This window comes from Pyrgilauda ruficollis, unplaced genomic scaffold (assembly GCF_017590135.1).
Source record: "Pyrgilauda ruficollis isolate IOZ18807 unplaced genomic scaffold, ASM1759013v1 scaffold152, whole genome shotgun sequence".
Lineage (NCBI taxonomy): Eukaryota > Metazoa > Chordata > Aves > Passeriformes > Passeridae > Pyrgilauda > Pyrgilauda ruficollis.
In genome coordinates this window covers 43,333-115,421 of record NW_024513877.1, presented here as the reverse complement: position 1 = coordinate 115,421, position 72,089 = coordinate 43,333, and the positions used below count along the sequence as shown (strand labels likewise).

At 38.0% G+C, this 72,089-nt stretch overlaps 1 protein-coding gene across 6 annotated transcripts; it reads left to right on the top strand.

Annotated features, from left to right (window-relative positions):
• Positions 1-20,390: 20,390 nt before the first annotated feature.
• Positions 20,391-63,021, top strand: TMEM161B (transmembrane protein 161B). 6 transcript variants are annotated; one of them, XM_041461700.1, is made up of 12 exons: positions 20,392-21,287; positions 28,775-28,878; positions 33,326-33,406; positions 37,959-38,056; positions 39,744-39,900; positions 45,040-45,191; positions 45,708-45,768; positions 47,251-47,391; positions 50,448-50,561; positions 51,646-51,820; positions 53,849-53,945; positions 54,846-63,021. In XM_041461700.1, the coding sequence occupies exons 1-12, from the start codon at positions 21,285-21,287 to the stop codon at positions 55,121-55,123; spliced, it is 1,461 nt and encodes a 486-aa protein (XP_041317634.1). In that variant the 5' UTR covers positions 20,392-21,284; the 3' UTR covers positions 55,124-63,021. The 6 variants fall into 6 exon arrangements, with proteins under 6 accessions (XP_041317637.1, XP_041317634.1, XP_041317636.1 ...); XM_041461701.1 differs by lacking the exon at positions 20,392-21,287 and adding an exon at positions 27,259-27,315; XM_041461703.1 differs by lacking the exon at positions 47,251-47,391 and having other exon boundaries at positions 20,391-21,287.
• Positions 63,022-72,089: the final 9,068 nt, after the last annotated feature.

The following is a 72,089-nucleotide window of genomic DNA, read 5'->3' as shown; positions in this document are numbered from 1 at the left end:
AATATCCCACTATCATATGTGTCCTGCTGGCCACAGCATTACCATTTTCTTCTTCTATGCATCCCACCTGCAGCTTCTCTGCCCCTCCTTTATGTGTCCCATCAGCCACGGGGCCCCCACTTTCTTCCCCGACGCATCCCACCTTATATGTCTGATCATCCAATATCCTGAAGCTCCAACCAGGATGGGTCCCGTGTACTACTTGCCTGAAGCTGATGTTTGTACACCCAGATTACAGACAATCAATCTGGCCAAAATAATCATGAGGATGGTACTTACCTTCCCACTCTTCTTTTTCATTATTTAGTCTTTTGCTGTCTTTGGGGTGTTAACCTGCTACTTACCCAGTGACCTGAAGAGAAGTTGATCGAGCCACCGAACTTGGCAGAGCACACCTCCCTCTCAAAATCTCCCAGGGTCACAGAGATGAGGTTTTTATCCTGGATGAGCCCTTGTTTGTGAGAAACAATGCTCACTTTTAAAATTTCAAAGGTTTACTAAACCTTAACAAAAATACAACAAAGAACTGAATAAAGAAAAATTACAGTGCTGAGAGTCTCCATGACCAGCAGCCATGTGCTGACCTACAAAATGGATGCTCTGCCTTTTATACCCTTAGCTCCTCCCAAAGTTTTGTCAGTCAGCTCCTTCTCTGCCATCCATTGCTGGAGATTACTTTCTTACATCTTGATTGGAGGTCAGGTGACATTATGCCTTGCCTCCTAGTAATAAGCCAGCCCTCCTCAAACACTCTGACTACCAAGGCTATTACAAGGGGGAGTGAAAAGAGGACTACGGGAGGACATATTCCAATAACATCAGTATACATCTACAAAATTTCTTTTACACATAATATCCATCTCTTAATTGTGAGAGCCAACCATCACATTACTCATCTGTAACAGACACCACTGACTTACTCTGCTGAGAGTTCCATCTACCTCCAGTTCAATTTACACTTTATCAACCAGATTTTACCCAGGTTTCAATAATTTAATCTGGATCTCCAGTGCAAAATACAATCCCAATCTCTCACTGTCTCTGGGTCAGTTAGCAGCTTTTAAAATTACCAGATCTGACACCTGGTAAAGAGTCTAGCAGGAGGTCAGGAGAGACTTGAGTGATGGCCAGAAAGATCTGACCTTTGCAATGCTTATAAATTACATTGAAGTTATTTAATTCCACTTAGTTTGTGTGATCTTTCCCTTGTATTGTGAAAGAGTTACTGTAATCAATCACGGTCATGCATCCAAAGGCTCCTAAGTTTGTTTCCATGTGTTTACAAGTGCATAAGCACTTGACTTCACATCACACTACACCAATGCAGCTGAAAAGTTTTAAATGAACCTTTCCTCCACTTCTTCCAGTTCTTTTTAAGCCAATATATTTTGGTGTATATAGGAAGTCATTGATGTCCTGCAGGTTGCAAGAAACTCAAGATCTGAATTTAGGCATTGACTGAGTTCTCAGTAATCCAGAATGAGTTAGTCAGCTTCTTCAACTCAGCCTTACCAGATATTTGGGTTTCATTGGAAAGGCATGTTTTTTCTGGGTAGTTTTCAATTTCATGGGTTTCAATGCTACCCAGGTCCAGGTATAAATCATATATTCTTGTGAGGATACTAATTGCCAAAGTGATGTTTCATGCTTCATCATTCCCAAACTCACTCTGCAAAATAAAGAAAATTAAAATATCAATTTCATTACAGGGAACACCCCTCTGAGTCCCAAGAAGATGGAGACACTAGCTATGTTGTGCATCTGGCTTTGCTTGCAGGACAAGATTTAGGCAACATCGTGACTCTACTCCAAGAAATGCTTGGACAGCAATGGGCTTGGACCCAGATAAATCTGGTCTCACTACTCTTTGTGCTATGTTTCTTGGAAAATTAAAAAAAAAAAAACCAAAGCAATGCTAAATTACTACGAAATAACAGCACAACAGCCAAGACCACCAGTGTAGTACAGTAAAGTTTTTTGCACAAAAAAATTTCCACCACTTTGTATGCATGTGCATGCAAGCACAAATATAGTACAACATTGCAACATTACTCAACTAGAGTAAGTATGGATATTATTCTAACATCAGTGTCTGTATTTCTGGATGATTTACAAGGCCGTACTAGTAAATACCAAAACTCTCAAGGCTTCTGAGTCTGATTTTGCCTGGTTTGGATGTGTTGTGAACCCAGCAATTCCTATTGGTATCAGTAGGTTTTGCAAGAGTCAATTTTTATAATAAACAGGATAATTAGGAGCAAAACATCTTCTGAAACCCCTAAACAGCTTCATGGGAGATTTATTTTTATTGACCTAAAATTAGGGTCTTCATTTTTTGACACAACCACATACATTCTTCCTTAGGACATTTATGATTTATAGTGGTCGTGTAGTCAAACTAAACTGGCTTCAAGGCTGTGTTGCTCTTCTGGTTCTTCCTATTTTCTTTTCTTTTTGTATTCAATTTTGTCCTGAGAAACCTTTTATTTAAGTGGCTTTTTTCCATTTTGTAGACCTAAATCTTCTACTGATACAATCAGTGAGACCTATGTCACGGGAGGTTGAAGAAGTACAATAAAGCCATATTTCTTGGTTAAAATACATCAAGCAAAGGTTCTTTATGTGATTTTAAAGGGGGGGGTTCATGCAACCTTTTCTTCAACAGATTAACTTACCTCCTTACTTACACAACTCATTACACTTCTCTACTTAAACAAGGAGTAAACATCATAACGTTCATCACAACTTCTTCACATGAGATCATTCATGGATCAAGGAAATGTCCAGCTGTGGCAATACTGCAAAAATAATGTCTGGGCTTTTTGTGAATGCGTGACAGGGAAAAAAAACTCTATCCAGCAGTTAGGGATAATACTTGTAGTCTGACACATTTGAATAAATTATATCCAGAAGTCAAATATTTTTATTCCCTCATCATTTTTTGACCAAAAAAATCTATATCTGGCCTTAAATGTAGTACTAATTATTTTAATTTTGTTTTGTAGCCTGCTAATTGCACCAAATTGTACTCATGCATTGTTGAAGGAAGGTTAATAAACAGCAGGGAAAAAATAGACTTCTGAAACTCAAATTGCAATTAGTCCAGATTTTGTTATGTTTTTTGTATCTGTAATAAATGCATTTTATGTTGTTCAAAACTAGATATTTTAAATACATTATCTGGTCCTTTGATAAATAGAAGCAATTTTAAGACATGAAATATCTGATGGCACAGTTTAATTTTACCTTTCAAAAACACAAAGCCAAACCAAGCAGATTACAAGAGAGGAATTTTGGTAATATTTTTTCCTGCAGATTAAAACCAGAAAAATAAGAAAGAAAATAGGAGGGGAGTGGAAAGAGAGGCAATAGACAAAGAGGGTGGAAGCATCATATTATTCAAAATAATTTTTGCTATAAGTTTTAATCTTGAATGATAATTATTTGATGGGTTTATCCAGTAAATACCAAAATATATAATCAAGACAACAGAATCTTTTTTACTGGGTAATCTGAAAAACAGTACTTGGCTCTTAGCAGTGTAAAGTCAGGTACTGTGCAACTGGCTTGTTTTGTCATAGTAGTGCTAGGAGAGACTGATAAGGAAAAGTAAGAAACCTATCATTGTGTTAATAGCTAAGTTAATGCCAAAATAAAGTAATATTTACCCTATAGGAGTAGCAGCTGTGTTGTAATATTGAATTCAGTGGTCTACAAGGCTCTTAGCAATGAACACAACCAGCTGTGCCTGGCAAGAACAGGTGACTTGCAGCACCTCAATACAGGCTCAAAATTAACTTATTTTTAATGGTTGCATAATTTTCCATTTATAAATGGTTTTCAGTTCTTTTCAGTATTCTTGCAACAGACATCTGTCCTAGCATCTTGAACATTTTGGGGTTGTTTATTGTTGGCTTGTTGCTGATGCTCAGCAGAAGAGAAACTTTCAGGTTCTGTTTGAGGAACCTCAGGGTTCTGTTTCAGGCAGTTCAGCCTAACAGAATTAAGCCTGACATGTTTCAAGTCTAGTACTTTGTAAAATAAACATAAGACAATGGTTTAGATTTCTAATACAACTCCTGAACTGTATGCAACTCAAACTTTCCCAGTTGCTTCACAAATCTATAAAGACCATAAAAGAAGAGTACCACAGGATAAATCAACATGAATTTGAAATCTGCTGCAGCACATTAAACGGCGCGGTCTCACTGAAACAAAAGTTGACCCTGTGGCTTCTTGCAGTTTGAAGCTAATTGTTTTCATAAGGATGGGATCATCTGGATGTCCACTGCAGTGTCCCACCAGTAAGGCTTCAGTAACTGAGCTGGCTTGCAGAGAATGAGCCCATTTTGCAGCAACACAGCAGGCTCAGACACCTTCTATTCTGTTCTCCAAACTGTTATGCATAATAACTTCATCGTGATAAATTGAACTTGAAAGCAACCAAAGGCTATGAGAAGGAGAGGCTATGAGAAAAACGTGCTGTCAGCACTGGCAAAAGCTGATCTGGAAAGTAGGCTCAGAGACAGGAGAATAAAAGACCAGGACCCATGAACATAGCATATTGTTTCATGTTAAAGTATGATTTCCATACCAGCGAAAATAGCAAATGTGATGTAAATTTATTTAAATAGATTCCACAGCTTAAAAGTTTGCCAGCCGCTCTTACCCAACTTTCCCAGCACTCTGATTCGTTACTTAGAGTGGAAATATAATGACATATAGTCATCATTGTAACAGCTTCTTTGCAGACACAATGATAATTAATACCTAGCAGCAAATTTTCACATGGGCTCTGGAGCACTATAGCATTGAGCAGGCAAACGCTCCCAAATCCCCCGTTTCTGTTCCACTGAAAAGTACTCTCCATGTAACTTGCAGATATGAACAAAGCCTATCTTAATTCCAATCAGCTTTTCCTCATCCAAAGAAACTTCCTCTTTTTCATAATTGATTAATGTGCATTTTTCTTTCATCTTTTACTGAGCCTGAGACTCTACTTTTTACTAGGTGGAGACAGGAAATAATTTCAGTAATAACTGATTTCGCTTTGTTTGTCCATCTAAAATATATCTAGAGACTTTTCTCAGTTAGTTGATCTAATGCATATTAAAAAGAACACAAAACTGAAAAGGAAGCCTTAACTTTCTCTTCATTTGAAAGATTATTAAGCACAAGCACTGAGAGATGAGCTCAGAGAAACAGTTCTAGTTGTATAAGTCAAAGACTGGAGAGCAACAACAATAAGCTGCCTCAATTTATTGTATCAATTTCCATTCCCATGAGAAAATTTTAGTTGAAACTGGAATCAATTCACTTTTCCTTGCAGAATTATTCAAAGATAAGACTTTGAATAACACATTTTATCAGATTTATTAGAAATACATTATTTTTATATTAATGTTGTTTTCCCAGATGTGAATTTATAATTTTTCCACAAATGTCCTTGCCATGTTCATGGAGAAAAATTAGGGAAGTTTCAGTGTTCCTTTCAACACTTTTACTGTGGTAAAACTAAACTTGGAGGGAATAACACTTGATTTACATTAGAATAAACATAGGGCAGAGCAGCAGGATACAATTTTATGTTTTTATAAGGGTAAACACCTTTAAAGATAAAGGAAAATTTGCACCTGGTATACATTAAAAAAAAAAAAAAAAAAAACAGCTGAAATTTATGAAGAATGGCCGTTTTGCTGACACTCTGGAAGAACTTACAAATTCCATAACTCCATGTATGTATGACATACACTGTTAGACTTTGCAAAATATTGGTGTTCCACTCATGAACTGATTATTTGATATGTCCCATCCAGGAAAATGTTCTTTTCCCTTTGCATATTAGATATAACATAGATGAAAACTGACTTTGAAAGTAACATAATATCTTGGAATAAATAGTGTTTGCTGAAATTATTTCATCACCATGGAATAATTTCATCACCATTTCATCACCTTGTGAGATGAAGAAGTAAATACATTTGTCACCAATCTTCTTTTACATGCATTTTAAAATAACACTATGGTCAAGTTGTCTGTTAACTTGGTGGGTTTGTTGTCCAGAAAAAGTTAAAATCTTAACTCTTTTCTCACAATAAATTAATTTGAAAGAATGCAAAATATCTGTGAACCATTTCAATTGTTTTTTATTCACATACAATTATTTGGTTTGTTTCAGGGACCAAATTTTCTAGTGAGTTGAATGGCATGGAAGATTTACATCAGAATTTTCTTACAATTACTTGGGAAATAACACTGCATATCAAAATCTCTCATAAGATCAGACTTTTAAGCAATTTCTTTATGTTTCTGCACTTTGTAAGCACATTTGCTCCTTCTGTGTGTTTTAGAGATTTTTTTTTCCCCTGATGTAACTTAGCAGATATATAGATGATTTAATAAACATGACCCAAAACTTGAATCAGACTCATACGATTTTTGTCAAGTATTATTAATGCTCACTGAAGTAAAGGCTGCATTACTGACCCGGGATTCTTCTCCTTTATCAAGTGTGTGACACTCTTTCCTCTTAACTGAAAGATACACTGGTTTAAAGAAAAACTTATGTTGTTTTCCCTAGCAATTCCACTTTTGACTTTTAATTGAAATTACAAGATCTCCTGCCCATTTATTTCACTCAACAATTAATTGAAAGAGTTAAAAGTAATGCAAATTCTAGTAGCTATTATTGACCTCTATTGAATAATACTTGCATTGGTGTTATTTAAGAGGGACTGTCATTGGAAACATTCCCAGAAACTTGGAAATCTAAGCCTGCATATGGATGAGGGAGATCCATTCACTGGTTTATGGATCCCATGTTTCTCAGTTGTCACAAATTGATCCATTGTCCTATTTCATCCACTGTTTTTTATTTGATACTCTAAAATTGGTACAAAAAATGTAAAATCTTGTGTAGTTGGTGAACTCCCCATTGTGCATCTGAGAAGCTTTATGTGTCTTGCATATTCCAGCAAATACATAGAATTCATGCACACTCCTGATGGCTTCTGACAATGGTATGCAAATAACTGGTATGGAGGGCTAAAATCACAGATGTTATACCCTTTCCTGGACGTGTCAGCACAAGCACATTAAACATGTCAACGTGTTCATGTATGCCAATCTGTGTCTTGGAGGACAGCAGAATCCCCCAGCACAACTAGGGTTTCACAGCATTTGTTCTACTGTTTGGTGCTGTGTATGTAGAAGTTCCACAGAGGCAGGCTTTAGGTTAATGCAGGGTTAAATGGGGAAACTCCTTTCTCAAGCAGTCCCTAATCATTTGTGGTTACTCGTTACTTTATTGTTGGGTTTCAGGAGTTGTACTTTTGTTAATTTTTTTCCCTCTTAAGGAATTTTCCCCCATACATGTTGCTAGGAGACAATAACGACTGGACACTTAAGAGAGACAAAAGAAGCTGTCAGAGCTCCGCCCGAGGTCCGGACTGGGAAAATGGGGAGGAGTACAGCCCCTAACTGTCTTGTGCTCTCAGATTTCAGAGGGGAGAAAGGCTGCGGTCAGTCACTGTGGGGAGAATTTGTCACCACTGCAGGGCCCCGTCTCCTGCTGCCTTTCTTCCACCATAAGTGGAGCTCTGCTCATAAGAGCAGCATTTGTACTGGAACCTTATTAACACCCCACCTCACTAAAAGAAGGACTTTTCATCATCTGCTCAGGTGTGTCAAGGGAAAACCCCAGGATCCCGAGCTTGCCTTGTCCTGCCCTACTGGGAGCTGGGTTGCTGCTGGTCCACCCCCGCCGCCTCTTTGCCACTGCTCCAAGCTTTCACTCTACTACAGCCCCGCACGCCCTGCTTGCCAAGACGTCCAGTGGTTCCTGATACAGCTGTGGAGTTTGATATATCTCGTCTACCACCCTCAGGGATTTTTGCTCATTCTTGCCATTCCAGCTTGCTGCTCAAGGGTCCTGCTGCGGCACTGGGATCAACTGCCCCAGGGGGTTTATGAAGCACAAGCTCTCTTCCATCCCTTCCCGTCTGGGCCAAGCCGCCATTGCAGCGTGCTCCCTGAGCTCGCACAGCGCCCCCTGCAGCCCCGGGGGAATCACCGCACCTGCCCTGCCCAGCGGGAGCCGCCAGCGCCCCTGCCGGCTGTGCCCGGAACTGCACCAAGGGGAAAGCGCCACGGCTGAGAAGGGTGGACTGGGTTCTGGTTCTGGTCGTAGTCGCTGCCATTGTTGTTGCTGAAGTTTGCCGTGTAAACTAGTACACACTAGTATACACACTAGTAAATAACTGTTGTTCCTATTCTCATATGTCTGCCTGAAAGCCCCTTAATTTCAAAATTACAGTAATTCAGAGGGAAGGGGTTTATGTTTTCCATTTCAAGGGAGGCTCCTGCCTTCCTTTACAGACAGTGTTTCAAACCGAGACAGTTACCTAGCTTGCCAGAAATATTAGATGGATATTACTCAAGCACACAGTCAAATATTCTTAGACCTTCCAGAAGCCTAGTTTAGAATTTCAGGCTTGTATATCCAGAGTACCTTATGCTTTGTCTTCTGCAACACAGTGAGCTTCTAAAACACAGACTTCAGCTATTGTCCCTCACTGCGAGGATTGTTCATTCCCCTTCTTCCAACAATCCTGAGATATTTTCATATGCACCAAATCTTTCCATGGTTTCACCAGCACAGCCCTATTCATACACCAGTATATATACCTGAATGAGTACAGCAGTTGCAGGATTGCAGGTTAAATCTAGGAAAATACTGCAGTGCAGTCTAATTTTGCCATCTTGACTCACAATGGATGGTAACTTAAGACTTAAATGGAAAACCTGCTGTAAGTTACTAACCATCAGGAACAGGGAGCAGAAACTACTGCTTCCTGTTTGGGGAGGTAAAAAGTGGTCATTTTGCTTCTTTTTCACTCTCGTTTACTCTAAATACATTTCTTTCACATCTCCACCTTCAGTCTTTTTAAAATTTTCTGCTTTGGCAGAATTTTAGTACAGATATGTAATGTAGGTTCATCACAAAGCTGACAGTCCATAAAATAAAGTTCTGTGAATTCTTCTGCCATAGAACCTGTTCTCTCACATAATTCTTCTCTTTTCGCTATGTTTTTTTTTCCTAGAATGTAGAAAAAAATACCCTCATTCTTGTTCTCTGGGCAGTCACCCTGACTGCCTTTTTCTACACTCCTTGAAAACTCTCTTCTGCTGAGCTCCAGGACATTAGAGGTCTGTCTGTAAGTCCCTCTTTGGCTTTGGAGCTGCCTTCCACATCATTGTCTATTTTTTGAGTTTGGTGGCAGCATATGGGCTTACCTACTTTCACAGCAACCTTTAGTCATTTCTTATAAGATCACAGTATTAGACAACAGCATCACTCTGTGGATTGAAGGTCTCTGACCTGGTATGCCTACTAAAGTGGTGTAACTCTCCCCGTAAGACTACACATTTATAAGGGAGAAGAAACTCTATATTGTTCAGTTATTCGTATCTTAAATTACATTGTCTCATTCCAGGTATACATAGTTCTATGTTCCAAGTTAGTCTGTTTTATTATCCAGTTCCAGATCACTTGTTTCCTCTGTAGGTTGACAACCTTGTGTTGATTTAACCTAGATTTCCTATCCATATTAAAATTGTGCCAAATATGGGGAACAAATTCATTCAATTGTCTTGGGAAACAGCCCTGTGAATACACTGAAATTACATTTTGTGCTTAATCACAGCTGCAACAGCCTCTCTTAAACAAAGATACCCAAAAGCTGTAAAAGAAAATCTACTTTCATTCAAAGTCCACTCAAGTACCCAGCTCACAGCTTTTTCCTTCTAAATCTCAGCTCTGAAAATAATGAAAAAAAAAAAAAAAGTCTTACTGAAGATTAACCTAGAATATGCCCCCCTTTTCCATTTTTTTTATTTTTATTTATGCCCTGGTTTCTGCACATTCTTTAGGTCATCAGTAAAAGCAATAGATTATGATTAGTATCATAGACACAAGTGTCCCATGATATCATATTTCTTGAACTATATTTTTGGATCCTTGCTGACAATTTCTCTTAGCTCCTATGAAGGCAGATGGTGCTTTCTACTAGAATTCCAACATTCCTGTTTTCTCTTACTTTCACCTTTAACTTTTTACTTTCTAACTCTCATGGACCACTGACATTTTTATGTTTATCCAATAAAGAACCTTCTCAGAAAGGAATCTTCTCCCAAGTGTAATAGAACTTATTTCTCCAAACTCTTAAAGCAAACAGTTGTCTGCAAAGAAAAGAAGCACTTGGTACCTCTTAGGAAATAAGAAAGCTAACATGCTGTTCATTAGACTCAGCACATGCTGCATCTTAGCTGAACATGCGAAAGAAAGCTGAGTTTTGTTATGATGACATGAGTAAACAGTGAGGGGACCTCAGTGCCAGGAAACCTCGATGTACTGTGCTATCAGAGGAGAAAAGACTCAGAAAGGACATGGAGAAGGTATGGAGTTTCACAGCTGATGGTAAAAATTAAGACAAAGCAGATGGTTACTGGAGATATCAAAAAATTACTAGGATTAGGATACAAAGGCATCAACTAACAGAAGACAATCTGTTCACACTTTCACATTCAAAAGGATTTTTAGAAGTTTTAAGAGGCACTGAAAAATTGGAGCGGATCCAGTTTGGGGGGGAACAAGTTGATCATAGTGCTGGGGAGCCTGGCATGTAGTGAAAGGTTGAAGGAATTTTGTTTGCTCTAGCAGGGGACAATGAGGTTAAGAGGATCAAAGAATCTTGTATCTAAAAGGTATTCATAGAGTAAAAGCTGTTCTTGCTTCACAGTGATGCATGGTGATGGGACAAGAGGGAAAGGGTACAAACTGCTGCCTCGAGACAAGAAAAACATACAAAGACCACTCTAAAATATTGGAATGGTTTTCTCAGGGAAGTGGTAGCGTCTACCTTGTTGAAAATATTCATGTCTTAGTGTTGTATTGTGTTTTGTTATGCTGTATGCCGATTTGGTTTGTTCCTTACACCCCTTTCTGTTGTAATGGTTCTGCCCTGGCTCTCCCTCTCCTTGATCGCTCTGTCTGTCACCTCTCTCCTCCCTGTTACCCCTAGCAACTGATGTATCCATTCCCTCAGTCCCTCCCTGGTTCCCTGTCTGTCACTCGGTGCCCCAACCCTTCTGTCTAGAATCTTCCATCCTGGGCATCGAGTGATTGGATCAGGGGCCGGGACTCCGCCCCTGCTCTACCCTCAGTGGTTTTCCCTATATGTCTGTTATCCTCCCACCACTCCCTCCTTTACTCTGATTTGCTGAAGACCACTTTGCCTCTCTGTATCCGCCCATCCTTAAAAACCCAGGTCGGAGCCCAGTTGAGGGTCTTCAGCTGGTAGCTCCCCTGGACGTTAAACCTGAATTCCACTACCGCTGGAGTCCGTCTCTTCATTTGCCTCCTGTGGGATAGCAGCCCTCTCTCTCTTTTATTGCGGATCCTCATCCCTTAAGGCGAAAGCTGTAGGCGCTCCCCTGACCGAGCCCCAGATCGGGAGAGTGCCCCCGTGCTGCCGGCGGTGCTGGCTGTAGCTAGCCAGGACGTGCATTAAGGTCAGCAGCCGCCGCTGCATCTTAGTTTGACAAGGCACTGGATAACCTAATCTAAAGACTAAGAAGTTGGATCAGATGATTTCTAAAAGTCTCTTCCAACCTAGACTTTTCTATTATTCTGCATCTCATACTAGATCTGATTTTAGCATAGGGTAAACATACTAGAATAAGGATAATTTTAAAGGCTATGTTAAAAATTAGCCTGCATTTAGCATTTCAAAACAAAACATATATTTTTAAATTATCTCCTTTTAACAAGGGTAAACTGTTTGGCAGTTTTTAAAAAACTGAGCGTTCCAGGCCAATGTGCTCAGTTCTTCAGCCAACCATTCACCACCTTCACCTCAAACCTCTCTGCTTTCTAAGTAGCTCTGACAACCTGTCTGTCTTAGATGTCTGCCTGTCAATCAAGAATAAGATGCTGTGATCTTCAGTTAATGTAAAAGAGTGACTTGGATTAAAATGTTTATTGAAGAAGAAATGATAAAAAATAATTTTGTAAAAACTGAATGTTAATTGTTTTGATTGTATTCCACTGTGGCCAGTCTCACTATATATCTTTTATTATAACTCCCCTTTGATTCTAACTGCTCACACCCCCTTTAATTTTGAATCCTCCAACACCTCCTTTGTTAGTTTTATAATCATCAAGTCAGCTAGCACTTCTATTTTGCTGCCTCTTGTTTCCTACTCCTTATATTATCATTTGTCCTAAAATAATTCATTGGTTTTTACATCTTACTCCAGTGATACGCTCTCAACCTCACCTCTTCTTGGAACTTATCATTCTCTGTGATCTTCCACATGAAATCTCTTTTCTCTGTTGATCTCCACTCCTCAGTTGTGCCCCTCCCAAGATCTGCGATTTGACAGTGTATCTCAATTCTGCAGTGCATCTGCTGTTTACTTCTGACAGTGTAAAATTTGGATTATTGTCTACAGTTATAGGGTCTTTTATACTGTAAACTCTTGATCATTTCATCATTAGTTTTTGCCTTCTGTGAGATCAGAAACACTATCTTCTATCTCCAAAGTCTCATGTTATTTTTGCCATGGAATTAAGAAGGTCAAGTAATTTCTCTCTTCTGAATGTTTTTTTCAAATATTATTTTTTTTACATCTGTAGAACAGCTGTGCTTCTGTTCCCTGTTCAAGTGCTGATTTTACAGTCTTTCTACCTTTTCTGCAGCTTCACGTCTTTCTGTTGTTGACTCCATGTGAGGATTGATCAAATTCTTAGAATCATGAAATCATATAATAATTTAAATTTGAAGGTACCTTAAAGAGCATCTAGTTATAACCCCCCTGCCACTGGGGGTTCTCCTTTCCTTTTCCATCATGCCCAGTCATGTTCTTCCTTGTTGCTATGCTCTCATCTTGTTTTCTAAAAGCTTTACCCTACTAAAACCTTTGCTCTTATCCTGTTGCCTTTTTCAGGCCCAGGATATGCTCTCAGTGGAGAAGAGGTTCACAGCAGTCATTGAACAAGATGAATGGAGCTTCTGGAGGACTGTCTCAGCTGCTTATAACATCCTCTTGTGCTGCTCTCCAGGCCAGGACTGTTACAGTGGTACAGTGCACTTCAACATCTAATCACCCCAACTCTCTGGGATTAACTCCTCTGTCTACTCAAGAAAAATTGCAGAGGAAGACATCCAAATGCTAATGGTCTGTCTCTCCCTGTCCTGCAGTAGACTTTAGGTCTCCAATCTTTTTTCCTAATTTATTGAGTAATGCTGTTTTACCGCCTGCACAATGATTCTTTCAGACACACTTTTGAATGGCACTTTCTATTTCAGCTTTTCTTCAAACAAAACAGTTGGATTTTGTTTGAAGAAAAACTGCAGCCATTGCAAATTTAGAATAAAATACAAGGCAGCCTGGCACAGCCTCAGCTACAAACTGTCTAGGGACTGTAAGAGTTTTGGTATGACTTAGATCAGCCTGAAGAGGATCTCAATGACCTCTGTCTGTCCAATGGGAACCCCTGCATCAGGTAAAGATCAAGAAAATACTGAAATATTTTACCTTGCCTTACCTGTCTGGTCATGATTCCTCCCCAACCAACCACTCCTACAATAAGAAATAGCAAATTGCGGTGTAGCACACTGTGTTAGTTTTGCATAGCTTGATTTTTTTTGTAAGGAGGGAAGAAACCAACTATGGAAGTAATTTTCTTCTGTGGGAAGCTGCTGGAAGCTTCCTCCGTGCCTGGCAAAGTCAATCCTGGGATGGCTCTGAAAATAAACATGCTGCTAAGCCAATTAAAGTAGTTTCCTGCAGTTTCTATGCTCATTTTGTGTGCATTTTCTGCTTTGCAAATGAAAAATAAATCTTGAATTCATGCCTAAGCATCTTAGCTTTTTAGCTTGAAAAATTTTGCTCTGATCCAGTGATTTGAGTTGCTTGTATTTAGGAAGCTCCAAGGAAAAAAAATTCTGTGAAATAATGGGAATAATATAAAAATCTAGTATCACTGTCAAACTATCAAAAATAAATCAAACTTTTAATACATAGCTAATAACACTACAGTCTACAAAAGTGCTATAATATATCATGTCCAAGACACACTGCAAACCCAGTATTATTTCTGAACAAAGAATCTTTGAAAAGACAACCTTTCATCAGAAATCCTGGTAAACTCACACCAGTGTCTTGGTTTGGAAGACAGGTGTCTGCTTTGTTTGAAAGACAGGTGTCTGCTATGGAAGGCAGGAGTCTCCCTTGCAATGGAGAATGTAAACCCCCTCCCTCTGAATTATTATAATTTTGAAATTAAGGGGCTCTCAGGCAAAGATACGAGGATAGGGATAACAGTTCTTTACTAGTATGTGTAGCAAGGCAAAAAAACATCAACTACGGCATTCCCCCACACAGTGGTGTACTGCAGATGTTCTGGAGCTTCACCCTTTTCCAATGCAGCCTGGATCAGTCCATGGCACATGGTGGGGCTGTGTTTCCACCCCTGGGGCAGTCAGTTCCAGATGTACTGCATGCACCTCCAGGTGAAAGCAAACTGAGACCTGCATTCTGCTGCCAGAGGAATGGTGAAAAATGCCTTACCAATGTCAATAGTGGTGTACCACTTTGCTGCTTCGACTTCAGCTTGTATTGGAGTTCCAGCATGTCCAGCACAGCAGCGCTCAGCAGTGGAGTCACTTCATTCAAGGCACAATATTCCACAGTCAATCTCCATTCTGTATCAGACTTGTGCACAAGCCAAATGTGACTGTTGAAGGATGAATGGGTTTTCCTGACCACCCCTTGGCTCTCCAGCTCACAGATCATTTTGTGGATGGGGATCACAGCATCTCGATTTGTCCAATACTGCTGGCGGTGCACTGTCAAAGTGGCAATTGGTACTCGTTTCTCTTCCACCTTCAGGAGTCCCACTGAAGATGGGTTTCTGATAGTCCAGGCAAGGTGTTCAACTGCTAAATGTTCTCTGCCTCTACAGCAGCTATGCCAAAAGCCCACCTGAGTCCCTTTGGGTCTTTGTAATACCCATTTCAGAGTAGTCTATGCCCAAAATACATGGGGCCTCTGAGCCAGTCACAATAGAATGTTTCTGCCACTCCTTCCCCATCAGCTTCTAACAGGGTCAATTGCTGTGACCCCCCCTGTAACCCCAGCAATGGAAACAGTTTCTGCCCTGACTTGTCCCAATGGCATTAGGATACACTGTGCACCAATATCAACTAACACTTTGTATTTTTGTGGCTCTGATGTGCCATACCATCGGATCCACACTGTCCAAAAGACCCCGTTTTCCCATGTCTCTTCCTGGCTAGAGGCAAGGCCCCTCTAACCCTGGTTATCATTTTCTTCCTGGGCATTAATTCAAGAAATTACTTCAAGGGGATCCAACAGATCATCCTCCCTTCCGTAATGCCTGGAAGCTCAGTCATGGGAGGTTGAGTCTGCCTTCACTTTAGTGGATCTCTCTTGGTTACTGTTTCCCTCCTTGAGTTAACATACCCATGCAGCCAGGACAGAAGTGAGTTTCCCATCCCACCCTCTCATGTCTTCCCCATGGTCATGCAGAAAGAACCATAAGTCAGCTTGTGGGGTGTACCCTCCCTCTCTAGCTGGGGGACATTGGGTTCTGACTTTGGGGCCTGTAATTTGCACTGGTGCCACACTGATCTCCCTCATCTCCTCCCTCATGTCCCTCATCTCCACTTTGAGGTCCTTTAACCACAGCAGAGACATGAGCCTATATCAGGCCATTGATCATACTCACATAATTTCTGAGTCGCCTGTTGGTGACTTTCTCTCAGTCCCACTGTCTCTCAGTTGTCCTTGGCATTAATTGTTGCAATGAAGTGGTGTATTGGGATGGCCCTAGCTTTGCCAGGTTACACAACATTTGCCCTATGCACCTGACCTTGTCAGGATCGCTATCATGCTGTCCATCCCTCCCAAAGAGGGATATCCTCCAATATTGCCACTTCTCTCTGCTGTTGGATCCCTTCCTCAAGGGTCTTCCAGTGCATTCTATGATGGTGCTACTGCATTCTTTTTCTGTGGATAAACCTCTCTCTTACACCCATTAAAAGCCGCTCCCAGAGGGAAAGGGACTCTGGCTCCCTTACAAAAATCTGATTCATACCTGAGTCCTGGGTCAAGAGTCCCAAATTCCTTACCTCACCACCATTCAGTTGCATGCCTGTACCCATAAGGTCCCAGACCCAAAGTAACCAGGTTGTATAAGCCTCATGTCCCCATCCTACAATGTCTTTTTACATATTACAGAGACTGTTGTACAACAGGGATCCAATGATGATCTCAGCCTCTGGCTCCCCTGTGGGTTGTGACCTCCCTCCTTTCCCATCATTATTAAGTGGGCGCGCTGGTTTGATCTTAGACTTCTGCTTTTCCACAGGGCTGACTGCTGCTGGCTGTGACTGCTCTTGCAGTTCAGCTGGAACCTGGGCAGGTGTAACGTCTGTGGGTTCCACTGCTGCACCATTAGACTCTCCTTCTTCAAGGCAAGGGGAGGGTTTCCCACCCAGCTGCTGAAGTCCCTTCAGCACCAGGCCCATCTTGCGTATCTCCTTCATCAGAACCCGAGCCAATCCAGGTGTGTGGAAGAGGTTTTACAGTGACTTCTGTGAGCCAGAAAGAAGTTTGATAAGAGAATCCATGTTTATCCCTGGAAGAATTTCCTACCAAAGTTGTTGACATAGAAACCAAGAAAGAAGGATAAATAAGAGAAACCTGCAACTGTCTATTCCAATAAGCATTTTGTTTGTCTCTTCTGACCAATGAGTAAAGTGTAAACTTAGGAGTTTTTTAAGAATGTATAAAAAGCATGCATGCTAGAACGAAAACAGGTTTGAAGCCTTCTGAAAATGGAGTGCTACTTTATATTGTCTCCATCTCAACTATGACTGTCTCAACTACAACAAATGGTGACCACTGAGGTGATGGGGGAGCAGCCAAAAAGGGCTGCCAGCAGCTAGGAGAGCTGTGACTGTTGGGTTGTGGGGTAAGGCACAGCCAGAGATGGGGCCCCATTGTAGCTTTTGAGAGCAGCAGGAAGATGCTGCCAGTCTGGACGAGATTGATTTTGACACCTGGAATGCAGGTAAGCTACTGGGAATGATGGGGAGCTCCAGTAAACCATAAAGCAGCATAGGGAGCTGCTGTAGGTCCGGACCAAACTTTGACACCTAAAGGTGAGCCACTGGGGAACATAATGGAAAATCAGTTAATAAGGGAAGAGAAACTGTTTTAAAGTTTTGCTGAAGAAGAAGGATTTTCAAGCTTTTAATCATGTCTTTCGTGGTGTGTTGTTGTGGAAAAATCATAGGACTTTGAAACTGATGCCAGTACTGCCTTTAGGTGTCAGAACATGGAAGCAGAACAAGAAATGTTAGTTAATGGGGAACAGCAGAAAGATAGGATTCAGCTTGAGAATGTGTTTTTCCCTGAGGAGTCTGCTGGAGTTGCTTTTGCAGGGATTTTTCCAGTGTCTGTTATTGTGGGAGACAGGTGGTGTTCCTCCATGTGTCTCTGAAGGACTGTGTTCAGCCTGTGTGACTTTCTTTGGCACAACAATTAATCGAACTGAATGCTAAGTAAAAATGTGTTATTCTTCTGCCAAAATGCATTCACAGAAGAGACAAATTGAAGAACAAGCCGAGTTGTCTGTCCCTCCACTCTCTCCCGAACTGAACAGACGAATGGTTTCATTAACTCTGTAATTTTTCGTCTCCTGAAATGCCGGTGATGAGATCTCCTGCAGGGGCCTCTGCCCTTCCCCCTCCCCAGCCCGAGCCGAGCGGCTGCCAGCAACCAGGACGGGGTGCTGCGGATGTGGGGGAGGGACGCGACTGTTCGGGACACCCCTCGAAAGCCCCGGGACCTCCCTCCACCCTTGCTGCCCTTTCAGAGGCTGTGCAAGGGCGGGAGCTGCACCCAGCCGGAGGGGGCTGTGTCTGCTGCACTTGGAGGAAGCCCGTGGGGCAGGGCTGGAGCCGTCCTGGGCGGATTCTCTCCCCCCTCCTCGGCTGACGGCTGCCCGGACTCTCAAAAGTGTTGGGAGCTGCTCAGAGCTCTGTGTTGTCGCTCCACCTAGAGGAACCTGGACCCCTCCCTCACCCTTGAAAAGTTTAGAAATTTAATAAGAAACAAACTTTAGATTCTAGATAAAAAACAGTAGAAAAAAAAAATCTAAAGGGAACATTACTGAATATTGTAACAATGAAATACTTAGTTGAAAAACCTTTATCATCAGTGTGTGTGATGTATTGTATTCAATATTTGTATATTATTTAAAGTATTAATGTACATTTAGGCAATATTGATTCTGAATATGTGAGACAAATTCATGCCATGGTATCTGTTAGAGAACCCCCTGTTACTATTCAAAAAGGAATTTGTATTGTTCAACTTGTTCTTTTTGTGAGTAATGTTCCAATTGCAGTGAATCGGAGTTGTGGTACAGGAGGTCTTGGATCTACAGGATTACCTCAACTATTTAGGACTCAAAAAGTGACAGATCAATGCCTGGAAAAGAAATACATTATTACAGCCATGGGACATATCCAGAGACCACAATAATAGCATGTTTGATTAACATGGGAGCAGATGTAACTATAACTTCACAACTTTTTTGGCCTCAGTCATAGCCTCTCACTCAAGCAGGTTTTGGAATCATGGGGCTGAGTGGCTCTACTACAGGTGGTCTGTCTGCCATTGTTATTAATGTAAAAAATGCTGATGGCCTACAAGCTAACATCAGGCCTTATGTTGCCAATGCCCCATGTAACTTATTTAGATAAGGGGCTGCAAATGGGAGAAATATAGTCATGACCAGCTACCATCCAAACCAGAGTATGCTAGCCCACATGGTGACACCTAACAAGGTTTCTATATCCAGCACACAACAAATCAGGTTACTCAAGAACTGTTACTCCTTTGTCACCCTTTTTCTCTCAATGCCCTTGCGCCCCATGTTGGGTGCCATCTCTCTTGGTTTGAAAGACAGGTGTCCGCTATGGAAGGCAGGAGCCTTCCTTGCAATGGAGAATGCAAACCCTCTCCCTCTGAATTATTATGATTTTGAATTAAGGAGCCCTCAGGCAAAGATATGAGGATAGGAAAAACAGTTCCTTACTAGTATGTATAACAAGGCAAACAAAACAACAACGACTACGGCATTAACAATAACAGAACCAGAGCCCAGTGACAGGGCCTGTCTCGGCCGTGGCGCTTTCCCCTTGGTGCAGTTCCGGGCACAGCCGGCAGGGGCGCTGGCGGCTCCCGCTGGGCAGGGCAGGTGCGGTGATTCCCCCGGGGCTGCAGGGGGCGCTGTGCGAGCTCAGGGAGCACGCTGCAATGGCGGCTTGGCCCAGACGGGAAGGGATGGAAGAGAGGCTGTGCTTCACAAAACACGTTTGTGTTAAGAATTAGCTACAATACACTACTGTTAAGTAACCAGATGCTTAACTAAAATATTTGATACTCTGTGTTAGAGTGAAAAGCTCTTTTTTTAATCACAGATAAAGCAAAGCCAAAGGAAAGGCATGCTTTCGAATTATGACACGGTGCATGTTTTTGAGATATCTAACTACCCCCAGAGGAATTATGCTAACACTGCAGCTAGTTTCAGGTTCAGTATCTTTCACTGGAAGTTGGACCTTCTGAAATCCATTGTAAGGTAGAACTCACAAATGGGGATTTTCTTTTTTTTGTTTTTGAGAGTGTAATTGTCTTGATGTGGTAGGCTGACCCTAGTTTTGTGTCCATCTCTGGGGTCCTCAGCACAAGAAAGGTATGGACCCCCTGGAGTGAGTCCAGATGAGATCTGCAAAGGCAATCACAGAACTGGAGCACCTGTGCAAAGGAGACAGGGTGAGAAAGTTTGCAATCCTCAGTCTAGAGAAGAGAAAGCTCCTGGGAGACCTAGAGCCCCTTTACCTAAAGATGGCATTATAAGAGCAAGAATGAATGTTTACACAGGCAGATACTAACAGGACCAGGACAAGCAGTTTTAATGTAAAAGTGGAGAGATTTAGATTAGATGTTAAGGACAGGTTCCTTACTGTGAGGGTGGTGAGGCACTGACACAGGTTGCCCAGGGAAACTGGATGGATGCTCTATCCCTGGAAGGCCAGGTTGGACAGGGCTCTAAGCAACCTGCTGTGATGAAAGGTGTCCCTGACATGGTACAGGCTTGGAGTGAGATTATCCATACAGCTCTTTCCAACTCAAACCATCCTGTGATTCTATAAATTGCCCTCCTGGGATTCTCAGGAGGCAGATAAAGCTCGACAAAATACAAACAGACGTTAACTGTTTTCTACAGAAATACAATTTGTCTATTCAAGCAGAATGCTCCTATTTGTTTCCAGCTCACACATAAGGGACCACAGCGACGCATTTAAAACCGCACAATTTGCGACGAAACTGTTGAGCAACGCGACTATTTCCCAGTGCTCCTTTGGGACAGACTATCCAGCTGTCTCACTTTCGGACAGATCCAGGTTGTGGCTATTCTGCAAGGAGGACAACTGCTTCCCTCGTGCCAAGCGACTCTTCCTCGGAGAGCCGCCCTGGGTACCACTAACCGCGGCCACGACCGAGCAGGCACCCAACCACCCTTCCGCCCTCAGTCCGCACCGCTGCGCATGCGCAGCGTCCGCATGGGAGAGGGCGCTGTGACCTCGGCGCATGCGCACGCTCCGCTTCCTCCCATTCCTCCGCCGGGCTCCGTTCTCGCTGCCGCCGTGTCGGACACCTCCCCGCTTCCCCCGCTTCTCTGCCGGAGGTTCCGGCGGTGCCGTGCCTCACGCGGGGGTCGGGAGCTGGGGAGACTCCGCGCTCGGGGCGACCTCCCTCATCACGTGGTTGGGGTCGCGGCGGAGTCCTGCCCGGGACGGCTGGCCCCGCGACGCCTGACGGGGCTATCGCCAAGGGGCCCGCGGGACGTGCGCCACGGCAGGCGCCTCTACCTTCTTCGCTTGTCGCTAGCCGGCGGGGGTAGAGCGGTGAGGCCGCGGTTGTCCGTCGCGCGCCGTCTCAGCGATCCGGGGCCCCGCCCGCGCAGGCGGCTGGTCGGACAGCCCTGAAGGGCCTTGTTCGCCGCGAGATCCCGGCGTGACCTCGGGGTGCGCTGGTCTGGAGTGGCGAGCGGGCGGATTTATGTGCCGGGAGTGGGGCCGAGCTGGACGGCAGCGGCGGCTGGCGGGGCCGACGCGGGCATCATGGTGAGCGGGGTGGCCGGGTCCGCTCGCCTGCCTTGGATCGGGACTAAGCTGTTGCAGGCCCCGGTTCCTGGCTGTTGGGACAGCTCGGGGGTTTGGGCGCGTCGCGGGGCGGGCGGTAGGGAGGCAGCGGAGTGACACCATCGAGCTCTGTAATTGGCGTTCGTGAGCGGAACACCGCGGTTTCGGCTGCCTTCCGCGATCTAACACCGGCACGGTTCTACTGCCCACTGGTTGTTTCCCTGTCTGCTGCTTTTCCACTGGGAAGTAGAGTGAGCCACTGCACTTAGTGCTCTGTAACGGGGTTAGGATGTCTCTTAATAAATGCACAAGATTCTTCTGCCTCTCTATAACTACCTGACAGTAGGTTGTAGTGGGGTGGGGACTGGTGTCTCTTCTACTGTGCGTGCAGTGAGATGCAGGGAAATGGCCTCAAGCCAAAACATTGGAAATACAAATTAGATATCAGAAAAGAGAAAGTTCACTGTTTGGGTAGTCAGGCATTGACATAAGTTGCCCAGCGAGGTGGTGGAGTCACGATCTCTGGAAGTGTTTTAGAAACGTTTGGACCTGGTGCTTGGTGATGTGTTTTAGAGGTTCAGGGATTACAGTGGCAGTGCTGGGCTGACATTTGGTCTGGATGATCGTAAGTTCTTTTCCAGCATTGATTCTATGAGTATAACTGTCTCGTCGGGTCTCCTTAAATCCTCTGTAAACGGTGCGTGTATGTGATCTTGGATATATCCAGAAAGCTTTGCCAGATGCTTTGTTATTCATTGCCACAAGTTCACTCTTGGTGCTCTGGGTCATGTCGCAGCTGCCACGTGTGCTGTGGCACCATGTGAGTGTTGTAGGATCACAGAACAGTTGGGGCTGGAGAGGATCTCATGAAAAAAGTCCCACCTCAAACTGATTTTCATAGCAAGTATTTCAGCACAACTACAATTTATTAGGCTAAAGGTAGTGCACAGTAAATGACCTTGTAACATGATAGAGCAAAGTTTGGTGTAATTCCTACTAACCATGTAGCCTTGTTGGATATATGTTGCTTCAATAGAGCAGGCTAAGTATTTAATGAATATTAAATTATATAAAGATATATCTCTGTAGATATATGCTGAATTTTATATTTAGGTCTTAGCATTTAAAACACTGGAATTTATTTGATTAGCTGTGAGTGTACTTATATTTGAGATACAAGGAACAGGGTCTGCAGGTATAAAAACGTATTTTGTACGCGCCATTAATATATTTCTCTTCCATATGACTATATGAATGTGTCAATAATGTCATTATAGCTATGGCACCATTGTTTGTTCATTGATCTAAGTCTTAAGAAATGCACTTTACAAGTATATTTTTGATAAAATATACCTGTTAACTGTTCTCATACTTAGAAGTTTAGTCATGTTGTTCCACTAAAGTAGTTTTTATAGTGTAAATTCTTGCATATTAAAGGAATTGTATTTTTTTCTCATTAAGTCTTTTCCTTTTTTCTTCTTTTTTTTTTTTTTTTTTTTTTTCTTTCTTTCTGTAGGGGTTAGAATGCTTATTCAAAAGGCCTTGAGATACTCCTCTCATTTGTAGGAGTCCGTGGGAGCTGTGGTCTGGTATGGGAAGCTACATTTGGAAAATTGCAAACCAAAAAGTTGTTCCTTTCAGTGTAGATCCTTATTTAAACTAATTGAGTGCTTGCTTGTGTTGCCTAATTGAAAGATCAGGTCCAGTTTTTTTACTGTGTGCTGGCAGCATGGGCAAATAAACTTCGTGTGTGATTCCATGACATAAGCAAAGGCAAAAGATGGTAGTCTACTTCTACACTGTTTGGAAGCTGTATTTTCCAGTTCCAGAGCAACAGGAGACTGAAACATTGATCAGTTTCTTTTGCACCAAGAGGCTTAGAAATCAGGTTATAAACGTCAACACCTGCCAGGCTGGGACTGTCAGAACTCTTGTGTGCAGTTGCAATGCCAGTTATGCCATGACTTTAAGCTCTGCACAAGTGTCTCAATACTTTGTAAGACCATGGTGTTTTAGACTGTTCAGTAGAGGTACTAAAGTCTTCTCACTTTTTGTACTTGAAATGATTCCTATAATGGCAGAACTTGTTCTTTAAAAAGCAAATCTTGCAGAGAGTGGGAACTTCTGTAGTTCCTACGTGTCTTATTTGTGGAAATACTGGGCAAACTAAATTTTGAAAATCTTGGAAAAGTAATAATGGAGTATTAACCTTCTTTTTCCTGTGTAATATATAAGTTATCTGAACTAGTTTTATTTATAATTTAATAATATATTATATATATATTGGTGTTCACTGCAAGAGGTAGTCTGTATTGCCTCTTCAGTAATAATGAGAAATTTGCATTTTTATAAATGCCCTTGTTCCATCCATGTTCTGTAGCAATAACATGATTTGCCTAATGACCACTAGTTCTGTAATCTTTGTACTTAGAGAGCCTTAATGGTAAATGAAGCAAGACTGTCAGGTAAAATGCTGTTCACTGACTAAAGTTGTTTGGTTTCAAGCAAATCACCTTGTTTCAAAGGGAGTCCACATCTGAGTCCTTCCACACAGCAGTCTATGGCTCTTCTTTGACTCTGTGGAAAGACGCTGGTCAAGAGAGAAGTAACCTTTGGGTATGAAAGACTCTGTGAGGGTGAGCAGTTAGGTGATATTATTGAAACACCTTGTATATTCTTCATGCCACTTTAAGCATCCTTTTTATAAACAATGTAGGTATGTGAAAATTCTAATTCAGGGAATCCTTGATCGTGAGAATAGAAAAATAAAAATCTGATTTTTAAAAAGAGTCCTCTTGGTGTAGATTTCCAAAATTAGCTGTATGAATATCAGTTGTCTACAAACCATAGAATTTGAACTGCCTGAGATTGACGATTATCATAATGACTATAGGTATTCTGTGAAAGTAGTCTTTTTCACAGGAAGCATTCACTTTAAGATGTTGCACAGCAAGCTCACTTTTCTTTGGCCATCTTATGTAATATTTTCTACTGTTTAGGAAACAGTTGTGAATTGCCTTTATGTTTCAGGACAACACTATTTTGCTTTTGCAAGCTGGAGCTTTAGCATGGACATAAACATAAGGAGAAAAATTTGCATATGAAGAAAAATTTATATCAGGAGAAGTCTGATCTACAGCAAAAGCAATAATGTGTCAGCTATTAAATGGTATTTCAAAGTGGATTTATCTTCCAGACTTCACAAATACCATTGCACTTTTAAAATTGCCAAAGATAGGAGTATTTTTTATTCTCTTAAAAATCTTGGTGACCACTACTGTTACAATACCTTTTCAGTTTCTTACTTGAAAAATCAACAGCCATGTTAGTGTGTTTGTGTGCTATCACTGAAAGATATTGTTATGCACTGTATTAACACCTGTAGGATACTCAAGTACAGTTGTGTTAAAATCTTGTTTTTACAAGACTTTCCACTTCAGAAAGTAAGCAGTGGGCATTAAATTTCTGAAGGTGAAGTTTTGAATGGGATTTTACTAACTTGTTTTTCAGTTGTGCAGTTGTATCCCTACTGCAGTCATGCTGCATACAGCAGTTGGCTTCAGCTCAAGGCTCTCATCTTGTAATGGAGGAGATGGTTACTGTATGAGAACAAATAGTTTCAAATTCCTGTGTAAAGCTGGGTATTTGAATTATTTGTAATAGGTAGATAGGTGGTAAAGGGAAGAAAAAACGGAAACCTGTACCCTTTTACTACAGGTAAGGAGGAATAACCTTGGGCAAGGTCAAAATAAGGAGACTGGAGTGGTGTCTTTGCATAATACAATCAACCTTATCTATCTTTGTACTTCATGTTCTATAAATAATTAATGATGAAAAGAAAAATATTCTTTAGGTAGAAGTACTTTTAAAAATTTGTTGGTTTTTTTTTTGTTACTGTGAGATAGCTGTTGGTGTTTTGTAAGTATACTTACTGTGCAGATAAGAGTATTGTAACTTTATCTTAACTGCTTATTCTTAGTTTTTGTCCTTCTATTAATCAGCAACTGTCTCCAGGTATGTACTATAAAAGACAGTGAAAAGCAAAGTCCAGGTTATACTTCAACCTTACACTTTTGCATTTTTGGCCTGCCATTTCTTTCCTACCAATTTGAAGAAATCATCAAGCTTCACTTTAGTGTAACTGCTGAAACTATTCTTGTGGACCACTTAATTTGTTCTCTGCTATGTTTTATTTAAAGCTTTTATGTAAAGTATGTTATGTTACTCAAACAAAGGTAGGAATGCCATGGTTGCTGGAGGATCAGGAAGTGAACACAGTCCTCAAGACTTCTGAGACACCTCTCATCAAAGATCTTCCTCTGCAGCAGAAAGACAGCCAGACTGCAGTTTATTAGACTGTGTTGTTGCTGCATGGCTGTACCATTTCAGTCTTTTTGATCAGGAGGTTGCTTGCCAGTTTGTGTTTTGCAGAAAAACTGACTTACATAGTCAGCTTTGGTCCCCATGCTTCCCAGTATTAGAGAGACTGACCGAAATGTCTTTGATCAGCAGAATACAGACCTTTCTCTCTAGTGTCTTGAACTTGGTTTCAAGTTTCAAGCTGCAAAGCTGAAGCATGATAAGGACATGGATGTATGTGGAATCAGTGTTGAAGGCCTTATGAAATAGTTTCAGTTCCACAGACTGCAGAAACTTTATTTAATCTGTGCAGAAATTCCTCATCTCTTAACAGTGAGTAGTGTTTCTCTTAGTTTTGAGTCAACCCAATCACTGATTGTGTGCTTATTACTCCAATACAGATCGGTGGTAGCTTCCAGGGTTTTTTTACCAGAGGTCCTCAAAACCCCTTGTGGTGTCAGCTTTGCCATGGAGCATCTTCATCAAACACATATCACTCTATTTCTCATACTCTAGATTTTCAAAGTTACAGATTTCTGAGTAAGATCTGAATCCGGTGTCTTCTAATTTAGAGTGTGCAAATAGAGGATGTAAGGTATTGGTGGAAACCAGCAACTAATCTTCATTTATGGTTCTGAAATTAGTTGTTTTGAATTTAAATTGACATGAGTGTAAAGTGAAGAATCAGAAGTGTGGGGGAGACTGGATCTAGACAGATCCTGAATTGAACCCTGTATTTGGGGATGGAGGGAAAATGTGTTCTAGTGGTATAATATGGGGTAGTTTGGGGTGTTGTAGATTTTTCTGGAGTGTGTTAGTAAACCTACAAGTAGAGTGTAAACACATCCAGGCAAAAAGAGTTGTGCACACAGCATGCTATTTTGACTCACTGTGTCATCTAATGTGTTCCTGTGACTAGTGTTCTTGGTAGATTGCAGAAGATTAATGCAGTGAATTTTTAAAAAACTTCTTGTGGCAGCTTTTCTCTATCAGTATATTGCTTGTGATTGATTACTAACCTTCAGGAATCGAGAAAAATGCCCACATATGGCATGTATGTGTATATATCGATGTATATACATTTTTAAATTGCTTAAAGTTTAGAAAAATACCAGAGGGATATTAGGATATTTCCTCCACAAAGTCAAAATTAAATTTAGAGGTGTCATTGTGGGTTCAGGTTGGTTGTTTTTTTTTTTTTTTTTCAGGTGGCTTAAAACTTGCTAGATTATTTTTATTTATACACTGAAAGGTTTGTAGGTACTTCTATTTTTATCAAATACATCAGTAACTTTATTGGAATGAGCATTATAAGTTTCTGCTGAAAGGAGTATATAGGGTGCAGAAAGACATTCAGTGGCGGAGAGAAATTGTTCCTCCTGGGTTCTGTTACAATGTGCAGCCTTTTTTGAGTAAGGAAATTCGTTTCTATTAGTAAACTTTTAAGTAATTGTAAATATTTTAGCTCAAGTAGTGGACCTGCTGCCCTGTATAAAAATAATTGCCTTAATTTGCATCTTTTTCCCTTCTCTTGTCTTAAGGCAATTTCTTTCCCTTACAGATAGGAAGCTCTAGGAGTAAATGAAGAGACATACTGGCATCTGATTAGGCTGTGCTTCTAATAAATACATTATTCTAGAGAAATATTAATGTAAGTTCACCCTGAGAGAGTGAATTCTGAGAATAATGATTTAGTAGAGAGGCTATATGAGGGGACAGTGATTTCTTTCTTACATTGGGTGGAAGTGGTTATAGGGCTTAGTGTGAGATCGTCAGAAGAAACATTTGATTTTAAAATTGTTTATTTTGTACCCAAAGAGTGTATACTTCCTTAGCAATTTAGTAATGTAAGTATAGCATATATATTATGCATTCAGGTGGTAACACTTTTTTGTTAGGAATGCACTTCCCTTACCTAGGGAGCTGGTGGAATTGGTTTGAGTAATCTGTATGCAGAACTATGCATAATCCTTAATAAAGCTTGAGTGTTCAAATACATTCAGCTCCTGATATCAGTGAAATTGAACATAAACAAATGTGAGGTTTTACTTTTTGAGATACCTCAAGGAGCTGATGGCACCAAAATGTAGAAGCAGTAGAAATTCCAAGGAGGAAGAAGGTGAAGAGGCTCTTGAGCACCAAAGAAACTTGATGGTATCTGATGCCCCCTCAAAAGGTGTTACTTCAAAGTATAAAAAGTACTACCTCCTTTTATTTATACATGGCACTTTTTTTATGAGACATGGTAACATATTGAAAGTGTTTATAAATATTTAAAGGATAATTTGTGCTGTCTCTATCTCCCTCAGTCATGTTTAATTATGGATAATAATGTATATCCAAAAACATTTCATCTGCCTATGTTTTTAATAAAAGCAGTATCTGCACAATTTGTGTTTTACTAAAGGAGAAAGCATTGAAGGAAGAAAAGAGAGCATGCATCCTTAGTGCATTGTTTAGGATAAAAGATTATACTGCTGGTAGGGAGGGGAAGGTTGATGTAGAGTTTTAGGTTTAACAACTCATTGTGTAGCAGGTGTTGATAGAAGGGATTTGGCTTACGTGACCGTGGGACTCTCTTGAGGTGCAAGGACTGCTAAGATGGAACAGTATCCACCCGACCCAGTGGGATGAGAGCATCTTTGCCAGTAGTGTGGCCAAACTGGTATTTAGACTAGGATTTAGAGAGGAAAGAGGTGATGGACTGAGGTGGTAAAGTAAGGATGAGGATGATGTGGAGAGGAGTCCTTGAAAATGACTAATCAGAGAAACAGAAACCCACACATATGGGTAAACAAAGAGAAAATGTCTGTACATACATAATGAGGCCAGTATTATGAGGGGGAGGATCTTAGACCTCTTTAGAGAGATTAGCTGTGGTGACCTGAGAACGAATGCCTTTTCCCTTTGATGAAGTTTGTAAGTGATTGTAGCAAGTTTCAGAGATTTTTTTTCAACTGCTTCAGTATTCTGCCCCCTCATTCCTCCCATTCCTCCCCAGTGTATCATGCCTGTTATACGGACTGTTACTAAATTATCTTTTTTTTTAAAGATACTTAACCACTTTTTTAAAACACATACTGACTTGTTATTAACTTACTTCTCTACAGGGTGTGATAAGTGTACAGTTGGTGGTTACCATGGTAATGGCTAGTGTCTTACAGAAGATCATACCTCACTATTCTCTTGCTCGTTGGCTTCTCTGTAGTGGCAGGTAAGATAAGTGTAAATATGGTAATGCAATTATGCACCAGAGTAGTAACAGTAAAACATACTGATTTTGTTTGGATTTTTAAGTAATTGACTTTTATTGAATTTATTACCATAGCATTGTTACACCTGATTTGTGGGCTCAAGGCAAAATGACAGTATTGCTGTAAAAGAAGATACTTGTTTGTTGCTATCAATTGTATCAGTCATAAAGTTAATTTTGTTCACCTCTTACATTAAAGGTACAAGGTGCATTCTTGATTATTAAAAAGCTAAATTCAGTACAATATACTGAAGAATAAAGGATTTCCTTTTCCTCTGCACTGTGTTGTTGATAATCTACCTCCTGATTAGCCTTATGTATGAAGAGTGCTTAGTTATTTATTAAAAATTCTTTTTTAATACATCAAAGAACAGTATTAGTATAAATTTCAGTACACTACTTCCTTGTAACAGTAGATCAAACAGACATAATGAGTTGCAAGCAGAGCATTCCCTATGTGGCTGTATCCATAATAATAATGAAAAACAGCAGCTGTTTTGAATATAAATCACCATGTTAAATATTAAAAGGAGTCATAGGTAGTGTTTTTTCATTTGGTAAGATGAACACTTTGTATGATTAGCAGATAGTGTTCAGTCTTTTGTAACTGTTAAAATTTCAAGAATATCAAATCCTTACTGCCTACTTTCTGAAGGGGTATCCTTGAATAATAATGTACTCCATAGGAGTATTAACAAGTCTTCGCATTGACTTTTTTCTCTGCATCTCATAATTAGCCACTCGTTCCTTTTTAATATTCCAGATTTCATCACCCATCAAGTTGCTAATGAGAAGTGACTGTAAATGTTCTTTAGTTGTGTGTTAGATATAACAGAAATCAATAATTGTCAGGTGGATAACACAAACAGGAATCATACTCTTACGTGTTGTGTGAAATTTCACTGTTAGCCATATTGGCAGGGTGTTAATCACCTTTCTTGTGCTCTAAAAAGAACACGACACTAATCAATATGAAACTGCCTACCATGTATTTTTAAGGTGTGAGAGGTTACTGTGAGAGTCTTTTTTATCAGCAATTATCCAAATTGCATACTGTACCTTTTATGTCTAAGATTGATATAAATTTTTCTCTGAAAATTTAAATATCTAATTGCTCTTGCAAAATAATTTGTCAGTATTATGCCCATGTTCTTCACTCTTGTGAAGTTTTCAATTACTGTATCCTTGTTTTAAGGCAGTGCCAGTGATAGGGAGAAGTTTGCTATTTAAATATTTTTTCAAATCCATTTCTCCATTTATCTTTGCACACCTGCAGATTGATAAATACTTCAAGCAGGATTTCAGCACTTGTGCTTAGGTAATTCTGCTCTTACTGAAGTCAGTGGGAATTTTATTATTGCCTTCCATGTTGGTAGCCTTTTGCTTTTCAGTTTTCTTTTATGTATCTGGTAGCTATTTTAGTGCATTGTAATTTCAGGCACTCTGAATAATTCCCTGAATACAGGAATTGTATAAAGAGTCAGAAATAATCCTGTGTTCTAGAAATAAGTCAGAAGATTCACTGCAACAAGAATCTGAATTTTAATGGTAGAAAGAAAAACAGTTATTTTTTTAGTTAACCTGATAAACTGTCTTTTATCTTTGACCCATTTCTCCATAGTGCTGTCTTTTTGCCAGTGATATTTGATAGACCTGTGTGGGTGGGGTGGTAGAGGGTTTTATACGTGTAAGTGTGCAGGTACAGGCACATTCCTAAAGCAGTCCAGCAGTCTAAGGAAAAATTACCACCTGCTCCTCCTTACCTTTGTTAGTAAACTTCAACTAGTATTTGTCTCCAACAGTGGTTTTTAAGTGTCTTTGTTTGAATATCCTGCTTCCAAAGGATTGGCAGGCAATATGGATCTAAAGTGTTCCTTGCTAATTGGGAGGGAGGATAAACATGTTATCAGACAAGACAGAAATATTAAGTGACTAGTTAGTTCAAAAACGGCTGTTTGTGTTTATGGGAAGTTTGTTAAAAGGAAACAAAGACTTCTCAAAATCTGAAAGAATTGTTAGGATAGACAGACTTAAGGTAGTTACTTGTTAATGGAATAAATAGCTATCATTGAATCTTGAAGAGCAATTTACATAAATTTGTTAAGAAATACAAACTTTTTCAATCAGTGCTATTTTCAGAGCTTGAATGCAACTAAATAGATTTATTGAAATATCTGGCAGCCTAAATATCTGCATAGGCCTTGCATAATTTTTAACTAATAAAACATTCTCTACCAAAGCATTGCTTTTAAGTCACTCAGCTATTTCAGCTACTATGTTTTCAGGCCATGCCAGGATACAGGAGAAAATGGATTTTTTGTTGTAGATTCGTTAATGACCTTTATTCAAATCAACTAGGGCATGTCTGTGTGTCTGCTGCTATTCAGACTGACTTGGATATGTCCAAGCCACAAGGTAATCAGTTGTGGGATTTCAGTTTTAAGCATAGGTAAGCTAAAACAGATATAAACTACTTTTTATTATCTCTATCTCTATGAAAATGTTTGTTCAAGTCTTTTGGTTTTGAGATTTTAAATGCAAGATGTGCAGAGTTTATCAACTGAAAAATACTAAAACTCTTTATCCTATTACTTGTAATTAGATATCACTTGCAGTGTCGTTATGTAGTATAATTAGGAGCAAATTGTATAATTTGTATAATATATATATTATATATATAATTGGTAAAATTTGTGGTTTGATTTATGTTAGCATGCTACACTGAACAAGAATTTTGTCCGTTCTGCTGCATTAGGTACCATTTCTCTGTCTGTGTAGGAAAGATTTTGAAAAGTTTCTTTACCGCCCAGGTGACTTTCATCATTAGTATCCCAAGTGCAGATCAGAGTGATGTGGTAAATGACAAACCAGGACAATACATCTCTGCTTTTTCACAGTTGCTTTGGGTCGTGCAAAGGATAGAAGTTTACTTATCCAGAGTAGTTTGACTTCTTGGACGAAAAGCTTGTTTCTCTGGTTTATTTGTGTCTCAGTCTTGAAGTCTCTTTTGCAGCAAAGTTTGCAAATCACAGATCCGTCAACTGTAGTACACATAATAAAAATAAATTAATGAAGTAACTTTCACTCTTACTTATACAAAATTCAATTCCTTTTTTCCCCATCCAAAACTGTGTTCATTGCAAAATTTGTAGTATTTGTCGTTTTCAGTTTTGGAACCGGTGGTGAATTCCTTCAACGGAAATCTGCAGTGTGCAATGGTGTGATGTTCTGTTGGCTGATATTAGTGTTCTTTTCTCTTGAAGAGTTCCCAAGATGAAGGAGGCCTTTCTGAAACAGAGCTGGGAATCAAGTGTTATTAAATGGCTTGAGATTGTTTGAGTTTTGATGTCTTCCAAATTTGCCTTTGCTAACTTTTTGAAATTGATCTGACATCATCTCTAATTCACCAGCATGGATTTGAATGGTCCTACTTGGTGAAATTTTCTTTATGTGAGGTGGTGGTGGATTCCTTTGTCATGTGTTGACCCATGTCACCATGGGTGACAGTGGCCTTCTGCTTCCACACACATTTCTTATGCCTGTCCTTTTTAGTACTTGGTCTCCTTTACCACAGCATTTCAGAGTGGAGATCACAGTGACATGTGGAGATCATAGTGACTTCCCACATCTGGACAGAATATGGAAAAGGCTTGTTTCAGCTACTAAGGTTTTTTGCCATACTTAGAAATTTAGGTAAAATATACCATCTTAGACACTTAACCATCTCTGTTTGTCCTCTTCAAAATTTCCATACCATTTCTTGCCTTTTAAATGAATGAGCAGTGAATGCTGCATTGATCTGTGAAAGTGGAAAGACTTGTAGGTCAACTATGTGTAAATTAGTGATTTTTTTTTAATAGCACTTTTTCTAGTAGAAGTTGAAGATATCACTGAGAAGGTGTTTAAGGAAAGGAATGTTGATGTTATGATTTGCTCTGCTTAAGAGAAAACATTGGTAATGATTATTAGATAATAGATATTTCAGATTCTGGAAAATTACTGGGTTAGGCAGGGATATCATATACTTTATTAAGTTGTTTACAATATGGTTCTAATGAGTAATTGTAGGGGTATAATTATTCTAGTGAACTTTCCCACCTTGTATGACTGTGTTTGCTCTGTTTGATGATATCTTTAAAAGTTGGTGTTTAGAGAACTGAAGGGCTTTCATGTGAATGGCAGAGTGGCAAAGCTTTATAATTATGTATAAATGCCTCATTTGCTGTAGAGAACTGAACTCTAGTTGTTGTTCAGGCAGGGTTGGTACTGACACACAAAGGTGTCTTGCTTAGGAGTGACAAATTACAGGTATCTTAGTAAGTATATAAATCTGTGTTGTTATGCAGTTAGCCATTCTCTAAATTGCTAATAATGGTATTATTTTACTTGAGATTTTCTTTTTCTTTAGCTTACGGTGGTATCAACATCCCACTGAAGAAGAACTGCGGATTCTTGCAGGGAAGCAAAGAGGGAAAAGTAAAAAAGATAGGTAAATACTTGTTTTAAGCTTGTCTTCCCCCTGCCTTTTGGGTTTTTTTCAGCATGATATGGTTCATGTAATAACTTTGCCAGCCTACTTTTGTCTTAGCATGAGTTAGAAGCTGCTAGTTGCATATGACTGCCCTTCTTGCATTAATTGTCACAGTTCTTTATCAAAACATGTTTTTTCAGTTTAACAGAGTTGGACATTCCCAAATGATGCAGAACTGGTTAATTTCCATCCGTAAAACGGACTGTGAAATGCTGATTAATGGCAAGTTTTTTAGTGAATGTATGCATTTAGATAAAAACTGTGGAAACAAATCTTAGGATTATAGCTTTTCATCTTGAACTGAGAGAAGAAAGATTTTAATATATTAGTTCAACATAGGATTACTATAAGCCACTGCTCTTAACACAGCTGTGAAAAAGGTAAATGGGCTCCTAGGATGTGTTATATGAAATATTTCTAGGGAAGAGAGAGGGAAATATTAATCCTCTTGGACAAGACACCAACGTAGAACTTTATCTGGATTACTGTGTACATTCCGATCACTTGTGTTCAATAAAAATTAATTTTGTATGTGAACAGGTGAAGAGAGCTGCTTAGGATCATTCAGGAAACAAAGTCTGTCTTACTCAAGGGGGCTAAAAGAGCTGAGCTTCCTGAATCTATCAAAAGACAACTGAAGGGATGGAATAGCTGTCTGTCAGCTTAAGCTGGAAATAGATTTCTGGTATTCAGACATGAAACTCTGAACAGCCATACCAGAACTACAGCTGTGTCAAGAACTGAGACATCTTGAGGTGGTGGAGCTGGCCATGTTGATGAAATATTTCTAAATTGGCTTTGTTTAGAACCAAACAATCCACTCTGGTTTTCTTTTTGACAACACAGGAAGTTTTTTCTAGCTCTGTTTCTTCTATCCCAGTATGAACTCTCTTACAAATCTTAAGATTTGAATTAATCTCTGCACTGCCCATATAATCTGTTAATTGTAATTTAATTTTTCTTCCTGTTTCCTAGCTTTTAAGCAGCATGGTTAGCAATCGTATTTGCCTCATTTAGGTTGGAAAAGACCTCTGAGATCAACCTTTGATCACATGTCAATTGTGGCCCTAAGGGCCACATCCAGTCATTTCTTAAAAATCTCTAGGGATGATGATTCCACCACATACTGCCCAAGAAGGGCAGCCCATTCCACTTCCATGACAAAATTTCTCTTGTGGTCCATCCTGAACATCGCCTAGCACAGCTTGAAGCTAGGTCCTCTTATCCTGTTACTAGTTAACATTGAGAAGAGGCCATCCCCCGCTTAGCTATGGCTTTCCCTCAGGCAGTTGTAGAGATCAAGAAGGTTCCCTGTGAGCCTCCTTTTCTCCAGGCTTCCCCAGCTCCTTCAGCTTCTCCTCATCTAACTTGTACTCCAGACTCTTCCCCAGTTCTGTGGCCCTGGACTTGCTCGAGCACCTCAATGTTTTTCTGGTTGTGAAGGGCCTAAAATTGAACACGGCATTCTAGGTGTGACCTCAGCAGTGCTGACTACAGAATACAGTCACTGCCCTGGTCCTGCTGCCCACATTATGTCTGATACAGGCCAGGATGTCCTTGGTCTTCTTGGCCCTCTAGGCCCGAGCTGGCTTATGTTCAGTCGCTGTTAACCAGCAGCCCCAGATCCTCTTCCACTGGGCAGTTCTCAGTGATTCTGCCCCATCCTGTAGCACTGCATAGGATTGTTGTGACTCAAGTGTAGGACCCAGCAATTGGACTTGTTGAACCTCATGCCGTTGGTGTCAGCCTATCGATCCAGCCTGTCCAGATCCCTCCCCAAAGCCTTCCTGCCCTTCAGGAGATTAACATTCCCATCCAACTTAGTGTTTGGAAATTTACTGAGGGTGCCCTCCATCCCCTTGTTCAGATGATCTATAAAGATCTTGAACAGGACGGGCCCAGTACTGAGCCTTATGGAACACTATTAGTGATCAGCTGCCAACTGGATGCAGCATCATTCACCGCCATTCTCTGGGTTAAGTTATTCATTGTAAAGTAATAATTTTTTTTTCAATGTTCCTTAAAATTAAGAACCTCTTTTTATCTTAACAGTTTTGTGTGACAAAAATGAGGAAAAATAATTGTGAATAAGAGCATAATTTATAATTATCCATGTAATCAGTGATATTTATTCATATGTGAAATAACTTTAATTATGTAATTATACTTTTAAGTCCACCCGTAGGAGCCCTAAACTGAAAAATACAATTGCACTGCCACATAATAATTGTGCCTTTGCTCTTATTGCCTTTCCTCAGCCTTGCCATTCTTTTGCAATAGTAGTAGTAGGTGGTTGTACCAGGGTGAATGTTAATCAAAGAGGAATATAAAACTTCAAAGAAACTAAAGCAGTAATGTGGAGGCTTAAGTGATGTTTTCTTTGCTTTGCTTGTTTAACAGCTGAATGAATAATTATTTTTTCATGAATGAATGTACCTCTCTGTCCTTGAAAGAAGTGACTGGTTCATGAAGAACCATAGTTAAGTGGGAATTTTTCCTGTTGAGTTGGTTTGGATTTACTGATTTAGGTTGCACAAAATGGAATGTGTATCTTCTGATTCATCCCAACAAGGAAATGTGAAACAGATAATGTAGGAGAAATAAGGATGCATCTGTTTGATACTCCCCATGATAAAGAATACTTTGCAAGATAAAGAATCTGCTTTGTCAAGACTGTACTCTTGCAAAGTGTAACACCTGCTCCTTAAATACACTCTTAGTCTGAACTAATTTAAAGAGAAATGATTAAAGGAGATACAAGGATCTTGCTTGAAGATTTGCCTTAGAAACAGTTGTAGTGTGAAATTTTCGTTAATTTTATTCAGTGCATATTACCCTTCAGTGTATTACACTATAGGCTTTAGGAGCACAAGAATATTAGGCAGGTTTTCTGCTTCTGAATAGTTTGTATTATATAAAATTGTTAGGCTAATGAAAAGGTCCATAGCTACTGTAAATTACTTCGAGCTAAAGCATTCAATGGTCCTAGGTATGTTCTGTCTGTGCCTCTTGGATTGTGGGGCTCTGGGATAATTAAAGTGTAGGAACACCAAGTTTTGTTGATCTGAAGTGGCTTCAGTGGTAAAAATGCTCATCTCACTCAAGATGATTGTACTCCTGGATACAGGCACTAGGAAAATAATCAGGAGTACAGTTGCTGGCATGGAAGTACACAGGAGCTTGCAGGTAGTCTAGTCCTTGGGCAGTGTTTGGGACTTCTTATGTAGATTTGCACAACTGAATTTTTTGAGTAATGCTTTAGATTCCTATCTATAGTTTGTCCGTTACAATTCTTGTGTTTCAGGTTATACTAAGCATTAATATAACCTGAAAACATTTTATTAATGTTTTCTGCTTATATTTTCCTCTCACATATGAGCTGAGATGAAAGCATTCCTGATAACTAAGTTCATGATTGATTTGATTTCTTTTTAATGCTTATATCGCAATAATTTGTTTTCCTATGGAAAATCCACCTCTCCTTTTCTAATTTCAGAGGTGGTATTCTAAAATGTGGCAGTTTATGGTTTTCTTCTAGCCTTTTAGAGGTCTTAAGTTTTAAGTATGATTTTTTAATCTAACAAAGCATCTTTTGGTCTCCTTTAATGATTTTTTTTAATAGTATGAGAAGGAAGTTTTACAATGGTTAGTAATGCTGGTCTACCAGACCAAATTCTTTAACTTTGTTCATCTTCTTTTAAGAGTGTGCTAGGTTTTTTAATTTGAAGTCTTCTAGTATGACTTAATTTCAGGGAAGTGAAAATCAGTATATTGGTATAGTTTGAGAGCACCAGATGAAAAGCACCTTGTGGTCTAAATACACATCTTTTTTAGATTAGAAAGATACCTTAAATTGCCTTTGCTTGATGGCTAGTAGGTTGGCCCTTTCAAGGATCTAGGTTAGTTCAGCTCATGTACTGTTTGTTGTGACAAGGACTAATGCAAGTTTTTGGTTTTTTTTTTTTGTTTTTTTTTTTTGCTTTTTTTTTTTGTTTGTTTGTGTTTTTTTTGTGGTTTTTTTTTGTTTTTTTTTTTATTTGTTGTTTTTTTTTTTTTTTTTGTTTTTTTTTTTTTTTTTTTTTTTTTGTTGTTTTTTTTTTGTTTTTTTTTTTTGTTTGTTTGTTTGTTTTTTTTTAAATTTTTTTGACCTTGGGAACATCCTGTAGCTCTGAATAGATAAAATCAGTGGGCTGAAATAAATACTGTCCCCAGGATCTTGACCCAATGCATACTGAGATTGAAGGGTCTGGAAGTCATTTAAATCCACAGCAGTATATCAGAGTCTGTCAGGTTATATCTGCGAGCCATTGACATATCTGGTTGTTTTCCAAGATTTGAACTTAAAGTGCTGCTTTTAGTTAGAGACATGAAAATACTTGTATTTGTAAAAAAAAAAAAAAAAAAAAAAGCATTCTGCATTTTTCTAAAATTTTAAATGTCATTCTGTATAGAAAAATTTTATTTTGTCATACCCATGCTTGTACTATCTGTTTATTTATTTATTTTACAGAAAATATAATGGTCATATTGAAAACAAACCCTTAACCATTCCAAAAGATATTGATCTTCATCTGGAAACAAAATCTGTAACAGAAAGGGACACTGTTGGTAAGAGTATGCAGCAATAATACATTATTTCCAATATATCCTGATTCTTTCTATCAAGAGTTTATTTGTAATTAATGCTGAAATATCTTTTTTGTAGACAGTGAATGAATAGAAGCAAAACTGGTCATAAATGAGAAAGCAGGTAGTAGGGCTTAGTCTCCTTTATTGTTCTATGAGTGACATTTAAAAGCAATGTTGTGGAAAACGATGAGTAGACAAAATCCAGCATGAAGCACAACTATTGTATCAGGAATCCATAGCAATATGAGACAGCACTGAAAGAATCACATAACTGTCTATTCAAAATAGAGTTTTTAGCTTGGTGCAAGAAAATAACAATTGGCGGATGTCAAGTCATACTTTCTGCTCATCTAACATAGGGTATGTGCTGTAGTATTGGAACCTAAGCCCTTTCAGCCATACATCTCAAGCATTCAGGTAAAATGCTTAAAAACGGCAAGTGAAAGTACAGAAATATGCAGCATTAAGTGTTTTGGAAGGAAGCAGAAAGTATGACTATTATTTTTAGATTTCAGTTTTTGCTATTAAATCATAGTCATTCTGTACAGGAAGGTCATACATGAGTATGTATGTGATATGTATTTTCTTTCAACCTACATTTTTATATTTATGTGTACTCTGGATAAATATGGAAAGAAAGAATGTATATTCCTATGCAGGAGACTTCTCAGCTTAAATTGTAGGAGACAGCATTTGTGTAACAGAAATGAAGTTTTTGAAGTAAATAAACAAAACATTCACAAGTTTCAATTAGTGTTACTTTCCTGAAATTATGTCATGTAATTGTCAACCTGAGTGATACAAGATAGGGTTTGACTGTGTTTGAAAAGTAATAGATATACTTTGTTTGTAAATCTAACCACAGTGTTATTTCAAAATATGTGTAGGACTTGGAAATACTTAAGTTTACCCAATTTCATATATTTGCCAAGGGTAGCTTATAGTCAAGTCAAACAATCAGTTTTCTCACTTTCAGATTATGTCCATGTGGGGAAGGTGTTTGAGGGAGACAATTTGTGTTGTCACAAATGGTTCTTTGCAGTTTCCAACACCTATGGGAACTCTCTCCATAACATCCAGAATGTATGCAACACAGTATGATCCCTGGAATTTTTACAGTGAAGTTTACACAACAATTATTGCTTTATAGGATGTGTTAACAAAATCTCAATGAGCATACCATGAAGTGTCTCAGATGGTGGGGTTTGTGAAATAAAAAGAACTGTTTATTTGTAATATAATAAATAATAGCCAGTGAGATGTCAATCTTTAACAAAGGGTCAAAACAAACCCTCTTACCTGGAATTGCAGCCAGACTCAGCTGGAAAATTGTTTACTCTCTGTGTTGTGAAATCTAAATCAGGTATGCTTTTTGGATTTAGGATGTTGATGTATAAAAGCTGAGGTGATAAAATAGTAAAACTTCGTAGCCTTATAAATTTGAGTAGTTATTAAGTATTGGATGACAGAAGTAAAGAATGAAGTTCACATCGTTGAGTAACATTTTCATTGCTGCATTTCACTTGGTTGATCTTGGTCTACCTAAATTTCACTTTAATACACTTAATACACAATTGAAAACCTCTTTTAATTACTGCTCCATTCTGTATACATCAGTAACTGCCTTAAAACATATATTTAACATTCACAAACTTATATTTTTCAGCATTGCATTACTTTCCAGAATATCAGTGGTTGGTGGATTTCACTGTTGCAGCTACAGTAGTGTATGTGGTGACAGAAGCCTATTACAGCATTATGAAGCCCTCACAAGAAATGAATATCAGCATAGTGTGGTGTCTGCTTGTCTTGGCTTTTGCAGTGTATCCTTTTCTGTTTTGTTGAATCCTCCTCTACCTGTTCCAAATAGTTTACATCATTCTGCAATTCATATAAATCTCCATGCCACTGATGGACAGGATACAAAAATATTTGGCATTTGGAAAAAGAGTCCTGTAAGCTAATGCCGTTGTTGAATCATGTATATGCTGTACATGCTCTTTGCAAATGCTGATATCATTAGCTTGCTAACATTAATACCAGACCATTTAGGAAAAAAATACATGTATGCAAATATAGTTAGTGCTCATCTGTAGTATGTAGTGGTTCTAAACTGACTTGATTTTGCTCAGTTTGGCAATCAGAAATAGTAATGTGTACAGAAAGTACAACTTTTGAAGAAATTTGGAAATTTAGTGTGCTCTTTTTTTTCAATGTCTTTAATATGATGCTTCCTAATCCAACTAGCACAGTGATGTGTATACTAGTTTACTGCAAAAATACATGCGTGAATTCATAATTTTAAAATACATTCAAGGTACAGAAAATAAGGTATGTAAACAGTTGTAGAAACTGAGCTCTGTGAAAAGCTAAACTTACCTCTGAAATTGAGGGAAACAGAAGTGGAGTATTTAGGAAACAGGCGTTATCAAACCGTAAAATATTTGTTTTGTTATGTGGAAGACAGTTAAGTTTTAAATTTATTTTTTTTTTTACTGGAGAAGGCAGTATCAGACACAGATGCTTGCATGGTAATTAACTGTGTACCACATACGAATCCAGATACCCGCTTTAGGGAAGAAAGTTGCAGTTTAAAGATATGATCGGAGATAAAGCAGTGGAATGGAATAAGGGCTTTCAGGAGAGCAGATTATAGAAAGGTGAACTGGAAAGAGAATTGCTACAGCTCCTTTGCTCCTTCAGCAGCTGAGAACAGATAAAGTGCTAAGTTACAGTTGATAAACCTCATGAATATTCAAACTCGTTTCCCCTACATAAATGCTAGCTTTAGAGATTCTTAGTGTGTTGTGGTTTGTTCGGTTGGTTTGTAATATTAGCAGTAGTTGATGGTGTTATGTAAAACCTTGAACTCTAATGTTTGTTTACATTTGGCTAAGACTTCTGAATTTGCTTCATGCTTGCCTGTCCTTGATAATTATTAAAATGTGTGCTGCCTTTATGGTAGGGACAGGAGTTCTTTTCTAAGTAGACTGAAGCATAAATCGTATAGTTTCTCCAGAATTTTTTCCTTGTAATGTATAAAAACTTGCTAGAAGAGAAAGTAAACTCACATTTGGTAAAAAGAATGTCAGTAGCATGCTTCCAGATCAGGTATTTCCCCTTAGACATGTCAGTGAACAGATCTACGGACTAAAAGGTGATTTTTCTAGTCTAGTGTGAGAAGAAAATCAGTGTCTGGCTCTTGGGCACCTTTTAATTGTATTATAGCTATAGTATAGGTAATGTATAATTGTTACTGCACATCCTTTGTTTTATATTTTTGGTGTGAGGTTGAGAATTTTAGTTTAGTCTTTGCAGAAGGAAAGAGAAAGAGGTGGCTACTGTTTCAAAAATCAGAAGTGATAGCCAACACTTTTCACTCCAATTTTAAAGGATGAGGGGGAGTTTAATAGAACTAATGAAAAAAAAAGCTTCCAATACAAAAGCCACAATGTACTCTTAGATTTATTGGTTACAATGCCTTGTTTGCTTCATCTCTTGTATCTCAGGAGTAGTCAATTTAAACAACAGTATAGTAATTGCAGTTCTAGGTGAAGCAGAGTTGTGAATTATATGTTGTAGGAAAATCCACCGCAGTAACATTTTCTTACCGTGGTTTTGTACACTGTTCTATCATTGCTTTCATTTGGTCATCAATTCAGATGACCAAATATTCAAAAATATTTAAGTTGCCTGTCAGTGCAAGATTTTTGTTTCAGTAGTGTGAATGTGCAAGCTGCTGTTAGTATGTGCTTAGTACCTGTATGAGGAATTAGTGGCAGTGTAGAAGGATGCAGTACCAGGAACCATGGTCTGAACCTTTTATTAGACTTAACATCTCCATAAATGAGATAGCATAATATATTCAAGGCATTACAGCTTTTGGGGTGAAGGAGGTACAATACAGAGGGTATTGGTAACAATTCCTGTGGTCACTTGGAACCTAGTTAGATGAGATTTCAGAAGAGGTTCATTCCTCTGACATCAGGCTTTTGGGATGCAGAGAATACTTAAAACTCACTCAGCTACTCACTAACTCAGTATGTCAAGATCAGAAGTGATTCTGTGGTAATGGAGGATTCAGAAAAATTTGGTTGCCTACATATTTTTGATGGAAAGCAGTCAACATGATATGTCAAAGTCAAATATAGAGCAATTTTGTGTTTTGTTGACAAGTGTTTTTTCTGTTTCATGCCAGTGTGTTAAGAGGTGAAAAGTTGTACTAAGGATACAAAGCAAGTTTGCAGATGATAGGAAACTGGGAGGAGCTGTTGAATCCCTTGAAAGCCGGGTGGCCCTGCAGAGCAACCTCGACAAATTCAAACCCAAAGAGATATGGGCAATCACCAACCATTTTAACTTCAACAAGGGAAAATGCTGGAATCTGCACCTGGGATGAGGCAACCCTGGTTGTATGGGCGGACCAGGGAACAGGAATCTAGAAAGTAGTGCCATGGAAAAGGACCTGGTGCTGCTGGTTGACAGAAAGTTGAGTGTGAGTCAGCAGTGCTCTGGCAGCCAGGAGGGCAAACTGGCCCAGCATGGCCAGCCAGACAAGGGAGGGTATTGTCCTGCACTAAGAAAGATACTCAACCATTAGAGAGTGTCTAATTAAGCCACAAGGGTGATGAAGGAGGGGAAGCTGTATGAAGAGTGGCTGAGGTTACTTGGCCTGTTCAGCCTGGAGAAGAGGAGACTGAGGGGAGACTCATTGCAGTCTACAACTTTCCTGTGGGGGAAAAGGAGGGGCAGACACTGATCTCTCCTCTGTGGTGTCCAGTGACAGGACTCAAATAAATGGCCTGAAGTCAGGGGAAGTTTAGGTTGAATATTACGAAAAAGTTTTCACATGGAGGGTGGTTGATCACTGGAACAGGCTCCCTAGGGAAGTGCTTACAGCACCAAGCCTGTGTTCAAGAGGCATTTGGACAGTGGTGTCAGGCACATGGCATGATTCTTGGGGATGGTGCTGTGTAGGCCCAGGAGTTGGATGATCCTATGGGTCCCATCCAACTCAGAATGTTCTCTGCTTCTGTGAATTCACAGTTTTCTTATGTTTTAGTAGGAACAGAAGATTGATCTTTTTCACTTCAACATATGAACCATAAAATTCAAAAATTCCATAATCACAGCAGTTTAAAAAATAAAATTATTTTTGTAAAAGGGTGTACCATAAATTCTACAATGCTGCAACTATATATAATATGCAACTGTATATAATATTTGTGGCCAAAAAAGAAACTGAATGAAAGGGGGAACTGGTGTGGGCATTCTGTTAACTCAGCACTAAATACTCCCAAATTATTCTTTCAGTAGATCCTGAATATTAGGTCTTGCAATGAAAGGAAGTGATGAAGCAAGCCATAATTCTTCAATCTTCTCCAACCCAAAAATAGAAGCTGTGGTAATTATTTAACTAACAGAGGGTTTCAGTCATGTATAGTTTGAATAATCATGGATCTATTTATTGAGTACTGAATCTGCACTATAATTGTAATTTATTGTTAGTATGCTTTATTTTTCCTCCTTGAATTTTCCAAATCCTTCAGGCGCAATCCATACTTGAAGTCATGAAGTATCTAGGGGGTCATAAATCTGATGATAGATTATGTTAGGTTTGTTGATCGCAAACTTACTAAGTCCTTTGTATAACTTCAGGGTGTTTTCAGTTTGTGATTAATGTCCCTAGCTGTAAAAAGAGCCTTGGTTTAAGCATGTGTTATTAGAGAAACAAAGTCCGGAACACAGTCTGTGTGATCTATTATGTACTTCTTTTTGTGATGACTTAAGTCTTCCTTTTGATGTATCAGTTCTTTCTGTAAAGTATAAAGGGGTCTGAAGATGATTACTATATGAGATTAGAATTTCTAGATGCTATCCTTAGACCACATTGTGCATATCAGAACCTCTCTGCATATACATAAAATTCAGCAGTGTGTATGTTAAATGTGTGCTGCCTGTTGAAGCATAATCATAGTTTCTTGAGAGATTGATGATTGTTCAAATGTTTTACTGAATACATACCTCTAAAAATGTTTTCATGTACTCTACATATTAATATTTTTTCAGTATTAGAAATAGGCAAATACAACTGCACTATTGCATAGTGGAGGAAAAAAGTGGTACAGGTTACTCTTAAAATATTTTTTTCCCTCTGTGTCTGTATTTTTTTCAAATCACGTAATGCCTGGAATTATCTCCAAATTCTCTATTTAAATCTGGACTGGATATTGCGTACCATTTAAATTACAATGAGCTACAGTTCGTAGTAATAAGATTTGACAGTGTATCATGAAAAGTTTATCCTAATCTGTTATACTTTAGAAATGATTTAGAAATGTGTAAAAAAAGAATACTTCAAAAATATTTTTAAAACACCCTGATAACAGAGCAGGTAATTTCTTACATGTTTGTCTTTGTGACAGTGGGGCTAGATAAAAGGATTTGATACATCATACAAGATCATAGAGGGGTTTTAAGACTGACTTCGTTTTTCCAAGGTGAACATGGGATAGATTTTTCTTTCCTAGAGAGGACTCAGTGTGCTGTTGTCTTAACTCTCTTTGAGCTAAAAGTCTCAAATGTGTGCGTAGTTGAAGTGCTTGAGGAAGTGGCTTAGTGGTGAACTTGCTGGTGTTAGGTTGATGATTGGACTTGATCTTAAAAGTATTTTCCGAACAAAATGGTTCTGTCTGAAAGGAGAGAAATATAAGTTCATCTTTTCATGTGTCTTCTTTCTTACTATTAGTAAGCCTAGATAAAAACTCTGGCTAGGTATTATGTGATTATTATACTTTAATGTGTTGTATAATTTAACCTGAAATTGGCTGAGCACATACTACCTTCAAAAGAAATAAATGCACATCATAGAACAACCCTGTAGATGACCAAAATACAAGACTATAATTCTTAGTTCTAGTTATTTTACAAACCTAATTTTCCTTGACTTTTTTATTACGTAGTAAGGTACTGTTTTCATTGACTACCCACTATTTCAAAGTTGAGGATGGAGGTGAAAGATCAGTCTGTGTCACCTTTGGTTTTTTCTTCTTTGTGAAAGCCATGGCAATACTCATTGTGACAGAAAACTATCTAGAGTTTGGATTGGAATCAGGTAACTCCTTTCTTTAGTGTTTGAAACAGCTGTAGTGATTGCATGATCTGAAAAAAAATATTTTCAGAGTTTTTGAGAAAATCTGTGTTCAAATGAATGGTGTAAATTACATGCTTCTAAGACAATTTGCTTTGAAATTAAGATTCTAAATAATATCCTGTACATTTTCCTGCTGTTCTCTTAAATAGTCTAATTTTTGCCTAGCTTGTTTGTTTTGTTAATTGTATTTGCCTTCCAGTTGCAGATTTAGCCATTTTTGACTTTCATAGTAAAATGTAGCTCCTTTATTAGAAAAGAATATTAAAAGTTATCTTTTTTCATCTTCCCAAAGTGTCCAAATGTTACAGATGTTGTTAATCAAATTCTGTTGTATTGTGGCCAACTAATTAGCACATGAAAGAGCTCTGCTAGACATATGAAAAATTGTTTAATAGATTACTTGGTACCCACTGTTTTATTTTGCAAAGAAGATTCTTCATTTGTACTGTAATAAAATAAATATATGTGTCCCTGCAGGATTCTCAAATTTCTCAGAAAGTGCTATGCAGTTTCTTGAAAAACAAGGTTTGGAATCCCAGTAAGTTTCTGGAAATACACTTGTCTGTTTATATGTAAATTTATCACTTGTCTGCTTATACGTGAATTTATGAACCATTTGGATTTTCTTAGCTTTTGTCTAGAATGTTTTGCTTTTGTATATGGTTATAATCCCTGCAATAGATTAAAGAGGTTAATGAAAAGATCTGAAAGTACCCATAAGTAACTGAAGTTGCATTAAAGTTTTCATTTTAATATGGAGATAATTCCATTATTGACATTTTGATTGTAGTTCATAAAATATAGTTCAAAGTTGTAAACACATTTTTCACAGTGTTTCTCTTCAGCAAGGATTGTTTAAATAGAGAAGTATTTTTTTGTCATTCCTATGGCATATAAGAGGAGGAGTGTGCAAAAGCTACAAGATGGAGTTTGTGTTAAATTTCACATTAGGAATAAGTTGTGTTGTTCAGTCCTGTTTTCAGGTTGTAGCTGTGTTCCTATCACGCAAAAACATCTTCTTTCTACAGGACATTCAAGCCTCATATAGACTGTTGAAGGAGTATGCCATAGCTCGTGATGTTACGTAAATACACAAACACTGTCACAGGCAGCCTTTGTATATTGCAAAATGGATTTCTGTTACAGTTCCTTATACATGCATGCTAAAATTTAGGGACCATTTCATCACTGGGAGCACAACATTAAATTTCTTGCTTGGTAGGTCTCAAGTATCATGCAGAAGCCATGGCATATCTTTATTTTTGAGGAACAGAAGTTTCCTCAAACTAGATTAGTGTAATTTATGAATAAACTTACGGGAAACTGTTAACTGAATCCCATGTGTTTCTTAGCCTTTCTTTAATCTACTTTCCTAAGCTATTGCAAAGTCACTACCTTCTGTATTCATTTCCATGTTAAGTGTTTGTTTAGTTATAAACTATTGCAGGGCTTTGCCTTTTTTAGCAGCACCTGAGTTAATGATGGTGTCTCCTGATAGTTTAGGTGACATAGATTAAGAAAGAATCTGAAGCTCATTTGAATCACTAGATTTGGTTTTGTTCCTCTTTGATCTGTTAGTTACATTTCACTATAACCATGATGTTTTTGTTGTTTGTTTAAGGGTTTTGTTTTGTTCTCTTTTTTCTTTGTATAAACCTGTATTTATTAATTATATAATTAATTCTGTGATTTCTGTTATATAATTTTTTGCTAATTACAATATAAAATTATTCTTTTTTTTTTTTTTCTTTACTAACAAATTAACATCCCACAGTCAGTAAATTAGGTTTTCTGTTTTTCTAGGAAATAAATAGATTATTTGGTTGGTTTTGAAAGTATTTTTTAAAATTTTAATTTCTGATTGGTTTTTAATAATAATAGTATTTTGGAGGAAGCCTACAGAATACTGTTGGCTTTTTTTATTAAATGTTAGATACTGTTGGGTTGAAAGTATACTGATACTCCTTGCTCCCCCAACTTCTTCCCCAAGAAAATGCTTATTTCCTTTCTTTTCTTTTAGGGGTCCTGTGTCTAAACTAACCTTCAAATTGTTCCTGGCTGTTCTGTGTTCACTTATTGGTGCTTTTTTGACATTCCCTGGCTTGCGACTGGCTCAAATGCATCTGGATGCTCTGAATTTAGCAACAGAAAAAATAACACAGTAAGAGAAAATATATGCAAATAGGTATATGCTACTCAGTCTTAAATCTTTTATGTCTAAAAATAAACTAAGCAAATTATTCCAACAAGGAGGTAGTGACTTAAGACTTCTGTTGCTGCCTGCTTTTCATATCTTGAGCAGATTTGCCACCTGCCACTTTCTGCTCAACCTGTGCTCTGCCAGTCTGTTACATCCTTTGCCTTGTAATTAAGAGTTCCAATTAAAGGAGCTTTCCTTTCCTCCTGCAAGAGCTCCACCATGAATGTCTCTGTGTCCAGCTTTCCTTCCCCCATCATGGCTTTCTAGAAGTTAAGATAACTTTCAGGAGGTACAAATATGACCACAGACTGGTTTTTTTCACCTTCACTTAGAGCTGGGCATTATTCCTTTGTTAAGTTTGCGTAGGATAAAATGCAGAAATGACCCAGAATATTTTATTAGGGTCATACGTTAATACCAATGTAAAGGAGTATTTTCATTTTCAGCCATCCTTCCATTTGGTAGTAAAATGTTCTGTCCAATTTAACTATTTCTCTTGAGCATTCTCTGGTTGAGAGGGTGAATCTCCAAGTGGCTTTCAGAGATCTTGACTGTTGATGTTTAATACTTGATAATGACAGCTTCTGCAGCATAGGGCAGTGTAGGTATTCAGTCTGGTAAATTTCCTAAGAGAACCACTATGTTTTCCAGTAGGAAAATAATTTTTTGTTCAAACTTCACTTTTTTTCTTTCCCTTCAGGAATGTTCAGCTTACAAATTAATCTGTTTGATATGAGTCCATCAGTCTTGGTAAATTTTATAAGCAAGTACACTTGCACTCAATGTAGCAAGCCAGCTACTGGATTTTTTTATCTGCTGTTACATTTCTTGTCTGTGTGTAGACTGTGATTGAGTCACTTCCTAATCTGTTCTTTCCAGACATATAAACTATCTAGTTCTTAATTGCTATGGTTCTCAATATTTTAAAGTTCTTTGTGTCTTTCTGTAAGTATTCCAGCATCTTCCTTGATCAACAGACATAACATCCTAGGCAGAAATATAAACTCCCAGAAACAAAAATTCATTAATTAAGAACTAGAGGGAAGTTGATATCCACTGAAGTGTGGTTATGAAATTTAAGACTTCTCTAGACGATATTGGAACTGGTTGTTGAAGATAACTTTGTTCAACACCACCAAGTTATTTTTGAAAGTCTATCAATACTTTGACTATTCAACTGGAACAATATGAAAATTACATTAAATGGATTAAAACTTGATAAGGTATCCATATAATTAGGTAAAGGCATTATAAAGAATATTTGTCAAGTGATAGGTTCTAATAAACCTGAAGAATGTAACTTGTCCTTGCTGATACACTTGTTTGATAGTGACTAAAGGGGGGGGGTTGTAAATGAGGATGACTTGTCACTGATAGAAAGCTCTCTAAGTTGGGTGCTAAAACAATGTCTATCTCTGCAGTCGAATACATACTTTACTTAAAAAACCCCAACCAAAACAACTGCAAAGAAAAAGCTCACCAACTAAACAAAATACAAAACCAACAAAAAACAAAGAAAAAACCATAATCAAACCAAAAGTGCCCACATCTCTTAAGCTGCCCAAAAAAGGCACAAATCTCCCTTAAAACCCAACAAAAGAACCAGAACTAAACAATTCAAAAATACCCAAAACAAAGTGTATTCCTTAATGGAATGGAGCACTTAACTTGCAGGGAACACTGACCATAAAAAAGCCCCAAAACTTAAAGGTTAATGATCAAGTACTGTGTCACTAATATGTTCAAAATTATTATTGTGATTCTTTTATGAGTGTAGGGAGTAAGTTCATTGTTTTTGAGTAAACAGAATAAAAATCATCTGGTGTCCCTTTCAGTTTTTCAGAGAACTGGTTTGATTTTTTTTCTTTGGCAGTAGTATCCTTCCCTGCATTTGGAGTCTTCTTAACAAAGTTGTACAATTTTCATACATATTTCTTCCTTTGCCAGCATCTGCATCAAGAGTATTTCAGCCTTCCTGTCTGTTCCATTAAAAAAAAAAAAAAAAACCAAAACAAGAACAAAAAAGATAGAGATTCCCACCACCCTTTGGCACATGCCAGTCCATCACACTAGTCCATTAACTCAGTAGGATCTCCTAAATAAATAGAAGCTCAGGTAAAAGGCTTTCACAGTCTAATTAAATGCTTTGGACTAATCCTTGGGGCTGTTGCATTCCCTAGCACCACTTAATAGCTAGCAGGGCTTGTTTCTTCGTCTGAAGCCAAAGATTTAAATTTGTGTGTGATGACAGCTGCTGTAACATGCAAACATTTTAGTGGTTTTAGGAAGCTTGATAGTTTGCAATCAAGAAGGACTTGTGTTCTTTAGAACAATTTTTGATTACATAATTTTTTCTATAGTGTAGAAGCACTGCAGTGAAGGTGAAGACAAACCTGATTCAGTTAGTGAGGAAATACTGCACTGACGAAACAACCCAGTCCCTTCAGCTGTTCTCATTTCATTATAGTAATGAAAAATGACTGGGAAAATGGGCTTAGAAATAGAGAAGAAAATTGAGAAGTTTAGAAATAAAGAAGGATATTAATTTAAGGGAGAACTCCAAAAACTGTATCCCCTTTTTAAATTCTGCTGCTTTGTACTCAAAAGTTACTAAAGAGTACTACTTTTATTTTTGTTGTGCAGTTTCATACAGTATTTTTTTTTGGTCTGAATATCTTTAATTTAATATAAGTACCAAGTTTAATTTAATCAGGGTTTCTAAGTAAAATGCTTCATTAAACTGTGTAATCTGACCTCTGACAACTGTTTCTCCTGTTCTTTTTAAAGCCAAAATCCAGTATGATTTCACAATATATAATGTTACCGTTTTGTTGAAATGTAAGCCATACCTATAAAATAGGGAAGAAATTTTATTATTTATCTTTCTCCCAACTATTTTAAAGTTAATATTTCTGCTTTTGAATATTTCTTGTATACTCTATATATTCTTATATACTTTCAACAGTATGGTCATTGTTTTCATTTACTAAGTTCCCTGTTTTTTTTTCTTTTTTCAGAACATTGCTACATATAAACTTCTTGGCACCTTTATTTATGGTTCTACTGTGGATAAAACCAATCACTAAGGACTACATTATGAGCCCACCATTGGGCAAAGAGAGCATTCCTTTGTAAGATTTCCTTTAAAAGTTCTTTTTGGGGTATTGAGAACAAAACATTGTCTTAGAGCTCTTTGCAAGTTGAAGAAACATGAAAGACTTTAATACCATCTGCTGTCAGGTATTGTGGTAGGTGCAGCTGAATTACAAGGAGCTTCTGTTATTTCAAAAGAATGAGTTGCAGAATGATGAGTGTTAAGGTGGTGGTTCCCAAAAAATTGCTGTCTCTTGACATTTCCTTGGCAGTAGTGCGTTGTTTTTTGTAGGGGTGGAATACCACCTCACTACCTGCTGGAACCTCGTGTCTTGCATATTAGTGCAGGGGAGAAGTGGTTTCAGTGAAAACAGTCAAGATCTGTTGGCATGAGAACTAAGCTAGGAGGTTTGTCTTAATATTTACATACTGATGAACTGGTATTGAATTGATAGGTAAAATATTTAAAATATAAAAAGAGAAAGAGTTTCCAGGAAGACTGGTATCTGAAATAATGTATAAGTATAGTTGATGGTCATTGTCACAATTAGTCTTGCTAATTCAAAATAGACTTGAAAGAGATACAATGGACTGATAAATTTCTTGCTTTTTAAGGTGAGATAAGCTTCTAAAGTGATCCTGTGACCATTGAGCTATTACATAAAACACAACAGATATACATATTTTGTATATCTTCTGTTCCTCAGTTCGTCTTAAAATGAGTGTTGAGCTATTACTGGGTATCTCAGGCAGCTGAAGTACCCATTTACAATCTAGTACTATTTACTGTCTACTCCTGTGTGTCTGAAAACCTGTAATTACCTGAGCAACCTTCGTTTTTAGTGTCCTGCCTTCATTACTCAGAATTTAGGCAGTTAGGAACAGCTCTTGTTTACAGACAAATGAATACTAATTTGGATCTGTGCTGTAGGGCTACTGAGAAGTAGTAGGGAAGAGAAATAAGGCAAAAGTAAATATTACTTGCATATGAACTTCATAACTGTAGTTTGTGTGTTAACTGCTTTTGATAATTTGCCTCAGGATTACAGATGATACAAATAAATAACTGTAGCAGTAGGTGGTTTTTGGAAAACAGCATTACCCTTTTTTTATTATCCACAGAATGTCAGAAGATACATTTGATACCATCAGATTGTGGATTATAATCCTATTGTGTGTTTTACGGTTGGCTATGATGCGTCATCATTTACAGGCCTATCTGAATTTAGCCCAGAAAAGTGTGGATCAGATGAAAAAGGAAGCTGGTAGAATAAGTATGGTTGATTTACAGAAAATGGTAAGCATGGTGGCACTGAGATTATATATATTTGTACTATTTCGACTGTGCAAATGATTTTTTTCCAATTTGTTGTCTTCTGTGGCAGCAGAGCTCAAATCTGAATGAAGCTTTCTAGACTATATCTCGTGTAAAAATAGAATCATTACAGAGAAGTTCTGCAAACCAAAATACGGAGAGAAGTATCATCTGTGTTATGCATATAGTTTGTCCTTGGTTATTTAGAAGTTATTATAAAAGATCCCTTCCAATGAGTGGTGATCTGTAACTACAACATGGGAAAGAAAAAACTGAATTTTTATAGAATGGTAATATACTGTTACCAACTATAATTTTTAAATTGAGGGAAAATTTATGACAAGCTGGTTATATTTTGGAATAAAATGACAGATGTTTAATTCTGTCAGACCACTTAGCAGTGCACCAGCCTAATTAAAAAATTGCCTATCATATTGTGGACAAGGCGAAATTTCTGAGGATTTTTTTTTTTAAAGAAAAGTAGTAAAGCATACCTTGAACAAATGAGTCAGGTGGAATGGCTGTTGTGTGTTGGCTGCAAAATAAATTTCTAGTGCTGTTTGATAGTGCTGTCTAATGATCCTGCTGAGTTGGGGTCTATTGCAGGAGGAATATTTGAAGCATGCCATAAGACAGAGACTCCTCTTGTAGGATTGTCATTACATGTAGTTACACTAAGTGTCTGAAGGTCATAGTCTGAAGGTGCTGTAGTTATTTACAAAGTGGCTAGGAATTTGCTCCAGAAAAAAAAAAATAGGAAGTGCATGTAGTAGCAGCTGGTTAGGATGGAACTGTGCCAGTTGCTATAAATGTGCCATTTTAATACTGGGAATTTTATTCCTATCTGTAAAACACGTCTTCTCCGTGTGGCATTTCTTGTATCCATTTCTCCAGTATCTTCATACATTCTCTTTGAGAAGGCCATAGTCACTAGACGTAGTCTTGTCTTGTTTTACTAATCATATCTGCTTTACCTTTTTTAGGAACTTCTGCAAGTGAATTCTTTCCTGTCTGTCATTCTACAGTGATCATTACTTTTTAATTGGTTATTTTTGTCATATTACACCAATTTTTTGACAAATTTTGTCTCATGTTTTTTCTTCTGTCAGTGTTCTTTCTCTTGTTAGTTTTTTGATGCATGCTCATTAAGAAGCCCTTTGAGTCTTGAAAGGTGTTCCCAAAACTGTCATGTCTATCTTCATAATTTTTGCCAACCTGCATTCTTTTCTTTTATAAAACACGGGTAGTTTTATTTCACTGCTTGCTTGCTGTTGATTTTATTACTTTTTTCCATCTTTATTTGGTTTAATCTTTTAGGTCAATAGCTTGTATGTAATGTTACAGTCTTGAGAAAAATGGAACCTATGGGAGAGCAGGGGGAGGGATATATCTGAATGGACTTTGATGAACCATAGTGTATGACTGAAATAAAGACCAATTAAATGCTGTTATTGATCTAATGAAAACTCAGCTTATCATTGTTTTAAAATACAAGTGTTTTCCAGTTGGAAATCTTAAAAATATCTCACTTTTGAAAAAGGACACTAATATTAACCAAGCTTTCATTTACTTCTTATGGGGCTTTGGACTGTGACTACTACTTCATTTTTGAAATAGGATTTAGTTTGTAAATGACTGGGAAGAATCAAACATATAAATTTATTTTTGTTTCTGGTCTATTAAAGTAGGAATCATTGAATGATGGCATACAGTTTGCAGAAGCAAAGTTGATTCTCTTTTTTTAACAGAATTGATGTTTTTAATTATTTTCTTTCAGCCCTTCTTCTCAGATTTGTAAATGTCCTGAAACTGGAATTCATTATGGGGATTTCTTCATTAGGTCTTTTGAGGACAATATGTCACATGCCAAGAATTACTAGAAAATTCTTAAAACAACTTTAATGCATAAATACTGGGGTTTTTTAATAAATTGGTTTTTTCTAGACATATTCATAAAGGTCTGCTTTGATCAACCAGGAATAATGAACTTGTACTCTTTCTTTTTTCTAGGTGGCTCGGGTATTCTATTATCTCTGTGTAATTGCACTGCAGTATGTTGCACCATTGGTAATGCTTCTTCACACAACTCTGCTCTTGAAAACACTAGGTAGGCAAAATTGGACCAACAGTAGTTTATTCTGTTCTACACAGGGCTTTTTTATTTTCACCTGACTAAAGAGAATTAGAATTCATGGGTACTTGCAATATAAAAATACCTTGTAGTTTCTTATACTTTAAAACATTCGTATGTGGCTTTTAAGTAGTTATTTCTGTTGCTGCATTTGATATCTTCCAATTACATGCTAATTTGTTTTATTTATTTCTGAGAAATTACATAATGCAACCAATTAAACTGTTTACTTCTGTTGAAATACTTGTCTTTTTAGAAGTATTTTAAAAGTGAACTGCATAAAGTATGATTGATTTAACTTCATTAATATCTTATAAAGGAATTTTTCAACTTTTTTATCATTGGTAGGAAATTGTGAGATAGGGGGTTCATGTAGTTACTTGGAGATTTGAAGTAGCTCTGGTTTGGGTTTCTTTTCCTTTTTCTTTTTCTTCTTTCTTTTCTTTCCTTCCTGTGAGACATGTCTTTCATAGCCTGCCACGCAGTTGTGTCATTCTCTTTGCAAAAAGGCAGTGGTTAGATATAGGCTTTAGTAGGTTGTGATTCATCCTGCCTTGGAGTAGACATCTCCATCTGGTAAGATCAATCATACCCAGGATACACAGAGGTCTCAAGGTAGCTATATCACATGTAGATGATAGAATGTCAAAATACAAGATGAATCCTACCCCAGGATGAAGTAGGATTGATTCATCCTACTTCCTGGAATGACCAGGAAGTCATGCAGATGAATATAGTTTGTGTTTACTAAGTTATAAAAACTTAACTTTTTTTTTTGTGTGTGTATTAAAAATATATCAAAGACTATAGAGTGATTGAATTAACATAACTTCAATTTAATTCTACAAAAATCTGTTACTTGTTTATTTTTAACAGGTAATTATTCTTGGGGCATCTACCCAGGATTGAATTCCGACACTTCAGTAGAAAGCAGCCTTCTTCCCAATTCTGTTTATTCTGAGTCTCCACCTGCTGATGGAAAGATGAAAGTAACTGTAGTACAAATAACAATGGCTCTGGGAAGCCTAAAGAATATTTTCACTCCTCTCCTGTTCCGAGGACTCCTGTCTTTCCTCACTTGGTGGATTGCTGCTTGCCTTTTTTCTACAAGCCTTTTTGGTCTCTTCTATCACCAGTACCTGACTGTGGCATGAACAAGTCAACTGACAGAGCAAATGTGAGGTCAGATTCTAGATACAAACCCAGGTACCCAAGAGGAGATGAAGAGAAAACTATATATGTGAAGAGAAAACATATCATAATTATTTTTACAGACTTCTTGGTGTTCTCAGGGTGAATAATCTTAAAATGTTTAAAATTGCAATTGGGTTTGTTATTTTTGTTTACCCAAATGGTAGGAAACTAATTCAGTTATAGTCCTGGGACTGACTGACATTATTGTGTTGTAGATGGTGGTAAGCATGCTGAAAAGATGTGACCTCTGAGTACCTTGGTTTCCATAAACAGCAAGCCAAACTCAAAAATCTGTTTTTTAGGCATCAACAGTCACTGACTGAACTGCATTCTAAGGGTACTGGACATAGTGATGGTGGCTATTGATTAAGCTGCCTATTGACTAAGTCTTGAAACTGAGCCATACAAGTGAAAGGAGAGAGAGGGGATTTAAAAAAATTCTGTTGGACAGCTATTGATCACTTTTCTCCTTAGAAAATTAAAAAAATCCAACAGGACAAAAGAGATACTGTATATTACAGTAAGGAAAGTTGTATAAAATATAAATTTAACAGGAGCCGATGTGTGTACCTGACAGGTATTGCTGCCTACATATTTTGCAGGAGTGCTTGTGCAGTAAGAAGAGAGTTATAGCAAATATATTATTTCAGTCCCTGCAGTCATTTTGAAGTAATGGCCATCTGTATTGGTGCTAGTATTGATCCACACATTGTGTCTGGATCTTTTAAATTTTTTCTTTTGAGGTCATAGATAAATTCCATTGAATTTACAAAAGAACAGAAAATAATTAGTGACACCAGTCAAACATTTCAAAACAAAACAGTTTAATCCTGCTGACTAATACTGTATGTATATGTGTAATGTACATATATATTATATATCAAATATATAATATATATGAAGGTATGAAATATGGAATCTTTATTTTAAATTCCTGAATGTATCTTACAGTGCTGTGGGATAGGGGTGTATGTGTATCTAATAATTCAAGATTCCCTTTTGAAATTAAACATTTAATTTTTTTTTTTTTTTTCTTTTTGAGTTCAGTTGAAAGGGCTATTTGGTTTTTGTGCCTCTTTAGAGGTACTTAGCTATACTAAAGAACATACACTGTCTTGGAAGTAAAGATCTACTTAAACTGTTAATCTTAAAATTTCTGTTCTGTCAAATCATCATCTCCTGCCACTTTAATCTGTGCTAACTTGACTACATAATGATAATTACTATATCTTGGCTTCATAGATTTTCTGTATAATAAAACAGCTATGTAATAAGAAAAATATCAAAGTATTAACTTTACAATTTTTGCTTAACTGGATAGATAGATTCCAGTCATAAAATTATTTACAGTTTTTCAGGTGTTTTGTGTATTTGCAAAACAGGAATGGGGATTTATATTCAGTAGCTTTTTTAAACAGTTAATATTAAACTTCACAGCGTCAGTGGGTTTTTTTTGCTAATACTAGCTGTTTTTATGTTACTGTTCTTTTTCTCTTGAATTTGTGTACAGCTTTGGCATACAATAAGCATTTATAAATGGAAAAGCTTAACTAAATTTTTAATATGTAGCAAACCTACCATATGGGAGAACAAACTCAATGAATGCAGAAAAATCAAGATTTTAAGCTGGTGATAAACTATCTTGCTGTGTTGAAAGCCTTTTAAGTTATTTATTAGTTTATTAAGTTGCATTTATTGGAGAAAGATTTGTGTACACCAGCCTAGTACCTATTGCATGTGTTTGGGATGTCTGAGAACACCTTGCATGATGCTACTGGTTTCATTGCAGTATTTCAGTGTGACTGGGACTGCAAGCTTTGTTGTTTTCACACCAACTTTTTGTAATAGGGACAATGGCTTAACTATGAATTGGCTTAAAGAATAATATTTAACCTCATAGTTTCAAATTTCAGGCATTCCTTGGAAGTATTTTTCAGATTAATAATTGAATGACAAAATATGACAGGTCGAACAATACTGCACCCAGTTTCGTACTAGCTCAAGATATATCATTACTACAAGATACATCATTGCTAACAGAATTAGTAAGGCCAGCTTTTAGGTTGGAGTTAGGGGTGTTCAATGCCAATCTTTTGCTCTGAAAAATAAAACAATGCAAAACAGTTTGCTTCTGATAGTGAACTTGCCTGATGAAGCTCACTATATAGGAGATGTAACCTGTTGTTGAAATCTGAAGGATTAAATTTTGGATACTTCAGAATACTTCAAAATAATGTTAAGCAACAGTTTTTGCTGGCATAGTCATTCTGAAAGCTTATAAGTAAAAGTGAACTGTAGTTACATAATAATGCATTCAGCAAAAGTAATAAGGATCATGTAGCTGAACTTCACAAAGCTTTTGCTAAGAGCTCATGCTGACTTACTGTTCAGACATCACACTGATCACAGTGAAAAATAGGCACCTAGTGTTACAAACATGAAGTTCAGTGCTTCAGACCATTGTTCTGCAGAATTGAATGGTTGGCCTTCTGCTCAGCAGTGAGTGGGAGATGGTCTTTCTTTGGATCCATTTAATCCTGACATGAGTCCAGAAGGCTTATGAAAAATTAAAATATGGTAATAAAAGCCTTTGAAATGTGGTGACAGTGAAACCAGAGGGCCCATATTGCTGAGGTTGTGAGCAGTGCTTCTGGCAAGTATGTGATACGATCAAAAATGTGTTTTAAAGTAAAGTAGCAACCCTGGTAGTCCTGACTTCCATATATATTGTGTAAGGTTCAAAGGAATATCTGCTTACTTCTGTAGTAACTTCCTTTGCAGCTGGGAAATGCTTTGTTTGTTTCATGGAGACCTTTATCAGTACCTGGTGATGGGGGGAAAACATCCTGCAGAAATGGAAAAGCAGTAAAATGTGACTGAAAGGTTGGTAGGTGCTACTCAGGTTTCTTAAACATTTTGTCTTGCTTTTTGCCCACTACTTAATAAAAAAATTGTAGAATGGTTTGTGTTGGAATGGATCTGGAATGGATCACTTTTCAAGACCAGGTTGCTCCAAGCCCCATGAAACATGGCCTTGAACACATCCAGAGATGGGCAGCCACAGCTTCTCTGGGTAGCCATATCTAGTGCCTCACCACCTTCACAGGCAAGATTGTCCATCTAACACCTAATCTAAATCTCCCCTCTTCCAGTTTAGAAGTGTTCCCATTTGTCCTGTCACTCCCTGCCTGTGCAAAAAGTCATTCTCCCCCCTTTAAGTACTTGGAAGCCACAGTGAGATCTCCCTTAGTTTCTGAGAGATTTTAGAAGGAAATGTTCCTTCGGCAAAGAATCCATGTCTGTTTCTTTCTTCTTAAATTCAGATCTCCCTTCCTTTCTTAGTGATGTGACTTCTATTGCCGATCTACAGCGCTGTCCCTACATTCCCTTCTCAGAACCAAGTAGGCTAAATTTGTTCAAGATTGTATTTTGACTTGTGTTTAGTTTAAATGTATCTATTTTTGAAGGATTAGTTCCTTTAAATAGTTTAAATAACTTAAAATTCCATCTGAAATATGAACGAACTTGTTAACATTTGTTTGAAGTCTGCACTTTTATTATGTGGGTCACTTTAGACAAAGGGTTAAGACAGTGAAAAATCCAAGTCTTCCAGCAATGGAGGTCCAGACATAACACTTGGGCTATTTCTGAGCTAAGAGAAGTTGATTAAGAATAGGAGAATAGATTTTAGAAAGCCTGTTCTTACACTTGGTAGGTGACATTTTCAAGCTGCACTTGTCCTCTTTTAATTCCTTCTCAAGCTATAGGTTATACCAGTTTCTGAGGTTTTGTTAGCTGCGCAGTCTTTCCCTCTTCCAGAATTCTCTTGCATAAAGGATCCACAGATTAAAAAGTAGCATCAGTACAAGAGAACATCTTTGCACAGAGGATACTTACAGAAAGTTAATTTCTGTTGCAGTTCTTCTCCTCATTTGGATCACAAGTACTTCAAGATGTTTAAACAGAGATATGTTCTTCCCTGGATTGTAAAGTCAAATTTGTCTTAAGAACAAAAATGCTACCAAGACATCAACACAACATGTAGGCAGCATAACTCACTCTATGTAGTGGTTAGCAAGTATGCAAATTTCAGCTAACTTTCAAGAAACAATTCAAAGTGCTGTGCTTCATTACAGTAACTACACCTAAGTGGTAATAGGCATTTTGAATATATCAAATAGAAAATTGAACACATCTGATCTTAAAGCTGTTGGAAGATTCTCCAAGGTAAAAGGCCTTATGTCTCTTTATTATCAAATATAGCTGTGCTTTTCGCAGAGATAATTTTTATCAGTTTTTAAATAGTACACTTTATGATTTTTCTCATTACACATTTTGCACATTAATTTGTTCGACACAGCCTCTGCACACCTTAACCCCACAGTTAATTTTGTCACTATAAAGTTCCTAGATACTTTTAGTTAAATAATTGAGTGCCCAGACAAAATGGAGACACTGAACAAGTAGGAGGCCAAAGAAAACTATGTGTTCTCTTGTGTTACGCCTGAGCAAAATCTTAATGGAGGAAGGCAACAGCAGGTTACTTTCATCTTAAATCAAATATTAAATGTGAATTATGAGTAAGACTGTTATTTTTAACATCTGCAGCCTAAATCCCAAATGGTAAATAAAGAGCAATATTTTGATGTCACAGATACCTACTCTAAAGAGCATCTAGGCAACAGATGATTAGAAGCCAGATGTGTCTGATCTCACTAAGTAGGCTGATTCAGATTGGTCTGTCTGTGCTTCACAGTGATTTTAGTGCCTCCTTCTTTAGGGCTTGCCATGCTTTATGACCTGTGCAGCACATACAGTCATATGCTGTATGATGAAGTAGATGGTGTGTCTCATTTGCACTCCTGAATGCAAGACTGAAAGGTCTTCCTCCTCTAGGTGAGATCATAAAGCAAACATGTCATTTCCAGGCTGCTTTTTACTGACATCTGTATATGCTGCACTTAACTTTTTCCAGTCTCTCTCACTGTGGACTACCAGGAGGGTAACATTGCACTGGATGTTGTTTTGCATGCAGTGTATATGTATTTTTATACCTTTGATTTCAGTGGTGTTTTTAACGGAAATTATTTTTAATCCTAATAACATGGATCATATTTTCATTTTTTTAAAATTAATATTGGTGCCTGCAACTAGAAGTCAAAAAATTCTACATTTTTTTTTAAGCTTGATGTTTAAGCTGAAGTATTAACAGGTGTGCAATTTTATAGCGAAGTCCAAAATCCACCTGTAAATACCAGATTTTTCCGTGAGGTTATACATCAGTCAAGACCCTTAGAATTTGTACTTGCAGCATTTTTTCTCAACATCATACTATCCATACGACCCTGCTATCTATAAAATACATGTCTCAAAAGAGCTTTGAATAGCTTTTTACAAACTCCTTAGTAGTAAGTCATTATTCTTTTATTGTGCTGCAGTGTATTTTTAAAAACCTGGCTTAAAATTCCTGTGCTTAAAGTCAGACTTATTCTCTCTTCCTCTGTTCATAGTAACTCTGCCTCCCGTATTTGTTCTAAGTTTCCAGAATACATATTCACAGTATTTTTCATAAAAACATAGGACAAAGAAAAAGGCACCAAAAATGGTATTTCATAACTGCAGTTCATACCCATGTTATGATGTGCCAACAGTTTTTATTTTTCCTATCTTTGGTCATTCCTTTGTTCCATTGTTAGCAGTAAGTAAGGCTTTCTAGGAGGAATATACATGGAAAAAAATTCTGTAATAGAAGTTACTGAAAGATGTCTAATGTTTCAGTCTTCCATTTATGTGAGCAAATATTAATGCAAAGATGCTATTAAATAATTTCAGCCTAAAATTTCTCATAAGGTAGACATGTTACAAATTGCACAGGGAATATCTTCCAAGTTGTAAATATTTTACTTCAAATCTTCTACTTGTTTAATTGTTGCTGGGAACACACAAATTCAATGTTGTTCTTCAGTTAATAGTCTTTTATTTTTATCTTTAAGTGAAAAGCACATAATACTTTCTACTCTAGAATATAGACCTAAGACAAAAAGATTCCCCTACCTTCATTTCAGTATTTGCCAAATGGAAAAGACTGTGGTGTAATATATGTAAATTTTAGCTTCCTCTTACTGCTACAATACTGTAAAAATATGATTTTTATAGTTACAGCTTTACAAGTACTAAGACTGTCGTGCTTCACAGTGACGATGGTGTCAAGTGGTGTTTGCATTATATGGATCTGATGTTGCATTAACTGCTGTTTAAAAACAAATTGGCTCCTGTACTTTTAAATGTTCATCAGGATCTGTGATCAGAAGAGCACAACACAAGGTGAAAAAGCTCACATTGGGGTGGTTTTTTTGGTTGTTTTGGGGGTTTTTTTAGTGGTGTGGATAATACTTTGGTACAACTACTACAGCTAATAAACAACCTCCAGTAATATTCTTTTTGTACACTGTAAAGTGCCTAGTTGTGGGTGATTCTGGTAGCCCTTGAAATAGGGTTTGCTATGAATTTTTTTTTTAATACATTTTTTGGCTTGTGTAATGTCCATGTGTGGTTTTGTGCTGTTACATATTGGAAACAAAATAAGATTTTGAAGAAATATTTTCCATTCCTCTTACTTAAATGGTAATGTAACGATGTTGCCCATATCTGACTGATAATTGAACACCCCTAATTTAAATTAACACGCCTCCCTCTGCCACCTCTGCATTGTTTTCTTTATGACTGAGGGCAAGTATTTACAAGATTTGGAATGGTTTGACTTACAAAGTTCTGTAGTGACACCTGAGTGTTAATTATACCCCAGGCACAGGGGTGATTTCAGACAGGTAAGTAGTTCTGCTTGGGCTTAGAAAGGCAACACTGAAGGTTGCTGAATCCTTATGGATTTGGAGCATAAAGAGTACCAATTGTGATACTGCTGACTGACACCAAGCTTCCAAAAGTTACACCTGGTAGAATTTTGTAGAATTCTTTTAGAGTATTCAGTAGTGAAACCACCCTTACTTTAAAACTGGTTGTCCACCTTCAGGAATGCAAGAGCTGAAGGTAGAACCTGACTGGTTCAGCAAGGACATCAAAAAGTGAGGAAACAACAGGCCCATGCTCCTGAGTTAATTATACATTCTGCATGTGGAGTGCTTGTAAGTTGAGATGGTGTTGCTGGTTCAAATCTACCAAAGGAAGCCTTCTTCTGAGGAAGGCTTGTCACAGCATGTTGAGCTTTTAGCTCTAAAAAGTGGCTATAGAAATCCGTACTGTATATAGTACACTGTTTGGGAAAACCTGGTACAGTAAGCTTGCTAAATATTTCCTTACGCTATTTGTAAGAAGTTACATTACATTTTTTACTGTAGGGCATTTAAGAGGCTAGTTTTGCCTTGCTCATTTTATATTAATATGAAAATAATAAGAATTGTCTTTAAAATGCCGAAATTTCTTTAACAACAGTAAATATCACAAAACTGAAGCAAGGTTATACTTTCTTATTCCCTATTCATTTTGCTGAAATGTTATAGTTTAACTCTGCTTTTATAATGCACACATTATTAAAATGAAATTTATGTCTATTAGTTGCTCATGGTAATACTACAGCAAATCTAAGAGAAACTGTGATATCTGCTGTTTATCAAGTGGCTCCAACTTGCTTGCCTTTGTAAAGCATTAACCCATGTTGGACATACAATGTCTATTGCAGTAATGTTCCTATAGTATTTTAGTATCCTTACATGTACTCTGCATGCCTTGCACTTGTGCAATGTAAAGAATTTTAAAACCCCATTATTTTATATAGTATTTCCCATGTCCAAAATAAGACAGTTTCTAAAGCCAAAGATCAATAAATGTTTATTGTCTACCAGTGTGCTTTTTTCCCTACTTTTCTGATATATACTAGTCTTTTTCAGCTTGCAGAATCTCCAAAGAGCAGGTAATAACCAGGCTTCATATAATTCTACTAGTCTAAATTGTTTACTTTTAGAAATAATTGAGTAGGCCATTTATTCCCTCCTTCTTTTGGGTGCAGCAGAATAAATACTTTTTGTGTCTAAATGTAGGTAGTGTCTTATTCATGTGAACAGCAGTTTAATCACAGAGCCATTAGAGATTTCATATGAGTGTTTTCATTTTTGTATATTTCAGAATTTAAATTTTTGAGCGATTTCTAGAGAAAGATTGGCTGTGCACCATGATAAGTGGAGGAAATTCGGGGTTTTACACTCAAAGGATTTGTCGCCCTTCCTAGTAGGAAATCACTTAGAAAGGGGTTGTGTTTGCTTTTTATAAAAAGAAATGTACATGGTCTCTCCTATTTGCTTCATCTTAGTAGCACTAAGAAAGAGTATACTTAATAATCTTAGTAATTTTGTAACCATCTTGAATTTGATTTTTGGAATGTCAGATTTGGTTATGCATGCATTTTATTTAGATGTGTGCAACAAATGCAGGTGAATTATGCCAAAATTCCTCAAACAGTTCCGTAGGTGTAAAAAAAAAAATCCTTAAGGAAACATCCTTCTTTAGCCTAAACCCAAAGTGATACCAAAGACCCCTTCAGCAATAGCCATCAGTTGTGTTGCAGAAGCAAAGTGTGGCATGGTGCTGAGAAGAGCCAGGCGTTGACATTTGGGATGGGGATTTGAAAGTCTGCAAGGCATATAAGCTGTGGGACCCTTCCTGAAAGTGTAACAATGCTCAGGTTTAAAGTGATGGTTAAGAGGAAAGAACTGAACTATAGTGGGAGATCTGCTTATGTCTCAGAAGGCAGCTTAGCCTTCTACTTTTTCCATGCAGCCTGAAGCTTTAGGCTGCCTTTGGAATCTACAATCCCCTGGACTTTGCAGTAGAAATGTTAAGCCCAAAATACAACAGTGAAAGCCTTGGCAGTATGCTTCTGGAATAAAAGCAAGCCTTGGACTTCAAGGGTCACATGAAATCTTGATTTGAGTCCACCAGGTCCACACTGTGTAACTCAAAGGACTTAAAAGGTCTTCAGCTGACCTCTGCTGTCATGTGCAGACATGCATGAGTCAGTGTAGTTCCATAGGGAGTACTCAATTTTTTGAAATGTTTATTTTAGCTGAGTATGTGCAGTGGGAGAGGAAAGCCTGGAAATATCCTCCAGACAGTAGGGTAAGCATCTAGCACCTGTTCTGTGCTGTCTGGTCTAGGTAGGCTGAGAAAATGTTGAAGGTGTTGCTGGTTTGATTTGGATTTTATGACAAATTTTCAAAGAATATGCAACACAATTATTGTTGCTTGCATTCTTAATAGGCTATTACCTGGTGGACTGTGAAATGGACCAGAAAATCCCTCTTTTAGAGGAATATTCATGTTCCATCTAAATCCATGTTAAAAGAAAGTAGTTTTTTTTATATATAACTCTGGAGTTGAGATGAGAGTTTTGCATTCCAGGGGGTGCAGTACTGATGAGTCTGAGGGAAGGCCAGCTTTTCAGTTCATATGTCTACTTAAAGCAGACAGGAAAATAAAGAATTTTTCTCTCTGAATTATGAGCTTTACAAGCTACTTTCAGTGGTTCTGGATAATCAACCCCTCATATCCCTCTCAACTGTCAGATTTTAAAGCAGCTTTTCAATAAGTACAACATTTGTATGATTTCCCAAAGTTGTCATTTCTATATAGAAATATACTGTGTAGAATTTGTGCATTGTCAGAAACTAAAAGAACCCAGACTCTCAGCTGGAGTTAGGTTGGTCTTCAAACATCAGCAATGTCCATTTGCTTCCCATTCATCTGGCTTATATTGTGAATAGGACAAACCTTCAAGATTTGGTCCTATAATCTGGTTTTTTCTTTGAGTGAAATATTGGTATCAGCCTGACAAGAAGAGTAGAATACAAAAATCTTCAGCCCTAACATCTGTATCTTTTCTGGATTGCCATTTCTTCTTTCTCCATGGAGTGGGATTTAGCTGTTGCTGTCATTTCACAGACATCATGAGCTCACAGAATTGGGAAAAGGGACATAGGGAGGGACATCAGCTGAGTCAAGGAATTTAGGCTGCAATTTACAAAATGAAAACAGTTGTTCTGGACAGGGATTTGTTTTCCACAGGAAACTACGATGTGCTTACCTGTCATTTTAATGCATGCTGCTAGACATTCTTATGAGGAATAAGTGTTACTGAAAACACAAGGGCCAAGCTGGTGATTATATTGTGTAATGCAGAACAAGTAGGACTGATGCTGTAAAATCGCAGGATGAGGTGGTGTGTATTGTTTTTCATGTGAGAACCTGGGAAAACTACGGCACCAGGGATCAACAAATAAACCACTATTTAATCAATTTCTATTCTTAGGCTTGGAATTTTGGAACTTTTGGATTGGCACCACTGTGGCTGGTTTGCCACACTAAAGGCACAAATCTAATTCTTTAAAACAGACTGTGCATTGTCACTTTTTTATACTGCATTGCTTTTAATGCTTTCAAAATGTTTTAGTGGTAAAAGACTTTAAAATTTTGCTGGCATCTAATAAAAAAGTAATATAAAATTGAAAATAAATATAAAGTAAGGTAACACAAAAGTTTTGCTCTGTCTAAAGACTGTTATCTTAAAAGGCAACCATCCTGTGAAAATTCATTTTCTAAATGCTGCTAAATTCCCCTCCATTGACCACAGTTTTTAGCTGAGGAGTGTTGCTTTCAGTGGAGCAACTTCCAAAGGTGTCAGACATGGTGGGCCGGCAGCCCAGGCACATGCTTACCATTTCTCTTTGCATCCCATACCTTGGTCGTCCTCTCCCACAAAGAGGTCCACCAGGCACAAATGCTCCTACGTGAATCTGTAATTACAGATTTGCAAAACTATTACTCCCCCTGTGTATACTCATACAAAATAGTACTGTGTTTATGGTCTTTTCATGCCACCCCTTATGCTACCCCCCCCCCAAGATAATCACCTCTCGTGCTAATTAGGCAGCCTTATTAATGCAAATCACAATTAACTTGTTTTGCAACAACTTTGCAGCTCTGAGTCTTACCTGGATATTTGAGAATTCTCAGCTCCTTTTAGACAGTACTAATTGCAAAACAATTGTTTCCCATTTTTTTGTATGTATATGTGTTTTTATTTTTATTAAGTGTAGTACTTACCACTTTGTTGTGTTTCTTTTTAAAGAAATACTAATTTTAGACCATTTCTCCAATGCACCAAAGTTACTTCAAACTAATTTTAACTTTTTTGTTTGTTTTCTACAGAAACATACTAGGATCTTATAGTCATAGAATAGTTTGGGCTAAAATGGACCTTTAAGGGTCATTGTTAGGAATGTAATTAGTAATTCGTGGAAATAAACGCTGTATAAAATATAAGTGTATAAAATAAACTGCAGAGGGGGGGGGGAAGAATTCCTTTTTCCTTCAGGTTGGGAATTCTTGGCCAGATGACCCACGGCAGATAGATATCACGGCATTTGCATCCAAAGAGGACTCCAGCTGCACCAAGGACGAGCATTCAACAGCACCTACGCCCAAAGACGCCAGGTGCTGATGGCCCAGACGAGATGCCTATCTGAGGGGGGCCAGGATCATCATCACCCTGAATCTGAATGCCAGATTCCGGGAACCAGGGAAGTGGGAAGTGCAGCCGGACGGAGGCTTTGTGCAGCCCAAGCCAGAGAAAGATACCAACATGAATATGTGAAACTTGGAAAGAGACAAAGGACTACTAGCCGCGGGCAAATTAAACAGTATAAGAACTGTGTCATCGAAGCAGTGTGTGTGGACGGGGAGAATCTGATCTTAGCGAAGACAGGTTCCACGTTCACCCGCATCACTGCCCGGGGGTGATACGCTGTCCGTTTTTGGTGGTGGCTATCGCACTGTTACTACAGTCGCGAAATAAATCTTATCTTTCATCTTTTTATTAAAAATTGGCTCACTCGCAATTTTTCATTTATAACAGTCATCTAGTCCAGTCCCCAAGATACTAAGAAAAACACTGAAATGTGTTGCCATCAGAGAAGTGCATGCATACATGCATTATATGTAAGTTTACATGTATGTCTTTTAAGATATAACTACCAACTCCATGGTATCCAGTGACTTTCCTCAAGCATTCCTGATTATGTCTATACATGTAATTTGTCTTAATATTCCCTAGTCTTTTTTTCCTGTATCCTGGTCTGCCATTTTGAAAAACAAACAAGAGTATTACAGTTAATGCCTCTTCCTGGTCTGAAAAAATTGAAAGCCAGACATGGTTAAGAGAATAAGGGGCTTTTACCTTGGTATTTTAAGAAGAATACTTATGGTGCTCTGTTTCACCAAGGTGGCATGTGCTGCAAGCACACATACGATAGACCGCATGTACAATTTATAGACCTCACAAATTAGCGTATCTAACAAGGATGCCCCAATGGAAGGCCTGGATGAATGGCATGATACTCCCCCATCCGAGGAATACCCTTCTGGATGGGCCAGATCTCTACAGGATATGTGCTAGAGGGGGCCTCAGTTTCTCAAGATAGTATAGGGTTTTCTGGCATCCTACTACAAGGCCTTTAGGGTGTTTGGTCTTCTGGCCTAACAAAATACTAGGACTATGCAATTACCAGACTTATAGAATTACAAGTATGCATATAAGAATACTGAGGATACATGAAAGTTATATAAAATGTATATAAAAGAAAAGGCAGAAAATCATCCTGGCATCCCAGCAGTTTATTTGTTTAATTTCCATCTTAAATGACAGCTATAAATTTTCCTTCTTATTTCTGTTGTCCCTTAGACATTCTCAGCTTTCTTGGCTTTTTCCCCTATCTTCATGTGGTAGATTCTTACTATGCTTCCTCTTATTTTTGTGCTGTTTGTCTGCTTTTGAGTTTGATTATGAAAGAAATGCAGCTTTCTTCTTGCACTGATTTTCTCCTTCCATGTTACTACTTCTCCTATCCACTGTTATTTATCACCTCTCTTCACTCCCACTAGAAAAGTTACTTTTCTTAGACATTGTAGAGAAAAAGCTGTTGCAAGATTTAAAACATACCTAAGTCACTCCACAGCATGAATTTATCATTTTGGGAAATTGTATTAAGTCCAAGCTTGCTGCCTTTTGTAAATACCTCTGATCTCTGGCAGCTCCATAAGTTCCTGATGTTTGCATCTATACCAAACACAGTTATTCTAAACTCACAGAAAAAGGACTTTCATTACAAAATTAATAGTTGCTGTCAGCTTTACCATTATTTTTATCAGATTTTGATTAACACAGTGCTTTCAGTCTATGTTCTCTTAGCTTGCTAATCAACACAAAAAGCTTGTAGGTGTTTTCTCTCCATTGCAGAGCTGTACCAAGGAAGGCAGCATTTGCCAGGAAGGCAGTATCTGTGATGCACATTAAATAGAGATAAATGTGCCCGAAGGTCAGCTGCTGATGCCTGTGATATCGAGCTATGCTAAGTAGAGCAGCTCTTGAGCAGGACAGAAGAAGTACCCTGAAAGTTTGGTTTCTTTGCTGAAGTGGATTTAGTAGTATTCCTGCTTTTTAACAAATAAATTAGGTATATAAACATCAACCTGAAATACTGAGCAGTAAGTTTTGAAGTGGGCAGGATACGCTGCTTAAATAAAATTTATTCCCTCAATTTGCATTCAGTCTCTACAATCCTGTTTTCTCTTCTATCTTCTGTATCTTTTGATTCAACTACATAGAAGAGTGAAGATTTTATTTTTGGCAGAGTCTTTACTGGGAGACATATATACATATATCTGAGAAAATGACAATGTACAATATATATTTATATATATTGTGTATATGTATATGTGATATGTATGTATATTTATAGATATAAACATATATACAGTGTACGATATCTATCTTACATCTCATTACAACGTACAAGTGCCTCATAGACTTTAAAATTAGATTTTAAACTGTGTTTTAAACTCTTTTAAAATTACTTGACTGTATTTCATGGTTGTGGTGTCTCTTTAACTTGTCTGCTACTGGGTGTAAAAATTAAGTGTAAGGTGAAAAGGAAGACGTGGAATCTGAATGCTGAAAAAAGCCACTGGTCTTGCATGTGAAAAATTATTACTATGTGTTATGAATAAAGTTATCTATTTTTGTTTAAGGTTGCAGAGTTAAAACCGGTTGGGCCAGTTGCTATTAAGTTAGCTTCATTGTTGAGAGTTCTTCTTCAATTACCTGTTAATGGTTGGTGATTAGCCATTGTCCCCCTGGTGCTTGCCAGGGAGCAACACTGGGACCCTGCAGCAGCAGGGCATGGGAGTGGCGTCAGAGCTAGTATGCAGATGAGAAATGCATTGCACCAAATCTTACAGTTTTCCAGGAAAACCCCTAAAAACAACGAGCCAACATAGAATTAGGGGACCTAGGTGATGTCTAAGGATGGGCACGTAGTCCAGTGCCTGCTTGGATCCTTTTTGCTTCTCACCCTAACCTGAAAAGATGTTCACTAGGGAGAGGACACGAGGTGTTGGACCAAAAAGGGGAATCTGCTAATGTCTTATGAGGACGCAGTCTCCAGCTCTGCCTGCAGACCAGCGGACAAAGCTGCATCATCACCCTCCTCTTCGTGCCACTCCTGGGAGCAGCGGCAGCGGCAGCGTGGGCACGACCCATCGACTTCTCCCCACCTGAGCTGATTCTCTTTAATAAAGGCATTAAAAAGGAGAAAGATCTCCTACCCACTTTATTTCACTATGCAAATTACCTTTCTTTTAAGAAATTTTAAAATCATGAGATCACTTTTATATACTTCTAGCAGGTCATTAAATTAAAAAGGTTTTTACATTCAGTTTCCTGAATAAGCAATATTGCAATGAATTGGAACTAGCAATGTGTGAGAAATGCAAGCACAGAGAGTTCCCAAGGCTTCAAACATACAAGCTCACAGACAGAGATGGATACAGTGTTTCACCTAAGACCTTGCAGAAGGCTTGAAGGTTTAAAATAGAATAGTGAAACAAGCACAAAATAAGAATAAAGATTTGTCATTTAAGCTGAAACGTTTTAAGTAGAAATATGCCTCATGTAAACAAATAAATTTGTTAAGCAAAAAATTAGTTTTGAAGTGTAACAATAGAGCTTGTTATTGAGGTAGAAGTTACAGTAGAAGATACAGCAATAAGTTTCTGTAGAGTTATATGATTGGATAGAAAAATATGCATTGTGGCAAATTGTGTAAAACGTAGCAATTAACAATTTATTTATGAAGATGCTAGCGAGCTTTGTGGAAGTAGCTGATTGGATAAGAAATTTATAAAAGACATTGTAACTAGAATTAGAATGGCTTCTGATGCAATGGCTTTGGATATAACAACCTTACAGTCTCACCCTTCCACGAGACTGATTTTGCAATAAACCCTCTTTTAATTGCCTCATCAGTTGACCCCATCTTTCTGTATCCTGAACAATTGGTGCCCACTGTGTGAGGAGCAAGACTAAATAGTTTGTTTAGTGGGTAAATGTTAGACCATTACATGGTTAGAAGCACGTAGAGAGTTTTTTACAGGGTGAAGTGTTCAAGCCCCAGAATGAGTTCTTAAATGTTTGTGGATGCCCTGGTCTTGTTTTGCTAAGACATTTATCACCGAAGGGGTACTGGGGACAGATAAAGGTGAAAAAAACCACTTTATTATTAGAAATCTACAGTTCATCTAGAAACAATGGTGGACCTAAGACCTGATTGGCCTTTAGGAATCTTCCCTCACACTGTTGGTGAACTACGAATAGCGCACTCTGGAGAGTCATATCTATAAACAACAGTTGCAGCAAGGGAGATAATAATTGTTTTAATTCTTTCTCTGAGCTTTCTCACAGCTTCTCACAGCTTCCCAGGAAAATCCTGGGACAGCTGTCTCTCTCTTCAGAGGATAGGTGATTACCACAGACATTTACACTTGGGAGTAATAGTTGCCTCCTTGTGCCAGGTGTCATAAGCTCTTGGAGGTCTATAGCTCAGCTGCCTTTGGAGGTACAAAATCAGCAGGATGGCTTCTGTTGCAGTGTTGGAAACAATAAAAGGCAATAATAAAAGGCAAAATAACAAACTCTTTACAGAGAAAACCAATCCAGGTGCAAGAGGTTCTTGCTCCTGGTAAAACACCTCACAAAAGCAATTAGTTTCTTTGTTCACTGCTTTTTCCAGTAAATTGCCCAGGCGGGACTTTTTGGCTCCTGTCCAATTAGCTATCCTTAAGTTTGAGGTGAAGTCCCCTAGGCCTATGAGATGCCTTTTCACCTAATCAAGGAGAGAAATTTCTGGGCTTCTTTCCTTTTTAAGGGGACAAAGGATAGTTTTGTCACTTTGTCAACAGGGGGCACATTCCTATATTTGGGCATGTGTCTAACTGGTCTTCTGTTGGCTAAGTAGAAGCACATTGATACTGGCTTTAGATGTAGCAGTGTTTAGCCCATTGCAAATCACAACTGAATTCTCCTTTATTTTCACCCTTTACACGAAGGCTGGATATTGCCCCTAGGATGAGGAACAATACAGGATGTTATGAATAGAAAAGCTGTCAATTTTTAAGTTGCAGAGTTAACAAGTTAAACCAGTTGCTGCTAAGTTGGGGCTTTAACTATTTGTTGTTAATAATTTCATGTTGTAATCACCTGTTGTTAATAGTTTTTCTTTAATTACCTGTTGTTGATGGTTAGAAATCCCTCTTCGTCGGGTATCGCCCTGCTGCTTCCTGGAAAATGGTACCCAGGACTGTGAGGAGGAGGTGACATCGGGGCTGGTATGCAAATGAGGAAGCACCTCCCAAATCTAGCAGGAAAACCCCCAAAACAATGAGCCACCATGGAATTAAGAGATCTAAGTGATGTCTAGAGGTAGGAACTGAATCCAGTGTCTGCTAAGATCCTTTTTACCTTTCACCCTAACCTACGGATGTCAGCTAGAAAGCGGACCTCAAATATCAAACTGAAAAAACAGA

Coding starts and splice junctions, on each gene's coding strand:
- TMEM161B (XM_041461700.1), top strand. Junction 45,192..45,707: donor AGAGTTTGGATTGGAATCAG/GTAACTCCTTTC, acceptor GTGTCCCTGCAG/GATTCTCAAATTTCTCAGAA. Junction 53,946..54,845: donor TCTGCTCTTGAAAACACTAG/GTAGGCAAAATT, acceptor TATTTTTAACAG/GTAATTATTCTTGGGGCATC.